The sequence below is a fragment of the Psittacula echo genome, assembly GCF_963264785.1.
Source record: "Psittacula echo genome assembly, chromosome: 3".
NCBI lineage: Eukaryota > Metazoa > Chordata > Aves > Psittaciformes > Psittacidae > Psittacula > Psittacula echo.
This window is the reverse complement of record NC_137736.1, coordinates 8,101,278-8,173,366: the sequence shown is the minus strand read 5'-3', so window position 1 is coordinate 8,173,366 and position 72,089 is coordinate 8,101,278. Positions and strand designations below refer to the sequence as shown.

The 72,089-nt window shown below is 41.9% G+C and overlaps 1 protein-coding gene across 1 annotated transcript; it reads left to right on the top strand.

Moving 5' to 3' along the window:
- Positions 1 to 24,066: 24,066 nt before the first annotated feature.
- Positions 24,067 to 70,755, top strand: WARS2 (tryptophanyl tRNA synthetase 2, mitochondrial; the record flags this gene model as incomplete). Its single annotated transcript, XM_080612911.1, has 6 exons — positions 24,067 to 24,120; positions 51,530 to 51,787; positions 63,571 to 63,651; positions 64,941 to 65,026; positions 67,985 to 68,103; positions 70,307 to 70,755. 6 exons carry the CDS (start codon positions 24,067 to 24,069, stop codon positions 70,753 to 70,755), a joined length of 1,047 nt encoding a protein of 348 aa, XP_080469037.1.
- Positions 70,756 to 72,089: the final 1,334 nt, after the last annotated feature.

Below are 72,089 nucleotides of genomic sequence, written 5' to 3'. Positions count from 1 at the left end.
TCCTGACAATGTTTTACAGGTTTCAAGCAGCAGTTTGATGGCTCATGATCAAGGTCTGCTCTTTCAGACTCTATATCTCTCACTCCAACAACACTTTGAAGTGCATCTGAGCTGAAACCTTCTGCTTGCTGCTAGTGCTTGTGGTCACAACAGCAGCATCCCCTGAGGACAGGAGCCCTTTGTCTTGCAGCACATTCTGCCATGGTAAGCACAGGGGTAAGACCGCACTTCACCTCTTATCCCAATTTCACACATTGCCTCCACAGCATTAATAAATTGGTTTCATTTGCCACACATTTGGCAGGAGAATTTTCTAATAACATTTTTATCCCCTCTGAGAACATGAATCACTCACACGCTGAGTATAAAATTACTTCCCTCCCTCTCCTTATTAAAGGCACCGCACGTTAGCAGGGGTCAGGCACTCAGCCTTGCCAGTGGCAAAGTCAAAACCAAGGGCATGGCTGGGAGGCACGGTTCTAAAGCTCACTGCTTTTCTTTCTTACGGATGGCAGATAACCTATTTAGTGCTTGGAATAGATGGTTTTCTCCAGCTGTCAATCCTACTTGCTTGAGGTCCAGATTGAGAAAACGTGTCGGATTCACCGTGCCGCTCACACGGCCGTCCCGAACAAGATACAAATCAAACGTGAGCAGCACATGTTCGCCGCTGCCACCAGAAGCTCCCCATGAGGACACAGCTCCCTGCCCGCAATCACCGCCGCGACAGGGCCGGGCCGCACAGCACCGCGCCACCAGAGGGCGGCCGGGAGCAAATGGGAACCGACCCCGCTGCGGGAGCTTACACACACTGCACACACACCCCCCGCCCCCCGCCCCGGTGAATGGTCTTCACCGCAACGGGCACGTCGGGCTGCACTCGGGTTTCGCCTGAAACCGGAGCGGGGTGGAGTGACAGAACGAAAATCATCATAAACCTATCTGGGGCTGATTTCTGGTTTAAACAGGGAAAAACACACTTTTTATCATTTTCAAAATTGTTTGGTTTTAAAGGTAGATCTTTGTTTGAAAAGCCTTTAGACAGCAAGCAGGTCATGCTACCAGAGCTGATTAAGTATATGACTTGAGGACCAATTTTGTTCCAAATCCAGACCTGGGTCAAAAAGTACCCCTTGAAAATACGGAAGATTTATTTCAGGTTACCTTTTCTCCTGAATTCTCTGCAGACACTCCCTGCAATACAGAAAGATGAAGAAAATATCCATGGCCTATAAGAAATCTGGAGAGGGACTTTTTACAAGGGCATTTAGTGACAGGACAAGGGGGAATGGCTTTAAACTGACAGAAGGAAGATTGAGATTAGATATAAGGATTAGATATAGTTCTTCCCTGTGAGGGCAGTGACGCACTGGCACAGGTTGCTCAGAGAATCTGTGGCTGCCCCATCCCTGGCAGTGTTCAAGGCCAGGCTGGACGGGGCTTGGAGCAACCTGCTCTAGTGGAAGGTGTCCCTGCCCGCAGCAGGGGGTTGGAACTGGATGAGCTTTAAGGTCCCTTCCAACCCAAACCAGTCTGTGATTCTATGGAAGACAAGTAAGAGGTGGCAAGGGAGCTACGAACTAACCCACGCTGCCAGGTAGGATCACCAGCAGAGGAGGTGACAGGCCAAGCTGCCTGAATTCCAGGCATGGATTTTCCTTGTATCACAGAAACCTGAAGGGTACGTGGGGGAATTCCCACTCACACCACACTGGTTTTCTTCTGGAGGTTTTTCAAGTTATATGCTGTGCTATCTAATTCAGTCAAGCTTTAAGCAATCAGCAGCAGACCTTCAAGATCACACAGAGCTTTGCTGGCAAGGGTATAGCCCTGTGGGGAATTCAGACATCTTCAGGCTTGGCAGCAGCTTTGCTGCCATTTTGGCATATCATTGTGTGATCTAGGTGTTGCTCTTAGTGGTGGTTTTTGTCTTTTTAATGAGGCCTTTGTATTTCATTTCCAAATTTTCACAGGAATCTTCACACAGGAGCATTACCCAGGTATAGCTTGAAGCTGTTATTTCAGTGAGGACATCATGCGTCCCCATGTTGCATGAGAACCACACTGTGACACCAAGTGTCAGCAGATTTTGCACCATTTTGTCCTAATATGCTACTTGTTGCCTAGAACTTGTCAACAGTTCTTTTAATGATTTTGAATCAATTGGGGGGGGAATGGATTTCATATCCAGTACAGCATGCATGTTGTTCCCTATCAACATATTCATATCTAAACACAGAAACGAAAGGCCTATTTGGTGAATACCACCCACAGGCAGCTGCTCAGTGAGCTCCAGGTTTAGCGGCCTCCTGTACTTTTCACATCGGACCCTTCGAGGCAGGTTGTGCTTTTTCTAGCTTCTGAGTCATCAGTAAGAAGAGCCAACTGACCAGCTCACAACAGAAACAGTCATTCGAGGCGTCTGCTCTCTTCTTCTGCCACAAGGAAACAGCAGCCAGCATGAGAGCCTGCGCTGCAGCTGTCTGGGTTAGGTTTGATTGGTCAGATAAATCACATTGTATTGTTTCCATTCCTTTGGCTGGGGGAATGTGTAAGCACTTCATAACTGAATGCCTATGCACGAGAACTTAAAACTAGTTCACTTAAATGCACACATATGTACCTCTGACATTGACTTTTTACAGATTTTCTTGTCAATAAAAGTAAACCGCTTGACTGTTCACAGAAAGTTAACATAAACAGTCAAAGTGAATTCCTATTTTCAAACTGTATTTTAGCATGTGACTGCATTCAGTGATAACTTTGTCAAGAGAACTGATATAGTCTTTACTGCTGTGACTCCATGCCAACCACTGCAACCACTGAAGTAATTTCTCCGATCAAGAACTGCGAACTTTAAGGAATAGCAGCGCAAACACTGAATGCCTATTTCAGAGCAGAGGACTTGCTGATTTACAGCAAGTTGTGGGTAATGGAATCATCTCAGTTCATCAGAGGACCCAGACACTACCCAGTTAATTCCCAACTGTGCAATCGCTTTTGTTTTGGGGATGACAACTCTATACCTTTTCACCACTTCTCAGGTTCTTCTTCAGGTTGATGGAGAAAGCCTTTCAGCATACAGCAAAAAGTCATGCCTCGCAATCCCTCCCAACTCTCACACATCCTCAGGAAGCAACCACAGCTGCTCCGCAGAAGGGGTCCCAGCACCTACCCACCCCCTCAGCACCATGAAGACATTAAAGGAACAGGGAAAGAAAATCAAAAACCTGCAGATTTAGGAGAGTGGCTGGAACAAAAGGAGTGAAAGATAGGGGATCACAAATGGTGTTGGAGTTTTTAGGACAATTATCAATAAAGCATGTACGGGAGTACTGATTAACTCGTGGCAGAAGTATCAGTGGGTTTCTATTCTCTCTGTCTTTGCCAGGAGTCTCAGTTGCAAGAAGTCCACATGGCAATTCCTCTTTCAGCAGACTGAGCCCATGGGCACCATCAGCTCCCCACCAATCCTGCCATACCACTGCTGCTAAGTGAGCATCTCCAGTGCAGTGTTCCTCTTTGCACTGCTAGCATCACACCCTGAGTGATCCCCCATGGGTTAAACCGTGACCCAAGTAGGTTTTCTGGATGTGTCACTATTGCTACCACAGTGGCCACTGGAGCTGGTTCGTTTGTGACATTTAAGATCAGTTATTTTTGCCTGGAGACTCTCACAAAGGTGACTGACAGATGGGGTCTCATTCATGCCGCTATTGTAAAGTTACCTCAGTCATGATCTATGCTTGATCAACATGGCTGCTTCAGTCTCTGCTTCCCTTCATGTGTGAAGCAGCTGCCCTTGTTTTCTGAGGATGTGGGGTGGAACTGACACAATTAAAGGTCATCCTCCATCTGGGAAGAGAAAGTTCTGGGCTGCAGTGAAGCGCAGGGGCTGGTTTCCATTTTGTTAGAGTTATGTAATCTCTAAATAAAAAATCATTCCACTGTTCACTACAAGATCTCGTTGCTTAATGCTCCCTAGCAATGGCTGCCAGATTGCTGTGCAAACACCGTGCAGCACACACGGTGCTTGAAAACCTACCGAGATTGAATGTTCTTTCAATTGTAAATGCAAAGCGTTATTTTCTAGAAGGGGATCTGCTCCTCCAACTGAAAAACATGAGTGCCTGATTTTCAGAGGTGCTGAATTCCAGTGGAAGCCTAAGGCATCTGCTTTCGGTTTTGTGCTGCCCTGCTGAAAATTGAGTCTATAGTATTAACACTGCATGTTAATAGCAGGTATGTTAGGTTCAGATGACAGACATGGGAATAAAGTAGGGACACACAAGATACACACAAAAGGAAAGATAGAACAAAGGGTACACAGTCAAGCCTTTAAAGAAAAGCATCAATAACAATCATTTGCCACTTCAGATTTCATCATTCCCAATTTATAATGCAACTGAACTATGTTGCAAAACCTGAGCCCAAAAGCTTTGGTTTTCCCAATTTAAACATGTATGCTCAAGAGCCTGTGACAAAAACTACATTGCTGTCTGCATTAGGTGAGTGCAACCTTGTTTATTTTAGACAACAAGACTTAATTAACAATTTTTTTTCCCCTATCCTCATGTATGTCAAAATGCACTAATGCTCAACAAAATGACCAGGCTGCAACATTGCATCTTCATTCTTCATATCTGTATTTCAATCTTCAACCCAGATTCATCTCTTAAGGATTGAGGGGTTATTTTTCCTTTACTCAGAAAAGTATCTTTTAACTCCTACTAATTTTTTCTTTCTGATTGTGCTGAACCAGCATAGCTTAAATAGGGGGGATCCATGTACAAAAACAAAGTCTGTGTTGCACTGTGGCCTCTGTACCAGCACCAGAAGAGTGGCAGAACTAGCGATCCAGAAATCCCTACGACTCACAGGAGTTTCTATGGCACTGCATACCTGGGCCATCTTGCCTGCTTGAAGAATCTGGCACAAGGGCATGGGCAATGTGCTGAAGGAGGCACAAAGTATGGCTGGAGAGCATTATGCCCTGGGAAAGCACTGACTCACCCATTTCTGCTGAGATGGGCCCTAGAGCCTCCTATGGGGACATTTTTGGGTTGTTCTCTTCAGTTTGAGTCTTTCTGTTAAGTTCCCAGATATGCATCGTGTCCTGATATGTCCTATCACATGCCATCATGTCACTTACATGTCTCTTTGGTAATGGGGACTGCATAGATTACTTGGTGGCACTGTCCATGAGAACAACCCACAAAACCTATAATCTCCATACACATGCCTTGAGGACCTTCAGAAGAGTATGGCAAGAAATGGACTGGACTAACCAAGTGCCAGGAAATACTTATTTTGCAAGCGACAGTTTGGCCATTCTTGAAATGTCTTAAAGAAAGGAAGCTCATGATCCTCCAGAATCCACCAGGTGAAGTACAAAGCTAGCAAAAAGAAATATGTTACTGCACTGGGCCCTGTTTGTCCATAGCAGGACCTAAATACATAACAAGTATGTGCAAGCCCAAAGGAAACCAGCTCTTTTTTGGGTCCATTTCAATTTGTTAAAATATAGCTTATATGCTTAGCTAATGTGTGCTAATATACACTAGGGTGCTCTGGCATCATTGAAAGACAAACTTGATCCCACCAGGGAAAATTTACTTAGTTTCCAGTTATAACTAAACCTTAGTTTCTTTCTGTACATACATAGCGTTCAGTATCTGTGGATATCCAGCATCAGTTAAGGTATCTAAACATAAAACTACAAAACTGTGAGTATATATTTATGTGGGAGGATCAGTTAGGTGCATCACATTCTATACATTTCATACCTCACATTACTGTCTCATAGTGACTGCAGAAAATCACATGGGTAGGTTGTCTGTGTGATCAGCATCCTTCATTGGTGAGGATTCACTGGTAGAAGGCAAAACTACAAAGTGTGTTTCCCCTGCAGCAACAGAGATAGCTAAGCTGAGTGCAGTTTACTGAGGTTTGAAAGGAGAAATTAAGATCTAGCTACAGGTAAGGATGCAAAAAAGCTGCAAAAGCAGCTGTTTCCAGAATACACCTAACACAAACAGACACAATCACAGGCTCTGAAGAAGTGCTGAGCAAAATCAGGACCAAAGGTTGACACGGTGGCTGAATGAGCTATAGTAGCACTTTGACCAAGAGACAGGATAGAAGAAAGAAAACACAATGGAGTGTCCTTCAAAGAGATTAAATAGGATCTGAGTTAGAGATCAGACATAACTGGTTTAAAGACATTTGCACAGGATCAAAAATTTTCACCTCAAAATCCAGGACATGTTTGCATCTGTGCCTGCTCCTGTTAAACAGGTAACCTTCACTGTTTGATGTCAGCATCTTCCATGTGCATGGGTGTCATGTCCAAGATGTTCTCACACAGGAATCTGGCCCATGCATAGTATATTTCAGTAGCAAGGAACCTGTTCCAATCTAATAAGAACACCCCTTGTACTGTGCATCCACTGACATAAGGACAATGGACTGCATGGGAAAAGATGAGAAAAGTAGTGGATTAAAGATTGAGAAAAGAAAGGTACAGTGAGCCAGTCATGTAACAGACTGGTAAACATCAAGTTTGCTTTTAAATTAAGGTTTGCTCTTATTGTAACAGGAATTAGCTTGGGGAATCCCAGTTGTGTAAGTCAGCCCTCAGGAAAGACTCAATGCTTAAGTTACTCCCTCCCTTGTAATACCATCCCATCATTGGCATTTGTACACATACTGAACCCCTCACCCTCTTTACTCCTGTTTACTGGGAAGGCCACATTAGGGAAAATAGGTTATGCTTAAAGGACCTTCACTGGGAGAACAAAACCATTGTGGCTGTCCACAAAGAGATGACCAAGACAGTAAACATCCAGCAGTGTACAGGAAAATCTCCTCAGTCCTTAGGCAACTTTACAGCTGTCATTAATGAAAAGGAGAGGAAATCTTTTAGAAGTGAAAATATGCCTAGATCTGCCCCTGTACATTAGAGAGGCAGGAGATCTAAGCATCCGTTTTTAATGAGGGAGAGCCTGAAAAGAATTCCATATATGATAGGTGACGTAAGAAGCATTCTGTCGCAGAACAGAAAGTGTTGCAGCCACGCCTCGCTGTATGAATCACATTACTAAAAAAACAGCCCAAATCCAAATGTGGAAGATACCTCATCATTTAAGACTGTTAAAATAAAACATGCACTGCTGCACAGAATCTTGCACTGGCAATCAAGAAGTGCACTGAATTATCTGATGCTTGGGTTCTCATTCATATACATTTGTATTTGCAGAGATGGCATATTCATAAAGACTGAATCTAAAAGGTCACCCTCATATTGCACTTCTTATCATCCCTAATGTAACTTTCACTAAGCAAGTGATTCACTTACCCATGCTGCAAGCATGGTCTTTTTAAAGTGAGTAAAGAACATGCGATCTGATCCATCTGATACTGCTTTGCTGCAAACATTCCAGATATCCTGTACCCCAGCCTGCTGCAGCCTTTAGAAACTGCCACCTTTGGTTTATTGGACTTGAAGTGAGATAATTCATCTTAAAAAACAGTGGAGAGGTGTGGGGACAAGAGAAATAATTTATCCTATTTAAACATGGACATTTGGCTTCTCTGTTCTGACAAAGGATAAAAGATCCAGTATTTTGCATTGCCGGTGAGGGCTCATTAAAAAAGGCTACCCTGTGTGGCTAAAAGCATAGGTGACTGTACAGCCTGCAACAGACCTAAGCATCCAGACTTGAGCAACCTGGTCTAGTGGAAGGTGTCCCTACCTGTGGCAGCAGGTTGGAACTGGATAAGCTTTATGTTCCTTCCAACCCAAATCATTCCATGATTCTGTGATTCTAAATCCAAACACAACCATACTAGGAATCAAAAGTATTGAAGTAATGAGCCCTGGCTCGAACAGAGGCTGCTCAGGGTGCCATAGCATCACTCACAGAAAGGACTCAAATCTCTCCTTAAGCACAATATTTGAGTAGGGAAATCAAAGACTAATTAGCAGTGACTGCATCAGGGAATAGAAGGTAGAAACAGGGCTGAGCACAGTGCAGGGATACATTTCTTTTTCAGAGAGACCCTGTACATTAACCCCCAGTAGCCACCCAGAGTTCACCTTCAGCATCTGACCCAGACCTCCAGTCTTAACCCAGGTCTCAGAGGGAAGGCTTAACACGAAGCTCTCTGGTGTTGTTACATCTCTGATAGATGTGCTGCAGCATGTCACTGAAAGCCTGACAGTCATGTTCCCTAGGGACACCCAGGCTTCCAGCATCAGAGAGGTGAAAGGCAGCTGCCATTTGCCCCAGCACCAGCTGGAGAAGCCACAGCAATGTGTAAAGAGTGTCAGCAGCAAAAGCCTCAGGGGTGAAGAGGGAAAGAAACGACGTCACTGTAATGGAACCTTTCCCTGACTGTCTGTCTGTCTGTCTGTCTGTCAGCAAGGACTTCTGAGTCAATAAATATCAGTCAGAATGCACAATTCCTGCTGACCTGCAGTCCCCCCTTCATCTCTGGAGAAAATAAACATGGACTGTGGGTGCTGAGCTGCTCTGCCTTCTTCAGAGCCTCCATTGTATATGTGTTCACAGCGTTTTAGCCAGCAACACTGGCAACGTTCACCCCATACTCCCAGAAACTTGGAGGAACTCCCTGGTTATTATGAGATTACCCTTCACTGCAGAATAAATGGTTCTTTACAGATACCCTCTCAGGGGTGTTCCTTTACAGATGTCCAGGAGTCAGGAAGGGTCAGGACAGGAGGGATTTGTCACTGTGTATAAATTCTCTCAGTGCAACTGCAGCTCCCAGAACAATGCTATTCTCTGTCCAAAGCATCCAATGGGAACAGGAGCTGCCTCTGGAAAGCCTAAAGGAGGCTCTTGGTCTGACATCTCAGCCCTCAGCAGCACCTTACATGTCTGTAGGCAGCTCAAAATTGGATGCAGAAGGGAAGTCCTCACAGAATCACAGAATGGTTTAGTTGGAAGGGACCTTAAAGCTCATCCAGTTCCAACTCCTTGCCACAGGCAGGAACACCTTCCACTAGACCAGGTTGCTCCAAGCCTCATCCAGCCTGGCCTTGAACACTGCCAGGGATGGGGTAGCCACAGCCTCTCTGGGCAACCTGTGCCAGCGCCTCAGCACCCTCGTAGTAAAGAATCACTTGCGTCTGAACAGAAACACCAGTTGCCATATCCCTTTTTTCCCTGTTTCTAGATGAAAGTGTTTTGGTTTGGGATTCTTTTGCTACCTTATTCCACATCTTAATAGAGCTGTTTGTTCTTGCTATCAGTCAATGTTCACAGTGTAGTTGTTCAACTACTGATTTAATAACAAAAGGTCCAGTACCCCTCATGCTTGCTATTTGCTTAGAGGGATGAAGGAACAAAAATGTTTGTTTATCAATTTGCTAGTAAACTGCCATTTCATGTTTGTTCTGGGCAGTCAAGGAGGTGAGGCATCCTTTGCCATGGGCTTCACAGGTACTTGATGTCAATGAACAGGTTGAGGACTGGGATCTGACAAGCTGCTGAAGCCATCTACAAATTAACTCCTTCCCTGGCACATACCAAAAAAAGAGTTCTGAGCTGTGCTGCTTGAAACAATACTCCACTAAGCAAGGCCCTGACAATGGAGATAGATTGCCTGGAGACATTGTGAGGCCAAAAAAAGATAAAAGCTTTCTTAAAAGAATGGTTGAAAATATTCATTGCCATACTGTGTTGATGACTATTTTCAGCAGATATGGGGCACAGCTGCACATGTTTGTGTGAAGAAAGGAAGACAAAAATGAATGGATTTCTCTTATATCATTACCTTTTGCTCGCACTTCATTCCACAATACACAGGAGCTGGCTTTGCAAAGCCTTCTTTTGAATCCTTGTGCCTTGGAGCCAGAGCTAAGGTAAAGAGGGCTAATTTAATTAATTGATGAGATACAGAATGTAACTCACTTTACAGCAGTGTGGGTCCTGGCCTATATGCTATCCCAGGTATTACTGTATAAATAATGCTATGTTAAGAAACTATTAATGTTGCAAAGTTAAACATTTGGACGTTAAGGATCCTCAGCAATAAGCCTGACCTATTTCAGCCCTATCTATGAGCCATCTCACTGTCTTTAATTACATAATCAATTAAATTATTATGTAATTTAATATTACATAATAATATTATGTAATTATAATTTATATTTTCCCACTGAATCTCTGGAGAAGATCCTGTATATTTGAGGTCTTCTTTTATACTCACTGTTCAGTAAGTGATTCATGTCATATCCACTGCACATCCTCCAAACTCTGCCCTGAATCCTGAATCGTTCATTTTCGGAGGCGGGGTGCAGGGTGGGGGTGTTTCTATTTAATTTTTGTAGTTCAAATGGGTGAAAATGCCTGTTCAGTTTCCTGAGACAAACACCTGAGGTCCATGCCTCATCCCTGTCATGTTTCCAGTCCTACCTGTAAGCCCCCCACCCTTACCCAGAACTTAAGGATATTGGGCCAAGTAGCTCGTTGTGTCTTTGTTCCCAGTACTCTGGTCCCAGCTCCCTACCTTCTGCAGTCTTGTCTTGTCAGCAAGGTTCCTTCTTCCCTCCCATGCTCTGTCAGTCAAACACTGAAACCACAGGGGAGGCAGCATCACTGTTCATCTGCTGTGCTCTGAGACAATGCAGCCACACCATGCACCCCACTGTTGCAGTGGAAAGAAGGTTGCCATCCACTACTGGGTTTGTGAACAGGCGGAAATCCTTCAGAGAACAGACATTTCTAATGTCTTGGTGCAAAGTGGGGCTTTCTGAGGCTCAGAACTTGAGTAAATGTGCAAAAATTTGCACAGAAATAGGCAAGTTATAAATTTATGACATCAGAGGGATCCTCCGTCCCAACTGCTGATCAAAAGACAAGTTTTTTAGCTAAAGATTTTTAGCATATACATTAGAATAAAGTCTCCCTAACTTTCTTTTTCTGAAAACTCAACTATTTTTTCCTCCCTTTTTCAAAGAAAGCGGAAAAGAAGGACGCAAGGTAGAGAGATTAATCCCTGACATGGCAAATTTCACCCTAGCTATTTCAAATGCAGCAAAGTTCATACACAACTGAAAATAAGGCATTATAATAACATGGCCTAAATTTTGAATATACTTAATCATAAACATTTCCTTAGGTTGTTGGCTATATTGTTGGCTAAAACAATCAGTTATAGTATTGTTAGCTATATTGTTGGCTATACTGTTGGCTATAACAGTTTCCATGACTTCCTGTTAAATGGAAAACAAAACTCTGGTTTACTCTCATATTGATTAAAAAGTGTGTTTAGATGTTGCAAATATTTAGTCTAAAGCTTGTTAATAGTCCTTGTGTTGAAAATGTTTGGCTCAGTCTGAGCAACCTCTTCAGCTAAATTCCTACAGCCAACCCACAGCCATCACAACGTAGAGTTTTACTTTCCTGGCCCAATATACACGATGTGGATAAAGCTAGAGCAGTACAGCAGGGTGCCCTATACAAATTAACCAGGGGCTCATCAAAGACTTCAGGCTATCAGCTTGGGGACTTGCCTTCCTCTTCTCCTTGCAGCAGCCCATCCACCTTCCGAGTCCCCTCAGCCTCTCTTCTTCAGCCTCTTGCTCCCACCATCATGCACACCTTGGTCTCTACCTGGGGTGGGCAGCTGGCCAGGGCCCATGCTATCCAGGTCGCATGGAAAATATGCTGCAGAACAACAGGAAAACACCATTCCTTGTGCTAAAGAAAGGAGTGACCGGAAGTGAATGAGCAAAACTCTTACATCCCCAACTCCTGTGACAACTGATGGTCAGGGTGAGCTCTGCTTCAGTTTTTTATCAGTCTTAGCACTTGGCAAAATTGAACTGCCTTCTCCCCAGAAAGGCCAGAGTACAAGGTGACTTTCTGGCTGGGGTGAGGTGCTTTGAAAGGGGATCCCAAGGCACATTGATAGGGGAGTCAGCAGTTCTGCTGCTTCAGTGGTACCTGTTTTGTGGACAAACAAATGACTTCAGCTTCCAGTGCTGTAAATCTGGAAGCCCTCATCACCACCAAATTAATAAAAGCGTTTTTAAGAAGGGAATAAAACCATGTAGAAAGCACTAAGCAGTCAGCAGTTTGGCACTTGAAGCCCAAGATCGGATGGTAGAGAGAGAGCAGGGGGTCTCTTTCTCACCTAGGTAATGATTATACGAGCCCCATAAGGACATAGTTAAATCAAGTATTAAGAAGACTGCACTTAAGAGGGGGAAAATATGTCAATCACACTTTGCCTTTGACAAAAGGAAATTCCTTGAAACTGAGAATGGGGAGAGAGCGGGAGGGAGAGTGTCTCGTCATGTGGGTGGCCAGGAAACTGGAGGCCAGAAAAGTACGAGAGAGAGAAAGAGTAAGAGACGGGGTGGGGGAGAAAAACCCACCAGACTGAATTCTAATCCAAGCGCTGTGAGGCGTTCACACCAGGCCTTGTGAGAATATTAACAAGGTTACAGGAGAGGGGCCTTTAGCCTCGGGAATTATTAGTGAATATGGAATTATATTTGCGCAAACACAACCAGATGCAAGCAGCTAAATGCTCTGCAGATGTGAAAAGAGACAGAGTGTGTTCCAAATGGGCAGCAGCTTCGTGTGTTTTAACCCTCCACCGTGGTGCCTGCTTGCCGGTCAGAGAGGGCTGCTTTTCTGAAACAGCAATGGGGCAGAAGGGACAGGGTCTTCTTTATTAGCAATTCAAACATGAGTACACATTAGCAATTGTTCTTTGCCAGAGCCACCAGCATCTTCCAGCTGACTATCATGCGGAAGAATACAGCCTGACTACATTCTTTAACTCTCTGTGCCTTAGATTAATTCCCTGTAAGTTGGAATTTTTCTTCCATTTTACCATGTCTTTTTCTAAAACCTCCCTCTGTCCTCCTCCCTCACTGTTTTTCCTCATTGTTTGCTCTCTCTGCATTGTCTAACTCCATCGTGGACTGAGCAGTCAGCCCATATGCATAACATCACAGGCTGTTTCCATTAGAATGAGAAATTGATTACAAGAGCCAGGTATTCCTTTGAAGTAATCCTGTTTTACTACAAAACAAAGTCCCGCTTCTTGAAATACAGTAAGATTGAACAAGAACCCGTTGCTTTGCTCAGGATACCAGTTCTGCTTGCAGTCAAGGCTCTGCTCAAAAAGCTCATTCCCTTGGCTTGCTTTCAAGGCCATTGTGTATTCACTTCATTTCTTGCACCATGATTTTTGGGTTTGCTCCCTGCCTATTTCATCCTGCTTTCCACTGTTTTATTCACTCTAATCAATCCTCCAACCCTGTATGCAGTGTTTACTTTGGGCAGTAGCCTCCATTCTTTCTGTTATTACTAAACACAGGGCATTCCTTCTTTTGGCAGCATGGAAGGCAGCGAGCACACCTAGTACCCCGAGTGGCATTTATGGATTATAAGAAACCCAAAAAGCTGCCTCTCAGCTCCCAGACATTATTAGGAGCATAACGCCAGTAGCTCAGTGTCACAGTTGAGAATGCAGCTTCATCACTCTAGATGATCCACTACTTCCGAAGTAGTTAATTTGGAGAAGAAAGAGCACATAACTGAACTTTAAAGATCAACTTTATCAATTTAAATACAAAGCCACTGAAACGGCCATAGGCATAATAATATGGGTTTTGGGTTGCCCAGGGAAGTTGTGAATGCTCCATCCCTGGCGGTGTTCAAGGCCAGGTTGGACAGAGCCTTGGGTGACACGGTTTAGTGGGAGGTGTCCCTGCTCATGGGATCTTAAGGTCCTTTCCAACCCTAACTGTTCTATGATTTTATGATTCTATGGTGGCAGGGTTAAGGCTTCTGTTCTTAAGAGGATTTTCTGCTAGGAAGAATAATAGCAGCAAAACACTGCTCATTCTATAGAACTGTAAATGTGAAAGTATGCAGCTCTGAAGACTTATGTACATGGGATTTTAACAGATTACAGTTTGAATTGGGTGAACATGCTAATTGTGATTTTAATTGCTTGAACAGTTTGAATCTTATTAAGTAAGTTCTTTATTTCCTTTTCTTTTTTTTTTCTCTATTTGTTTATTTTCCACTTATTTCCTTGAATCACAATGCTCACTTTGGAAAGTAATCACAACCCTCTTACACCATGACTTGTGCAAAATTATGATGTATGCCCTCAAATTTCATCATCCTTGAAATATTTTCTATCACTGAATGCATGTTTTAGAGGCAACTGAAGACTCTTGAGTTAGAATTTGCAAAGTCGGGCATGCTGGATTGATTATTCTTAACTCTCTTTACAGTACACCCTCCTCAAAAATACAATATGTATGATTTGATTACCAGACATCTTCTGGTAGTTTCAAAGATGTATTTGAATATATTAATTTGCTTAGAGATTAAAAATCAGCCATTTTAAAACACAGACCACCCATTATTAGACCTCTCTGTCTCCTGTCTTGGTAAAAAGAATACAGTCTGCAGTGACCCAAGAGTACATGAGGCAGGAGGCTGCCCATTGAAAAGGGAGGGTGGAAAAATATTACATCTTCATAGATGAAATGCTTATTATTCTGTGACAAAAATCGTTTCCTATTAAAACTGTCAAATAAGATTTTTGTTCTCTTAGAACTTAAGGGGGAGTCAAGACATCAGTGGGAGAGAGCAGTGAAAAAGGACTTCAGTCTCCCCTACAAACATGGCTAAAAGCTCTGCTAGCTCCCACATAAGAGGAATTCATTGTAACCTTGCATGAAGACTTTATTTCACTTGCTCCTTGTAATTAAGCTGGTTTTGTCTGAGTATTTTTCCTATTGCATGGAATCGTGTTTTTCCCTCAGGCAGGGCCCAGAGGCTGCTCAGTAGATCACTACCTCCCCTCAACATGGCTGTGCTCTGTATGGGCCAAGAGCGGTGGCAAGCCTCAGCTGGTGGCCACGTTGAGAAGGCTTTTCCCATTGTTCCCAACGGGGTCTGCGTTTTATGATGCCTCACAGTATAGGCAGCCACCATCTCCCCCGAGGGCAATGGCAGTTTCTGTTTCATGGAGAACAATGGATGATGGTGGTCAGTCCAAAAGGGAACAATTCTGCATGGGGGAAAAACAACAACAAACAACTTTTAGTTCAAAAAAAAAAAAGCCCAGCAAGTATGGCCATTCATAGGAAGCATCTGGGAGGAAAGCACCTATTGTGCCAGATCCTCTTCACAGACAAGTTGAGAGGGAGGTGGAAGGCAGTGTGCTCATTTTTTGCACTGAAGGGGAAACCAGAAGCACTCCCCCTGGAGAAGTGATGGAGAGAGAAGTAGACACATGTAGATGGTTGATTCCAGGCTTGTAAGCAAACTATTTTTGCTGCTCAAAGGGACAGAGTCACGTCTGCCATGAGATGGAGAAAAGGCAAGGAGCTGAGGCAGAGGGCTCAGGGTAGAGCTGTGAAGAGCTGATCAGTTGCTGTCACCATCATCAAAAGGCCATAAGAGCTGGAGACATGGAGGGATGCTGCTTGGTGAGCCCAGCAAGAGCTCATGGCTATGCAATCCCTCAGTCAGCCTGGCTCTCTGAGATGGTAACATAAGAAAAGCAGGTGGCAGAGCTGTCACCCCCAACCAACCTGATGCTCTCAGCCTCAGAGATTTCATACGTTCACGTGATGAAGCCAGGCTAAGGGAATGCAAACAAGGAGGTTGTGTATAAAGAATAACTAGTGGTAGAAGGTGACAAATCAGCAGGCATTGGCATTTGGAGTGCAGAAGGCAAAGGGTGCTACAGTCTGAGCAGCTTTTCATTGCTCTGGTGAAACAAAGCAGCTGCAAACCCAGTTAAAGTATCCCATAAACCAGAGGTGTTCTGTGTTCCCCAGATGGAAACACAATATTCAGAGCATATTCATGCCATGAACGAGCGCATAAATGGTAAAAGAAAAAAAAACATTGAAACTCTTTCTCTGGGAGTGTCATTTGATATTACATTAACACATGGAAATGACTTTTTTAGAGATAATTATCTCTGAAGTGCAGATCTGTATTTTATGTACTTCAGTCTTCCTGGTATCTAGAAACACGCTCGGCTGTGCCAGATCTGCATTACTATAAAGTGTTGGTTTTGGTACTTCCTGCCAGTCTTATTTTTTTGAATGAACAGTGAAATAATCAGTGACGTGAATATTGAACTATGCATTCAATGGATGTTGAATCAAGAGGTGTTAAGCCCCTGATCCCATTTTAGCAATTAGCATTTAAAAGATAAATGGAAGAAAACATGAAAGCACCGCTAGTATCTCTGCAGATGATGGGAAGCTTGGTGGAATGATAAACAGGATTGAGAAAGAGCCAGTTCTACATGGTGGCGTTGTTTGGTAGGAGGGGAACTCATTCAAGCAATGTGTCTGAATATACATAGCTAGGGAAGGTCACACACCTGGAAGTAAAAACCCTGTGTCACTCTTACAAGTTGAAGGACTGTGGAAACCAACAGTTGGAAATCGGTAGACAGAGATCAAATAGAAGGAACGCGAACTCTCAGTGCAGTACTGCAACTCACGCTTCTCAGCTATATAAAGGTTATTTACTGTTCTGTCAATCTGTGCATCAGCTGCAAACTTTCTTAGCAACACTTCTTTCACTGAGTAGAAGCGGACAAATTGCACTGAGAATTGCAATAGTATGTGGCACATTTTGGTGCTTACCCTCACCAGAAGAGCTTGAAAAATTGAAAAGATGAAGGAGCCACAAGTGTAATTTCAAATGTGTAAAGCCTATTTCATGGTGGTTTTGAAAAGTATCAGTCCATGACATTTCTTAAAGAGAATGACAAAAACATCAACACCACAACAACAAAACACAACCCACTCTGATAACAGGAGGAGAAGCAAAACTTTGCTTAGCTTAAAAGGCAATAAGGATATACAATGTAAAGTTGGAAAGTGAAGTAAGACTTAATTTAGGTCGTAAATAAGGCATATTTTTTAGGAACTGGAACAACATATAAAAATAAACCATAGTTTTCACATAAAAAACTTTTCAAAAGTGTCTGCTGTGTAATGACCACTGATCTAAATGAGAAATAGGCAGGCAGATATCTCTGTACCTTACTCTCACATCTTTAAGATCCTTATTCCAACATACAAGTTGAGGGATACACTTCATTATTCTTTGCAGAATCTCTTCTGAGCACCTTGGACAGACATGTAAGTCACAAGCAAATGTTCACACTGTAATATATCCTCTAGAGAAAGAGAGATGTCATTGTAAAAAGGCAGCTGTGAGATTCTCTTACTAAACTGAACCACCAGAATTACAAAGCAGAGGTTCAGACTGTGTGAATTCCTATTCACAGGTATTGAGATGTCACCATCAGTCGGGTATACCTGAAGAAGGTTTGGCAGATGGGGAAAATGACTAGGAGAGAGAAGACCATCCTCATTAACAATTTTTCCCAAAGTAAAACTCTAATCCATGGACTATTACTTGAAAATGTGCTTCCACTTCAGACAGGAAAAATCAGTATTGCACACCAGCAAAAGTCTCCTTAATGCCCAAGAACCAGCTCAGATGATGATTTTATAAACAATTTCCCAGATTTGTTCCTAGTTTTGCATACAACTTAACAAATCTTTGGGTACAATGGGGTGAGCAACTATATGAATCTAGTTAAATGTATTTTGTATTTTGAGTGGTATTTGCTTCAATGCATATTAGTATGTTGAAATTTTAAAAGGAAGGCATTTATGTAGCAGATACGAAGGTCTCAGGGTAGCACATAAACCAACAAATTTCCTTCTTTCTAGAGATAAATTCCTGTAAGAATACCAGAAAATATAAGGAAGTACTGTATATCTGGCCCCCAGTGCTTCTTATACCATCTTTTCTCCAATTTTCCAGACAGATATGGATGACAGGCCAGCACTACTTTTTTCTTTGTGAAGTCCATTGACTTAGCCATTTTTTCTGCTGGTGGATTTCATTTAACTCACAGAGGGTAAGTATGACCATTCACCATTTCTGCTGGCAGTCTCTAAGAACACTTATCTAGGCAGCAGTATTTGCATATAAAACTGAGCTTCAGTTACAAAAGACAGGAGTCATTAAAAGCACTGCTTAGGTTACACCCAAAAATATGTGAAGCATTTTTGAGATCTAGAAAAAGATAGCTCTCTGCTGTGAACAATGATTGAAGGTCTCCTCAGACACCCCGGCTGGATTAAGCACTGGAAATAATAGCAGAATTGGGTTTTCTATTTACTGTAGTAAAGCCACCTTGTCTATAAACTCCTTATTGCTGCAAACCGAAGGTGTGCGTCTGGGGAGGGCACGTTTTTCCCCTTGATGTTCCAGGACATGGAAATACAATCCTTTTTCAGACACAGATGTTTGCAATAGAAAACTTTCACTCCGCTCTCTTCTGTTTTTAATCTGCTCATGACAGGAAACACAGATTCAAAATGAATGTAAAGAACACAGCCACCATAACTGATGATAATACAAAAGAACATCTAGGAAAGATTTCTTTTTTCCACAGTACATTACAGGGAGAAAAGGTTTACAGATTTCAGAAGATTCTAGGTGTTTTTCTTTCTCAGTGGTTACCAGTAGAATGTTTTTCCATGAACTTCACAGGATATAGCTCTCTGCAACGCTATGATACTATCAACAGTTTCAGCATACAAAAGACAACACAACACTTCTTCATGCTTTCTGCCAGATCTTCAGTGATTTCAATACTACCCCGCCAAAGCTTCATTGAACAGACAGATGTATAAAATGGGTCAAAGATTCTTCCATAGCATGTGTAAAATGTAAAATGAAACAGGTAAGAGTAATTGATTCACCCTCTTCAGCCAGTCTTGCTACTAACCTCCAGGCTCTTGAGAATTTCAAAGCTGTGCTTTTAAACTATGTCAGCCTACATGTCTCAAGTGAAGTACTTTTATGTATGACAATGTGAACAGGTTCTCTTACTCTCTTCTTTAGCCCCCACCCTACTTAATCTTCGTTCTTTATCAACTGCAGTTTGCCTAAATCACCTTTCCTTGCTCTTTCATTCAGGCAGTACCATGCTAATGACATCCTTCACTTAAAAAACAACAGGAGTTACAGTATTTACATGGTAAATTCATTTATCTCACTGTGTCACACACTGTTTGATCTGTGCCCATTTTGCCTGTTTAGACTATGAGCTCTTTGGAGACAGGAATGTCACCCGGTGTACACTTGAGCAATGCATAGCAAAAAGGGATCCTATTTTAAACAGTACCTGATCAATATTGTAGGAAATAAAGACATTATAATTACCCTTCCCCTGAGCTACATTAAAAAACATGATCAAGCATTCAGAAAATGAGAAATGGCAGCATCAACTCTGTGATATGATTTTAATTAATTTCTCACTCTTCCTCTCTATATGTATTAGCATTCTGTCTCTAGCTATATGATATCACACTATTTTTTTCTGCAAGGCTCTTGTTTCATTGATTATTCTTCAGGTTTTTAAATATTTTTTATTCAAAATGGTGTCCTAAAACTTTCATAACATAGGGTTTTCTGTCATAATCCTTCCATTAAGTAGAAATGTATTAATTTCTTCTACATTATTCTTCTTTACTTTTATTAGAGAACATGAATGATTCAAGAGTATTAGTGAAATCATTTTGACAATGCTGACTTGAATAGCTGTTACTCTGTTTTGAAGATAGAAGCTAAAGCACAAATATATGAAGCATAAAACATAAAAATTACATGTTAAATTAACAGAGGTTCTAATATTTTAGGCTGTTTTATGTTTTTAGCATGTGGCATATTAGAAGTACAGTAGCAAAAGATTAGTTTTTATCTAGGAGTGCACAGAATTTCTGCTCACTTTTCAGGAGAGGAACAAAAACTGATTTGGTGCCCATGATTTTTGACAGTGGCAAGGGATAAAGCCAGGTTTTCAAAATTCAGTCATCTTCTTTAACCGCTCTTCCTTTTTACAATCTGCTGCCAACAAACAAATGACTTCTAATTTCTACATTAAATAAGGCAAGGAAGTTATGCATAAAAACTCTCTACTGGTTCCTAACTAATTCCCAGAACCCCATTCACATTGTAGATCAACCAATGCTTGTGTAAAGCACTGCCTCTTCAAAGCTTAAAAAAGTTCTGGGGGCCATAGCCCAGCTATAGAGGTTTTTCTACCCCGAGGAAAAAAAAAAACAACACAGTATCACAGACTTTCTCTTCTGCTCCTTTTCACTAATCACTTATTTGAGCAGATGTGTAAGTTTTCTCTTCAATACATTCATGGCTATCGCCTGTAGTTTTTTCCTTGATTTTTCAGTATTTTTTCCTTTCAGTATTTTTTTCCTTGATTGTTCAATAAATCTTTTCTATATTTTGAAGCATGGAAACCCAAAGTGGGCTTCATATTTACTGACTGAAAATAGTACTAAAAATCACTTAAATGACCATTTCAGCTACAGCACTGCACTAGCAAGTAGAGTTGCTTGTCAACACAAACTAGATCTTTCTCAGAATCACTGTTTTCCAGGGGGGACACACTCACCTGAAAAATACGGTCTAGAACTCTTGTCTCTAAATCAAGTCAGTCTGGCTGTATTAAAAGCAAGAATTGCACTAATGATATTTTGACTGAGTTCTAATTCGTGCTCATATTTTACTGGTATTTTCCTAATTTGAGGGCTCAGTAGAGGTTCCACACATTTAAACAGTCTTGCACGGGTTCACAATGTGCATTGGGGTAATACGGGTGGGGGAAGTGTTTAGGAATCATACATGAGAAAAAGTCAGAAGAGTTTTGGCAGCAGCAGGAGATTTCAGAAGGCAGTAAGTATGAGCAGTGAATCTTCCTCCTCATCTCACTAGGCCACCTCTCAGGATACAAGCAGTATTTTCTTCTCTGGGACTTTTAAGCCAATTTCTTCCTCTTCTCACCCACCTTGTACATTGACACCATTCTCCCTCTCTGCCTGCACCAAGAATATCCCCTGCTTACTCTTCTGCTCCTGCTAGATTTCTGTCATAGTAGCTTTTCTTGTGTTAAAGAGCTACTGTGAATATTGCATTGAATTCTTTTTGTTGTTGTTCAGCTTGAGTTTGGGTTCAACAAAGACTTCAAAGTAATAACACAGGCTCAGTTCTAGTTAAAAAAAAAAAAACAACCAACCAACTTGAATTAAAGTTTTTATTTTCGTTTCAGTTTGATTTTAAAACATGCTCTGTTTTAAAACACTCTTATTATCAGAGCAGTCTGAGAGATCACCATGTGTTTAGTGTTATTTACAAGTCTGACAATATTTGTGTCACGGGCATATTTCAACATAAATTATTCAGGATCTATTTCCATATTACTGGTAAGAATACTGATTAGGGCAAAGCTCTAGTCACCATAGAACTCAACTAAATGTCTCCTCATTCAAATGTAGCACGTACTTTTGGAGAGTTGTCAGCTAATCAGCCCTTTGTCACCTAATGTGTGCTTCTCTGGTGTGGTTAATCAGAATGCTCTGAGGTACTAGGTCAAAGGTATTACAAAAGTCTAAAAAGCATCATCTTTTACTGTTCCATTTATTAACTCAAATTTTAATAACTTTGAAAATTAACACTTATACTGTTAAACTAGTATTAATTATACTTTCATTCCTTAGTCTTTTACCACTGAATCCCACACAGCTTTTTTTTCTTCATCATTTTTGCCTCAAACCAATGTCTGACTTACTAATTTATAACATTATATTTGTATTTGTCAGTATATATATATTTGTCAGTAGATGCCAAAAGCTTTCTCCTTGGTACTTACATTCTGGAAAAGAGTTTGGTTTTGAATTCTTTACAACTGAAATATTGTCTTAACATTTAATCATCACATTATCTCAATTTTCTTTACAACTTTTGGAAGCTTAAGTTTATATTCCATTTATCCCTCCAGCATTGTCCTCTTCACTGTGTTAAAGACAGCTCTACCTGCTGTAATTAGTCTCCAGCAGAGAACAGTTCTAGTTGTGAGGCAGAGGTTAAGCTTCTGTGCATCCTTCCCACCATCAGGGTTGTTGTCTGATGGACCACTCAAAGCATGTCTTCAGTCTCAGCTTAGTGAGGCAGCCACGGGCTCTTGCCTAATATCCTGCAGGCTCAGGCCCAGAAAATCACAAAAAATATCACCTGGATTTTTCCATTTTTCATCTTCTCCCCTGATGTTTCCTACAATTCCACCAGCTCCACATGATTTTTGCCTAGTTATGTTCTCAAAATTGGCTGACATTTTTGCTGAAACGTAACACTGAGTAAAAACATCAGGCAAAGATTACTGCTGCACACTGAAGTTTTTAGCTCAAATTATAAGCAATATCTATAGTGATGATAAAAATGATGAAAAAATTACATGTACAATTTCTGACTTCAAAATAAAGTTATTGTTGACTATGCAAAGTAGAATTTTTACACTTTGTATTATAGTAGTGTCTGGGGAACTAAATGAATATTAGTGTACTAAGTACTCCAGTGTACTAAGCACGGTACAGACAGACTTTTAACATTTTAAAAACGTTATAACTAATGCATCAAAGTGAAAATAAATAGTTATGTAAACTTACAGCACTTTCAGCTATTAAAATCACTTTAGGAATTTACAGTTAGGAACATTCTGTGGTAATATCCTCAGTGACAGGGTTTGGACTAATCTTGCTCAGTACTGAGTTGGCTAATGGAAATAATCACCCATATGATGCATAGTGCCACTGCTAACAAACCTGCAAGTGCACCTTCTTTCCAGATTGCTAGTTTGTTTCCCCATCACCTGAACATGGGTAACAAGCATTTTGTGTGGGAATTGAACTGGGTAGAAATTAACCAGGAAGAAACCCGGCACCCTTTCCAAAAGAGCCAGCACCAAGAGCTGATGTGCAAGAGTCTTCAGGAGCAAGTTACACCTCATTTATAGCTTCAGTGTTACTCATTTGTTTTGGTTCTGTTATCTGTGCCACCAACATAAGGACATGGAGCTGTTGGAGCAAGTCCAGAGGAGGCCACGAGGATGATCAGGGGACTGGAGCACCTCCTGTATGGAGACCGGCTGAGAAAGTTGGGGCTGTTCAACCTGGAGAAGAGAAGCTGCGTGGATACCTCAGAGCAGCGCCCAGTGTCTGAAGAGGGCTACAATGATGCTGGAGAGGGACTCTTCAGGGGCTGCAGCAATAGGACAAGGGATGATGCATTCAAGCTTAAACAGGGAAGATTTAGGTTAGATATACAGAAGGAGTTCTTTACTGTGAGGGTGGTGAAGCGCTGGAACAGGTTGCCCAAAAAAGTGGTAAATGCTCCATTCCTGGCAGTGTTCAAGGTCAGGTTGGACATAGCCTTGGGTTACATGGTCTAGTGTGAGGTGTCCCTGCCTATGGCGGGAGGGTTGGAACTGGATGATCTTAAGGTCCTTTCCAATCCAAACCATTCTGTGATTCTACAATGCACTGGAAGCAACGTGAGCACTAAGACTGGATTTTTGGGGACATACCATGTCAGGGGTGAAAGACGAAGAGAGCTGCTCTTGGTGTTTGGGGCAAAGCAGGGTAGATTCAAAGCGGAGATTTCAAGGTTTTCTGTGGGTACGGACTTTAGCTACTTTGCTGATTAAAGACAAGTGAGGCCCGCAGAGGTGGGCATCTTCATACAAGAGCCAGGCTGCAGATCTCTTGGTGAAAACGCTGCCGCGGGCACACTTCAGATACCCGAGAGGAGCACGGGTCGGTGAGATCTCGGGGGTTATACAGGGTTGGAAGGGACAAACTGCTGATAAGGACAGTTTCAAGGGCAATGAGGCAGGACACGTAAGCAGACATGCGAGGCGCTTCACGACCAACGGACAACCTGACCCCCCCGCTCCCTCGCGTCCCTGCAATGCCCACGCCTGCGCTAACCACCGCCGCGGTGCTCAGCTCCCCTGACAGCTCGCCTTCCGCTGCCGGCACTGCGCATGCACACTAGCATTCCAGCCCCCGGCCCGGCCGCTGAGTAGCGCATGCGCGGCGCCTTCCGGGCTCCCGGCATGTTTTTTCCCCACCCCCACAAAGCCCTTCCCGCCTTTGCCATGGCGACACCGAGTGGCTTGATCCGGGCCCTGCACCGCGGGACTCTCAGCCAGGTAACCGGCCTGGGGCACCAGGCACGTCCCGTGGGGTCCCTTCCCGGGTTCCCCAGCTTCAGCTGAGCCCTGCGCTCCTGCGCTCCAGGCGAGATCGGCCCCGCCATCAACCCGCCCCCTTTGCAGCGGGCCAGCTCGGCGCATGCGCGGTGAGGAGGCCGGGGCGGTGGCGGCGCGGGGCCGGGCAAGGCAGGGTGGGATGCTCCTCTCGCCGTTTTTCACCCCGCCCTTTGCTCGACCCCATCCTTTCTGCTGTCCAGTCGGTTGTCTCTGCCGCCTCTCAGCTGTATGAGCTCCTGCCCTGCGGGGCACACGGGGTTTGGAGCACGGGAATGAGGGAGGGAGACAGGCCTGAGCTAGCGAGTGAGGTGTGGGGGCTCGCCTGGTCCGTGTCCTCGGGTCGTTCAGGCGCTGAGGTACCACGGGACGTTATTTGAGGTTCGGCGTTGGTCTGTACTTTTTCCTTAGAGCATCATTTTCCGGCTTTAAACGTAACTACAGGCCACAAACACCCGTCTTCTCCAGCAGCATGGGTGTCTGAACATTAGTTAGAGCATGTATGTAAACCCTACATCTTGCTACTTGCACAGCTTTGGTGGGGTGTAGTAGTAGTTAAACTTGCTTAATGCATATGAGATTCGCATTGTAAGGAGCAGGAGCTTGCCCGTTTTCCCCCATTCCATGACAAATTTGAAATAGATGAGCAAATTATTGCGTTGGTCATATTTGGGATGATACGTGTGTATGGGGACATAACCTAAGGGTCAGCCAGTTTGGGTAGGAATATATTCAGTGAGTGTGTGTTAATAGGTAGCCTTCTTCATAGAAACTTTTCTGTCTGTGAATGATTTGCCTTCCTAGTCTAAGTTTTTATGTAGCTTGTAGTCTTGCTTTTAAAATTGGTCAAAGAATTATTTATTAAGCTGATGACAATAATACTACATGTTGAAGTCATTTTAGTGAATGTTTGTTTCTCTTAGCTGGACAATTCTTTGTCATTAACATTGTGCTTACATTCATGTATCATCCAGATCCTGAATGGTATACTATGTTTCTATACTGGAATGCTGTCCAGAATGGGGTCAGGATAGATGTGTCTCATGTTACTTGTGAGGAGAAACAGAAATAAGGAGATCAGAGATGGCTTTTGGTTTCTTGCTGTAATCCCTGCTAAGTGTAACCTTGCAGCAACTGAATTTTATCTGTTAACCACAGGGCTGTTACTCTTAGAATTTCAAGCTAAAGCACAGCACTCATACACAAAAGGTTGGTGTGTATAGTGATGAGTAAACTACAAGTTCTGGAAATGCTTGAGTTATTTCAGAACTAGGATTTTTAAGGTTAAACATAAGAAATTAAGGCATATTTCGATTACTTCTCAAGACAGCTAACAGCATGCAAATAACCTTGATTCTGCTCTTTCTGTTGAGGAGCTGGAGTGAGAGGAAAAGAGGAAGAACCTGTTATCCCATATGAAACTTTCCTAACCAGTATTTTACTTAGTAACTGAATGCTTCTTAGTAGATGTTACTATGAGGCAGAGGTAAGGTTTCCGCTTACATTTTTTTGCTTCAGAATTCGGTTGTGTGTAAGACCACTTTGAATTTTAACTACATAGAAGGCCTAAACAGTCTAACTATGACAAACTCAATCAGCTTTTGAGTGTTTCCTTTCCTTTAGGCGCTTTGGTTTCATTTCACCTCAATCTTGCTAGGTTTTTAACACTTAACATTTGAACAGTTACACTGTCCCTATATTTTGTTTGCCAAATCAAACAAAATGCAGCTGCTGCAAAGATGCCTCAAACCACTCTTTAGTTTTAGACCAAGAACTGCAAAATGCCTTGAAAAATATTGAAAGGGCTTGTGTATGCTTATCTTTCGAGTTACTCATGGTGACTCTTTGAGATCCATTCAGTATCCTAGCAGGTGGTCTCCCCTGCCTTCATTCCTTTAGCAAAAGATTCCAGTTTATTTTACATAATAGAAAAATCTGCTCTGAGTGAACTTGACTCTGTTACAACTTAATGTTTGTTCTGATATGAACTTCTTTGTCATCTGAGTCACCCGTCAGATCAAGGTTACTTCTCAGGTGCTTTGTCACCTGGTTACTGTTACCTGATGACCTCTAGATGTGATAGGTCTGAGAATGGACTTGCTTCCTGCTTTTCTTTAAATATTTTCTTTTAAAACCCAAGAAGCCCAAAGTTACTGTTGGTGATGTGACTTCCTACTGCCTGCCCTCAGATAACAGCAGTGATCTGAGTTGCTTCTCTGTAAATGTGCAAGTCCAATATGCTGTGGGCTTTTGTCACTTTTCTCTCTCACTTTAAGTGCCTTCTTACGTCTGGAAAGAATTGCACTGGAATTGAAGTGGTACTTCAGTGCTTCTTCAAAAGAATTGAAAGAAAAAAAAAAAAGCCCTGGCTTCCTAATTTATGCTGTTTCTGTTGCCAGGCTGGACTTCAGAGTGCTTTTACTATTATGGCAGACAGTTTGGAACAGATCATGTATTTGCTGTGTGCTAATGAGGAATATTTAGATTTCAAGCTGGAAATACATTTGTCTTCAAGCTTCAGCAGTATATAGCTACTGGCACCCTTATAGTTTTAATAATTTAGCTTTTGCTAATGCAGACATAGCTATTTTAAGGAGTAATTTCTGCGGTTTCAGCTTTGTTTCATTGTATTGCTCAGTTCATCCTTATGCTGGCTTTATTATGCTGTGGAAAAGTTCCTCTATACTTTTTGTTGTGTGTATTTCTAGTACACAACTAGAATACGTAGGCGTAATATATGTGGTTAAGAAAAAAGTAACATTTTGTTGGACAGATTCCTTATTTTATGGGCATCTTGATTTTTAAGAGCTTATTTTCAAACTCCTTGATTTACTCTTCTTAAGTGGTCTCTAAACTACAGTTATACAAAGTCATTTTGTCAAGTCTGTTTCTTTGTTAAGACACTCTTAAAAATGGCAACTAACAGGTACTCCAGGAAATTACTGATAACATGCTGAGAAATCCAACTATGGCATAACCTGTCAGTGGGAAAATTTAATCCAAGGTGATTCAGTTGGTGTGTGACCTGATAAAATAGGAATTAGGTTTAGTCCTGTCAGCAAAGCTCTGGAATTTGCTGCTCGGTTATATCTTACTAAATCAGGCCTCACACTGTGTCAGCCAGTGAATTACATCAGTATCTTCAACTGATAATCTCGCTGGAGTCTTACTGTTGCAAAGCCAAATAATTTAAGATCAGAAGTGGCTAGTAGTCAAATCCTAGCCTGTGTAGGCTTTCTTTTCTCCAGTTCAGACTTTAATTGCTAACTATCACATCTGCTGATGTTAACAGCAAAATCCTAAGTGAACGAAGTAAAGATAGGGACTGTTTGTGCTTAGGTGGTTACAGAAGAAAATCTTACCTATCGGCAGCACTACCAATGCCAGTGACTAAACTGTGGAGCATTTCTCTACTGTTGTGAACTCAACCTGTTGGACAGGGTATCTCTTTTTCTTCTCTCTATCCCATAATGGACTTCTGATTTGTTCAGAGAGAAGCCTAGTCAGCATTGCACATACCCCTTCAGCTCCTGCTACACAGCATGCTTTAGACATAGCAGGAGGTAGTTTACTGCCTTCACTGTTACCCTTGTGAAGTAGAAGAATGATGAATTCTTGCTTTAGATTGCAGAGTCTCATGCATCACTAGATGGCTTTCCAGGCTTCCTTCAAGGAAAATTAAGGAGTTTTTGGCACCATTTTTTTTTCCTAGTAGCAAAGTAGTTATCAGTATTACAGTTATTGTAAGAATACTCTAATATCTATACTGCTTTTCTTCCTGCAAACATCTTTTAAAACAAAACCATTTTGCTGCCTTTTTCCCTACCCTGATCTCTGCTGTTTGATATATAAGGCTTTCCCTGACCTTCACACATGGCTCTATTGTTATTGCTAACCTATATGTTTTGCTGCCCTACCTGCCTTATCACCTTCACAGGAGTGATGCATCTGGAAGTGGATTCTCTTGCAGCTTCATGTAATACAGAACTGCATCTTCCAGCCATGAGACTTGGCATTTTTTAAACACAAAATACTTTCCTCTTTGGTGCTAGAGTTTGGTGGGTTTTTTTCTGGCACTCAAAGTTGGATTTGGTATAATAAAACTCAGGACAGTAACTCTAGAAGACACCATTCAGATTATACAAAGAGAAGATTGGTTTGAGTCCCACAGTCCCAAGGATGCTGCTTCTACCTGTTGGTCAGTGTGGCACAGAAAACAGCTCTGGTGAATGTTTAGTCACAACCACTTTGAGCACAAGACTTTCAAATCCAAGGAATCTTAGCCAACATTGTAATCTGATGGTAATTTTATCAGCTTGTTTAGGAATGTTCATGTTCCTTTACCTGAGTTAATTCCTGGAAAACTGCCACAGAACAGATCCCTGTGTGTAGTTTCTCTAGCTTGCTTTATGGTTTGTGACCAAAGATAGTGCTAGCATCAAGATGCATTTACTAAATGGATCTCAAGGCCTATTTTAGACTAATCTGGCATCTTTTGCTCTTAACAACTCCATGTTTGCTGTTTTTTTTCTCTAGTTATCTTCTAGGGAATTGCAGAAGATTATTTTTTTCTCTGAGAATTGATGCTAAGCAGACTACCACCCTTCTGCTTCTCTTTTCCTGTGTTTTTGGAGACAGGAATGGCATTTGTCCTTTTTTGGTCTTCTGATCCTTTGCTGGGCCTCTGTGAACCTCCCTGATCCTGGTCAGTATTGTCACTACTTTAAGAAGAGATCTTCAGATGAAATTTGATTCATTTTTTGTGGAAGTCTTGTTCTTTCTGTATTCAAGCACCTAGTCACTCCCTTGTTGTTATTGTGCTGTTGTTATTGTGCTGCTCATATTAATGACTGGCCATGTTTCATACATTTTAATGAAGCTGACTGTGAGAAAGGCAGAAGGGTTGTTTTGGAAAAGACCATTAAAGTGGGGTTTTTTTGCCCAGAATGCAAATTTAATCTTGATAATTTTGAGCTATAGTTACCGTATGAGTTCTGGAGAAAGGAAAAAACCTGAAATTACCAGGCCCTAATTCTTACCTACAATTTCGAAGATCGTAGGTAAAACTCCAGTGGGAGGGAGAGCTGTTTTTGTCATCATTCAGATTTGTTATGAATGAAATGCAAACAGTTTAAAAGTGTTCCCATCTTGTACTTGTTGGTGTCACTTTTGTTACCCAGTAATGAAATGAGTCCCCAGATGTCTGTAACAAACTGCACACATAAACAGGTTACTGCAGCAGGTCCAGGCAGTTGTGTACTGAGGTTGACGGATGAGCAGACAGGTTTTGCAGTGCCTGCCTTGGATTTGAGTTTGTGACTGTCCCCATCGTGGCATCTCTTTTTTTTTTTTTTTTTTTCCTCTAGTCAGCATAAACTTTGAAAGTAGTAAAGTGCTTTTGACTGAGGGAAAAAAAGCTGGAAATGCAAATAACCTGTTAGATGGCTGTTTCCTGTTGCACAGTATGGGGTGGTTCACCATGTTGTAAACTACGGGACCTTTAGGAAAGATCTAAGTGACTTGAGAAGTGCTTTCCAAATACAAGCGGCCTCTGTTGTGGATTCATGTGTAAAAATTGGTAGCTTTTTTAGATTTTTATTTCCTGTTTTCCTGAATTTGAACTTTTTTTGCTATTGTTGTTGTTGGACACAAATACTTAAAGTTATTTAGTTACCCAACTTCTCTCAAAACCAGCTGCAGTTAGAAAAAGTTCCAGCCTTTGGATTAAAGCTCTTGTGTCTCCTATCCAGGTTGGAATGCAAGACTATGATTCTCTGATTCTTTCCTAATCAATCATTTGTTATTATTTTAATCACTAATTGTTTTATGTTTAATCCTCTAGAGAAACTAGATCTGATCTTTCAGTAAAGCATTCAAAAGTTCTCTAGGCCAGAATGAACCCGTTAGTTGTGTATCATTTTCAGAGCTAAAGGGAAGTTAGTATGCACTTTTAATATGTTTCTTGGGTCTTCACTGAGTTTAAGAGAAATCAGATTTCCACACAGATTTATTAGACCTTCAACTGGTAGAGAAACTACTCATCTGCCTTGCTTAATGCCTTGTCTCTGATGGATTCTGGACACTGCTGTAGCTGCACAGGAGAGAGCACCCATTGTAGACAGAAATGAAGGATCTTTGAGGCGTGAATGGGTCCTATTCATTTCCTTAATGGACTTCTAACAATAAACTCTGCCAAATGTAGATTGTTTTAGCAGGAAACACCCCTTTCTTCTGGCATCTTGGCAGGGCTTGGGTAGAGTCCCACCATTCTTTCTGCCTCTGGCCCTTGCTTTCAGTCTCTTGGCTGAGCCTGTTTTTTCTCTTGAGAGACTTCTGGTTTTATTAACTTGCTTTTGTACAGTGAGTTTAGTGAAAGATGCAACTCTGGGAGTTCTGGACGTTGAAGGTCTGTGTAAATCTCTCCAGTATGTATGTTGGGCAAACGTATCGTGAATTACACAGTCTGTAGTGGATCACCTCTGTCTCTGCACCGCAGACTGGGGGTCTTGTTTTACACTGTTTCATTGGCAGCTAGAATTTCCATTTACCAATACAGCAAGTGCTATTCTAGACATTAACAGTTCCTTTTTCCATGACACAAGTTGTGGTTTTGCTGGGACTCTAGGTTAGATGAACAAACACTTTGTGGAGTTGACTCAAATTACAGGAGGATCAGAAGCTGAAGTGAAGAAACCCCCTTACCATGAAGTCAGTTAAGTCACAGATCAGAGCATAGATCTTTTTGAGCTCTGCTGAGTTTATAAGTAGTGAATTGAAATTGTTTTCCTTTTGGTTATTTGAGCCGTGTCTATAACAACTGCGTTCTTGGAGTCCCCAGCTCAGACAACTCACAGAGAAGATTTGATGCTTTCTGTTGTATCAGACAAATCTGTATATCCACTGGGCAGATTAAACACATTTTTGCTCATAGAGATAGCCACCTTGAAAGCAGGCTGAAGTTCTCACCACCAGGGAAAGGAAATAGATACATATTTGTACCTACGTAGACATACAAATGAACAATGAAGTATATATACTTTTCATTTCCTTCATTCTTCTGCTGAAATGTGATGATTGCTACCAGAAATGAAATGTCTGCTTTTACTGTTAACTTGGAGTTCTTTGAATTATGCTTCCTGGGGCTGGCAGAAATCATGGAAAGGTGAAGATTACCCCATTGCTTTGGTAATATCTGCATGATATCTGACTGAAGAATGAGTGTTGTGTGGAGGGAGCACTACTAGGGGTTTTCTCAGTTTTCATGGTATTGCACATAGGACAAGCACTGTGTACAGTTCTGGTGTCCTCAATGTAAGAAGGATGTGGAACTGTTGGAGCAAGTCCAGAGGAGGCCACAAGGATGATCATGGGCTGGAGCACTTCCAGACGAAGACAGGCTGAGAAAGCTGGGGCCGTTCAGCCTGGAGAAGAAAACTGTGTGGAGATCTCAGAGAAGCCTTCCAGTATCTGAAGGGAGTTACAAGGATGCTGGAGAGGGACTCTTCATCAGGGACTGTAGTGATAGGACAAGGGATGATGGGTTTAACCTTAAACAGGGGAGGTTCAGGTTAGATATAAGGAAGAAGTTCTTTACTGTGAGGTTGGTGAGGTGCTGACACAGGTTGCCCAAAGAAGTGGTGAATGCTCCATCCCTGGCGGTGTTCAAGGCCAGGCTGGACAGAGCCTTGGGCAACATGGTCTGGTGTGAGGCATTTCTACCCATGTCAGTGGGGTTGGAACTGGATGATCTTAAGGTCCTTTCCAACCCAAAGCACTCTATGAATCTATATTATGAACTATAAGCAGGATGCTGATGTTTTCTTCATAAACAGGCAGATAACCTGCTACTATGCTTCATTTGTATTTAGATGGCACTTTCAGAACTGCATAGACAAGGAACTTTTCTTTTGTTTAAATTAACTTGTTTATAAATAAGGGGTTTGCAGCCTTAACGTGCACATTACAACATGGATTAAGTGCTGCTTATTGATATTCCAAGTGGGGTAAGCCTGTCTAGTTCACCTACTTAGGTGGGTGTCACTATTTATGTTCCTGTGCAGAAAGATCTCAGGGTTTGGTAATGCTGAGTTTCCATTTTTGAGGCTCAGAGCTCCTGTATAACTTCTAATTTCCAGAAGTATTCAGAAGTGGAAGTGATAGGAAATTCTATATGTACTTCCACTCTGACAGGTAGAGTATCATAGAATCATAGAATAGTTAAGGTTGGAAAGGACCTTAAGATCATCTAGTTCCAAACCCCCTGCCATGGCCAGGGACACCTCCCACTAAACTACGTCACCCAAGGCCTCATCCAGCCTGGCCTTGAACACCGCCAGGGATGGAGCATTCACAAATCCTTGGGCAACGCATTCCAGTGCCTCACCACCCTCCCAGTAAAGAAACTCCTCCTTATAGCCAATCTAAACTTCCCCTGTTTAAGTTTTAACCCATTACCCCTTGTCCTATCACTACAGTCCCTAATGAAGAGTCCCTCTCCAGCATCCTTATAGGCCCCCTTCAGATACTGGAAGGCTGCTATGAGGTCTCCACGCAGCCTTCTCTTCTCCAGGCTGAACAGACTCAACTTTCTCAGCCTGTCTTCATATGGGAGGTGCTCCAGTCCCCTGATCATCCTTGTGGCCCTCCTCTGGACTTGTTCCAACAGTTCCATGTCCTTTTTATGTTAAGGATAGCAGAACTGTGTACAATACTCCAAGTGAGGTCTTACGAGAGCAGACTAGAGGGGCAGGATCAGCTTCTTTGACCTGCTAGTCATGCTCCTTTTGATGCAGCCCAAGATACAGTTGGCTTTCTAGGCTGCAAGTGCACACTACTGGCTCATGTTAAGTTTTTCATCGACCAACACCCCCAAGTCCTTCGCAGGGCTGGTCTGAGTTTCTTCTCTGCCCAACCTGTAGCTGTGCCTGGGATTGCTCCAACCCAGGTGTAGGACCTTGCACTTGGCATGGTTATACTTCATAAGGTTGGCATCAGCCCACCTCACATGCATGTCAAGGTCCCTCTGGGTGGCATCCCTTCCCTCCAGTGTTATCAACCGAACCACACAGCTTGGTGTCATCGACAAACTTGCTGAGGGCACCCTCAATCCCACTGTCCATGTCACCGACAAAGATGTTGAACAAGACAGGTCCCAACACCGATCCCTGAGGGACACCACTCGTTACTGGTCTCCAGCTGGACATTGAGCCATTGACCACAACTCTGCGTGTGGCCATCCAGCCAGTTCTTTATCCACTGAGGGGTCCATCTATCAAATTGATGTCTCTCCAATTTAGAGACAAGGATGTCATGTGGGACAGTGTCGAACACTTTGCACAAGTCCAGGTAGATGACATCAACTGCTCTGCCCTTGTCCATCAATTCTGTAGCTCCATTGTAGTAGGCCACCAGATTGGTCAGGCAGGATTTCCCCTTAGTGAAGCCATGCTGGCTGTCACCAAGCACCTTGTTGTTTTTCATGTGCCTTAGCATGCCTTCCAGGAGAATCTGCTCCAATATTTTGCCAGGCAGAGAAGCGAGACTGACTGGTCTGTAATTCCCTGGGTGATCCATTTTCCCCTTCTTGAAAATGGGGGTTATATTACCCTTTTTCCAGTCATCAGGAACTTTACCTGACTGCCATGATTTTTCAAATATGATGGACAGTGGCTTAGCAACTTCATTCACCAGCTCCTTCAGGATGCATAGATGGATTTCATCAGGCTTGTGCATGTTCAGGTTCTTAAGGTGGTCTCAAACCAGATCCTCTCCTACAGTGGGCCTAGGGTTTTCATTCTCACAGTCCCTACGTCTGCCTTCCAAGACTTGGGTGGTGTGTTCAGAGCATTTGCCAGTGAAGACCAAGGCAAAGAAGTCATTAAGAACCTCAGCCTTCTCCAGATCCAGGGTAGCCAGTTCTCCTGATAGCTTCCGGAGAGGGCTCACGTTGTCCTTAGTGTGTCTTTCATTTGCAACGTACCTACAGAATCCCTTCCTGTTATCTTTCACATCCCTAGCCAAGTTTAATTCTAACTGGGCCTTAGCTTTCCTAACCTGGTCCCTAGCTTCCTGGACAACATCCCTGTATTCTTCCCAGGCCGCGTGTCCCTGCTTCCACCTTTTGTAAGCCTCTTTTTTTTTTTTCCCCTCTAAGTTTCCTCAGCAACTTCTTATCCATCCAAGGAGGTCTCCTGGCCCTCCTGCTGCACTTTCTTCTAGTTGGGATGCAACACTCCTGAGCTTGTAGCAGGTGATCCTTGGATATCAACCAACAGTCTTGGGCTTCCCTGCCCTCTAGGGCTATATCCCATGGAACCTTACTAAGGAGGTTCCTGAAGAGGGCAAAGTCTGCTCTCTTGAAGTCCAGGGCAGTGAGCTTGCTGCACGCTCTTCTCTCTGTCCTGAGGATCTCGAGCTTGACCATCTCATGATCACTACAACCAAGGTTGCCCTGGAGCATCCCATTTCCAACAAGCCCTTCCCTGTTGGTGAGCACGAGGTCAAGCATGGCACTTCTCCTTGTCGGCTCCTCCATTACTTGCAGAAGGAAGTTGTCTTCCACACAACTGAGGAACCTCCTGGATTGCTTGTGCCGGGCCATACCATCCCTTCAACAGATATCGGGGTGATTGAAGTCCCCCATGAGGACAAGGACCTGCGAGCGTGAGGCTGTTCCTATCTGTCTATAGAGCATTTCATCCACAGAGTCCTCTTGATCAGGCGGCCTGTAACAGATCTCCACAGTAATGTCCCCCATCGCTGTTCTCCCTTTAACCCTGACCCTCAAACTCTGTTAACTGACCACCTGTCCCCAGACAGAGTTCCATACTCTCCAGCCTATCCCTAACATAAATAGCGGCTCCCCCTCCCCGACTGCCGGGCCTGTCTTTTCTAAAGAACCTGTAACCTTCCATTCCAACACTCCAGTCATAGGTATCACAGAAACATGATGGGATGGCTCCTATTATATCATATTCTCATAGACGTGCACACATGTCTAATTCCTCTTGTTTGTTCCCCATACTACAGGTGTTTGTATAGAGGCATCTGAGCCAATCTCCAAATGAAGCCAGCTCACTGGGTGGAGAGACTGAAATATCTCTACATTGCTCCGAGCATTTATTATAGGTGCTGGCAACTGACTGGGAGTGTTGGGATGGAACGATGCCCCCCTCCCCCAACACATCTAGTTTAAAGCAACCTTGACCAGCCTGGCAAGCCTTCTACCAAAACTGTTCTTCCCCTTCGTTGTTAGACCACCTCCACCAGCCTCCAGTAGACCTTGCTTTCCAAATCAAGTCCCATGTTCTAAATACCCAAACCCCTGACTATGGCACCCCTGTTCTAACCATTTATTAACCTGGCAAATCCGCCTAGCCTTTTTAAGGTCTTCCCCTTTATCCTGGAGAATTGATGAAAAGACTGTCTGAGCTCCAGAGCCCCTAACCACGTCTCCCAGGGCTCTGTAGTCCTTCTTAATGTTTTCCAGGCTACTGCTATCTGTATCACTAGCACCCACATGGATGAGTAGAAGGGGGTAATAGTCAGTGGGACTTACTAGACCAGGCAGCCTCTCTGCAACATCCCTGATCCAAGCCCCTGCTAGGCAACACACCTCCCTTGAGACTGGATCAGGCCAACAGATGGATGCCTCTGTGCCTTTCAAAGTAGAGTCTCCTACTGCTATGACCTGCTGCTTTTTCCTGGCAGCACCAGTAGTGATCTTTACCAGTGCGTCAGCCAGTTGTTCATGTATATGTGGCTTTGAATCCCACCACTGTTGTTTCTGGTCACATAGACTCAGTGACAATCAAATAGTGTACCTTGGTCTTCATAGTGTCCTCCTCACAATCTAGATGCTGAACTATTAATCTCAGTTGGAAGGTCATTGGCCAGCATTGAAAAGCATTAAGTTGCCAACTTCTTCACAGCTCCCTAGGCTCACCATCTTCTTTTCTTTGCCAGATGCATGGCTCTGACTGGAATCCACCATGTTAGCTGTACTTTGGAAAAGACAGAGCAACATTTCCATGTCAATAAAAGACTCCAGGCTTCCTGATGCCAAAGATTCACATGGCAACTTTCTTCTGTCACTTTCTTTCACAGTTGGAGATGCTCTAATAACCCTGTACTTTAGCAGTGAGATTGCTAAATGGCATGTTTTGAGCTTATACAACAGCAAGAACAGGTCTTTTCAGGAATTGTGCCTTAATCCTAGGTCTTACAGGCATTCACTTCTCACCAGCATTGCTTTTTTACATTAACAGCCACAACGAAATATGGAGAGGTACAAACTTTTGATGACAGAACCACTTTCTGCTATCATTCCTAAAGAGATATAGTCACATTCTTATAGCCACATCAAAGTTTCTTTCAAAGGTGGTCTTTGACTTCTACTTGAATTGAGTTATCCATTTGCAAATATTTTTCTTGAAATCGCATACTTGCCAAGATGTGGGAAGACTTTACCTAATAGGAATCCATAGGGTGCTTTCCGTTTGCGTGGAAGAACAAAACCATTTCAAACATTTCAAAGCCTCTTTGTTGCTTATATAAGGGGAAAGAAGGGTCCAGCACCCTGAATTCCTGATTGAATCTCATTTTGCATCTCTGCTGGCAACAGATTAGCCCGTGCAATTTCTGTCAGCAGGAATGAGTGCATATTCTGCTCTTCATACATTTCCACTAAGCTTTTTGGGGTTGTATTTTGCAGGGTTGTTTTTTTTTGTTTGTTTGTTTCATTTTGTTCTGGTTTGTTGTTTTGGGATTTTTCTTTTCTGGAAGATGTCCACATTTAAGATCGTTGCAGAATGAAAGTAATGTTAGAACTTTGCATGTTCATCAAGCATTAAGCCAGGTCAGAACAGCCAAAGGTTCAGTCACTCCCTTCAGAGAGACGTTGTTACAGTTGACCATGCAACACTGATTGTAAGTCTCGAGTAGAATACTCACCAGTACTCAGAGTATTACACATCTCTGGGATACCTGCAGTATGAACAGCTTCTTTTACACTGGCATACTCCAAAGGGTGCATCCAAACTGGGAGTTAGTAATTTGCCTGGTTTGCTGTGGGCCAGTCTGGGTGATACAGGTAAGTTAGCAAGAGAGATATCATCTTTCTAAGAGAGCAATGAGCCTCACACACTGACTAGGGAGGTTTCATTTGCCATTTCTGGATTCAAGGTGTGTAAGAAGCAGTTGCTGTGACTTGGCTGGCATGTGCTGTGCCCATTCTAGTATTGCAGGTAATATGCTATAAACTTCTACATGATTTAGGTCTCAAACATGGTAAGCATTAACTGTACTGCTATAAATCCTCCCCTGTATTGGTTTTTGGTTTACATTCCTTAGACGTTAATGACCAAGGGACAGACTTGTTTAAGCAGGGGTTTATTGTACTAGTGCTTGAAGATGCACATTAGATATCAGTCCTGCAAGAACTTCCTCTTATATAAGCAAAGAATTTGCTCTGTATATAGAAAACTTCATCAGTTATAAATTCAGTCTGCTTGTTCCGTGGCAGTACAGACACTGTACTGATCCTGGTTTTAATTCAACCTCAGATTAAATTCCTTAGGGAGAGAAGATAGTTTATATGGGCTTTTGGGGCTCAGTGCTTTTATCTAAACTAGGGCATCCAGATGAGCTTCTGTGCTCCTGGACACAAGAACATGCCTTGGCTACATTCTCTTTGAGGGCAGGATGTGAGCACAAATGAACACCTCTGTGCCACTCATCTATTCTTCAGCTGTTGTTTGTCCTTTGTGTGGAAATAGCACAATCTGGTGATTTCAGAACCAACCTGCACTGATAAAACCAGTTTAAATGTAGTCTGTGAGTACTGTCTGCCTTGGGAAAACATTTGTAAAATTCTCTAGAAGTCCCTGATACAAGTATGATTCTTAGGTCTAAAATATTTAAATTGCCTGAGTGTGCTGTCAGCAAGTTTGCAGATGACACCAAGCTGAGTGGTGCAGTTGACACTGCTGAGGGACAGGATGCTATTTAGAGGGACTTGTCCAGGCTTGAGAGGGGGCCCATGCAAGCCCCATGAGGTTCAACTGGCCAAGTGCAGGGTCCTGCACGTGGGTCAGGGCAACCCCTGGTATCAATACAGGCTGGGGGATGAAGGGGTTGAGAGCAGCCCTGAGGAGAAGAGCTTGGGGGTACTGGTGGATGAAGAGCTGGACATGAGCTTGCAGTGTACACTTACAGCCCAGCGTATCCTGGGCTGCATCCAGAGGAACATGGCCAGCAGCTCAATGGAGGTGATTCTGCCCCTCTACTCTGGTGACAACCCACCTGGAGCACTGTGTCCAGCTCAGGGGTCTTCTGTACAGGAAAGACATGGACCTGTTGGAGGGGGTCCAGAGAAAGCCGCAAAAGTGACTAGACGCTGGAGTACCTCTCCTGTGAGAACTTGTCAGTTCTTAAAAGGGTGAGAAATAAGAAAGATGGCTAGAGACTTTTTAGTAGGGCCTGTTGTGACAGGATATGAGGTGATGGTTTTAAACTCAGTGAGGGGAGATTCAGGCTGGATGTGAGGAAAAAAATTCTTTACAATGAGGGCGGTAAAACACTGGCACAGGTTGCCCAAAGAGGTGGTGGATGCCCCATCGCTGGAGATTTTCAAAGCCAGGCTGAATGTGGTTCTGAGCAACCTGATCTAGTTGAAGATGTCCCTGCTCATTGTAGGGGGGTTGCACTAGATTACCTTCAAAGGTCCCTTTTATCCCAAACTATTGTATGATTCTATGATAGAATTCTCTTCAGCATAGACAAAGAGGACCAGCTGTAGCATTGTCCTTGTGCATGTGTGCACTTATTGCCACATCCTCCGGCCTGTCAGCAGCCATTAGGTGGTTTATGACTTTTCACCTGAGATGAATTCCAGGCAGTGACCACAGGGTGAAGGTTTTTGAACAGCTATGTTCATTTTGGCCCCATGTGAAATGAAGCCAACTTTTTCCTTGCTATAGGAAATTGCCAAGTAAAATAATGGAGAGGAAGTCAACTATTCTTTGGGTTTCTAGGACAATATTCTGAAGAAATGTAGTAATTCCAAACAAAAAAAAAAATGTTGTAAAACACATCCCTCTCACTGTAAGTTGATAGTCTTTGTATCCCATAAGGCCATCCTGGTAGCAGGCAGACTCCTCATTTGAACAAAGCCGTGAAGAAATACAGTAAACTCCCTTTCAGCTAGAAGTCAGAGAAGGAGGAAGAGCAAGGAGATGTTCTTAAGAGATCTGGATACTACTGGGATCAAAACCGTAGAACTTCTCTGATTTCTCTGGAAGTGTTTAGTTATGGGGGTATTCTTTAGCTGTTGTTTTGCTTTAGGATCGTGATGGTTTTGCTTCTTAAAATGGTTTCTTCTATTAATCTAAAATCATATCAACATTTTGTGTCTGAAATTACCTATCACTTAGAAACACAAGATTCTTTTCTTTACATTTTGACAGTGACACCTGTATCTTGTGGCAAAATGAGTGCTAATTCTTCACGTGTTTTTATCCTACTGAAGTAGTGTAAATTTCTAAATGTGGATATGATGTCCCAGTTTACCAGTATTAAATGTTAACCTGTATTTTACATCTCTCAACAACGTGGAATGTCAGTGTTCAGCTGTGAAAAGGCCTCAACTATGAAATTCAGTTAAATGTAGGTAGAAAAGCTTGAATCTTGACATGGCATTAGATGTAGCCTATCTAAATAAAATTCTGACTTCTCTTCCATCCTCTTTGGTCATCTCACTTTGAGCATATGATCATAAGCTCGGGGAACTAGAAGAGACCCCGGTGGAGGTGACCTGGTGCTTCCCCTGGCCTCAAGTAAAAATTAAATGCCCCTACATCTTTATCAATACATCTCGTGTGTGTATATATATACACATATATATATGTATTTAACAAAGAGCCTCTCTAAGCACTCTTCTGAAATGTTTTTTCTTACTGTTGGAAACTTTTATTTACCTCTGATCTGAATCTTTCTTACTGCAGCTTAAACTCACTGTTTCTTACCCTGCTAACCGTGATCCCCAAAGTCTTATGTAGAAGACTGTGGTTTTTAAGGCGTGTTAAAAACCTTGTTTCTCCCCAGTGTGCTGTCCACTGGACTAAACCTCAGTTCTTTCAGGCTCTCCCCTGGAGTTGTATCTCTGAGGCCTCTCATTGGACTTGACTGTACTTCTATGGCCTCTTTCTAGCACTGTTTTGAAATCCAGCACCTAAAACATGTCCCAGTTGAGGCCATCCCCATCATTGAAGCTATCCTCATCCTGAGTAAGATGAGCAAACTGGTTTGTGTCTTCTGGATTTTAATCCTATTCTTATATTCCTGTTCCTTTTTGGTGTAATTTATAAATTTGGTGGGTTTGCAGCAACATCGTCTTGATTCATGCTCACCTTCTAAAATGTTACAAACCCCAGATCCTGTTGTGCAGTTGTTGCCTGGACAGCTCTATTCCTTATTGTGTTTGTGCACTTGATTGTCCTTTCTGTATAGATCCGTGTAATTTTTGGCTGGCAAATAGTATCCTGTTTTCTCAGACCATTTCTTTGCTTTGTCAAGATCATTTTGAGGCCTTATCATACTTCCACCTTTGTGGAATCAGCTGCAGATTTAATGAATGCTCTTTATTTCATTATCCAGTTTACTAATGAAGATATTAAAATATCAAATAATACTGGACCCAGGACAGAACCCTGCAAAACTGTAGTTGTATATCTTGCCACAATCACTGTAAGCCATCAATAAGTTCTGGTTTGGTTTGAGGTCTTTTTCTGTCCAGTTTCACCTCCAGCATATAATACCATGTTCTAGGTGCTATTTCTCTATCTTGGTGGAAACATATAATATTGGAACTTAATGAAAATCAGGATGGAACCTTTAGTACTACTTCTCCTTGTGCTATAGAAGGGCATCACGGTGATCTGGTATCACTAGTTCTTGAGAAATACATCTGGCTACTGTTAAGAGCTCTAATTCCTTCAAAGCTCGCTGTATTTTCCCAGGAGTTAGAGTTGAGCTAACTGGTACAGAATAACTCCACATAGGTGAGTTCCCTCAGGAGTGTCTCTGCTCTGTCCCCAGCCCTGCTGCTGCCGTGCCAGGACTGTGGCTGGATCAGCGGTCATTAGACCTGGAGAGAACTGTTTCCAGAAGGCATTTGTGCCCTCAGCTTTGAAATGTTTGCTTGCTGCTTCCTCTTCGCTTGTGCCGCCTTCTCCAAGCAATGCCTACAGTACTGTAACTACCAAATACTCAGTTTCAAGCACTGTGTGCATCATCTAATGGACTTTGAGGCAGCATGTACTGAACTGGCCTGACCTTCATGCCTTGCCTGGCAGGGCAGGATGTTTCTGCTGAATAGTTCAGGACACGGAAGTCATTGCTAGACCACTCTCCATCATCTTTACCAAGTCTTGGGAAACGGGAGAGGTGCCTGAGGACTGGAGGAAAGCAAATGTCACTCCAGTCTTCAAAAAGGGCAAGAAGGAGGACCCGGGTAACTATAGACCGGTCAGCCTCACCTCCATCCCTGGGAAAGTGATGGAACACCTTATCCTTGATGCCATCTTAAGGCATGTCAAGGATAAGAGGGTTATGAGGGGCAGTCAACATGGCTTTACCAAGGGGAAGTCATGCTTGACCAACCTCATAGCCTTTTATGAGGAAATAACATTGTGGATGGATGATGGCAGAGCGGTGGATGTGGTCTACCTTGACTTCAGCAAAGCATTTGACACAGTCTCCCACAGCATCCTCATAGCTAAATTGAGGAAGTGTGGCCTGGATGATCAGGTAGTGAGATGGACTGCGAACTGGCTGAAGGACAGAAGCCAGAGAGTTGTAGTCTATGGGGCGGAGTCTAGTTGGAGGCCTGTATCTAGTGGAGTGCCTCAAGGGTCAGTATTGGGACCAGTATTATTTAATATATTCATCAATGATTTAGATGAGGGAATTGAGTGTACTGTCAGCAAGTTTGCTGATGACACTAAGCTGGGAGGAGTGGCTGACACGCCAGAAGGCTGTGCTGCCATCCAGCGAGACCTGGACAGGCTGGAGAGTTGGGCAGGGAGAAACTTGATGAAATATAACAAGGGAAAGTGTAGAGTCCTGCATCTGGGCAGGAACAACCCCAGGTTCCAGTATAGGTTGGGGAACGACCTGTTAGAGAGTAGTGTAGGGGAGAGGGACCTGGGGGTCCTAGTGGACGGCAGGATGACCATGAGCCAACACTGTGCCCTTGTGGCCAAGAAGGCCAATGGCATCCTGGGGTGTATTAGAAGGGGGGTGGTCAGTAGGTCGAGAGAGGTCCTCCTTCCCCTCTACTCTGCCCTGGTGAGACCGCATCTGGAATATTGTGTCCAGTTCTGGGCCCCTCAGTTCAAGAAGGACAGGGACCTGCTGGAGAGAGTCCAGCGCAGGGCGACTAAGATGATTAAGGGAGTGGAGCATCTCCCTTATGAGGAAAGGCTGAGGGAGCTGGGTCTCTATAGTTTGGAGAAGAGGAGACTGAGGGGGGACCTTATTAGTGTATATAAATATATAAAGGGGGAGTGTCATGAGGATGGAGCCAGGCTCTTCTCAATGGCAAACAATGATAAGACAAGGGGTAATGGGTATAAACTGGAACACAAGAAGTTCCACTTAAACTTGAGAAGAAACTTCTTCTCAGTGAGGGTGACAGAACACTGGAACAGGCTGCCCAGGGAGGTTGTGGAGTCTCCTTCTCTGGAGACATTCAAAGCCCGCCTGGACACATTCCTGTGTAACCTTATCTAGGTGTTCCTGCTCTGGCAGGGGGATTGGACTAGATGATCTTTTGAGGTCCCTTCCAATCTCTAACATACTGTGATACTGTGATACTTAGCTCCTGCTGCAGCCTCCTGTCAGCGAGGCACTGATTTAGTTTATCTCTTCACAACTTACTTGTGTGGTAGCTATGAGAACATAGTGTTATTAAATCCTTTGCCCTTTCACTGAGTCTGGGTGAAATGGGCTGCTAAGGCCTGCACTCAGTGGCAGTGCTAGGTAGTTTGATTGGAGAAGCTTTATTGCCTTAGCTTAAGAAATACCAGTGAATGGTTTGAGAATAATTAATGCAAGGTTAAGGCTAATAGGCTGCTGCCTGTCTTGGACCATCTGAGACCATTAATTGCAGCTCTATGTATGTCTTTGAAACTCAGGAGGTGCAGAAGTAATGCATGTGTCAGCATACATTGGACCTGCTCTGTAACTGAGCCTCTTTGCTTAATGACTGAGCTCTGAACAATAGCTGTCACATGCTGTCCTTCCAGTTGGTATGGAGAAGTGTAGGGAGCCACAAAAAGAGAGAGCCTGTCAGGCTGTGTCCTTGCTAAGGAAGACATCGTGATGTAGAATAAGATTGGTGACAGCCGCTGGGCTGCATGCAGACCCGGTGCTTGATTCCTTCACCGCCCCTGCTCAAACCTGGCCCACTCTGTCAAATGTTATCATCACTTCTTGTCCTGGGACCTCTGCAGAGTGATTGAGCCAGCTCTTATGTTCTGTAGACTGCTGGCTGCTTTGGAGTCCTTTAGCCAGGGTTTATATAACCCATTTCACACGGCGGGGAGGGAAGGGTCTGCACTTGCCTTGGGTCCAGAGGTACCTTGTCTTGTGTGGCGGTATGAACTGCTGCAGATGATCCTTGTGTCTGTCAGTACAGCTGTCACTGCCACACTGAGTGGCGCGTGGAGCTCATGAAGGCAAATGGGAGAATCCATTTGTGGGACTCAGCATACCACATTAAAGGATCCATTTGCTTAGTCATCTTTAACAAGGCAGCATGAGAGGGCAGCCTAACCCAAATACAGTTATACAGTGTTCTTTTGCTAGCCCTAGAGGGCAGAGTTAAATTTATAAGGTGGGGTTAGCATGCACTGTAAATGTTCCTCCTTTAAATGTGTTTCTCATTTTAAATATAAATATTAAAATCTTACATTGGTTTAAATATAAATGCATTTGACATTCAAGAAAGGGGCACCAGGCACTGCTGTTTGAATCTTAATTTAGTTCAGTTTCTGGGCAATGAGTTAATCCTTTCTCAGAAGTTGTCTGAAAATCTGCTCTGGTCTAAATATGTTTCTTTCTAATTTAATTTAAGATCTTTAATCCCTAATTTTAAGAATTAAGCCTGGTGAAATAGCACTTGTACGAGCTGAATTTGATGTATTGAATTACCAGATGAAGGTAAACATGTTTTAAAGGTTTCTACAGCAAGTTTGTGGTCAAGAAATTACTATAAAAGCAATAACTGAAGCAAAGTCTGTAGTACATAGACTGCTTCTAAGTTTCCCTTTTCTTTCATTTATTTTTTCTATCTCGAATAACATTAACACTTCAATTGTCCAAATTAGGCTTTAAAATTTATGCTTTAGCTAGTAAAATCAGACTCCTCTGGTTTCCCTTCACTTTGCTGTTTAATAACTGTCTTAAGACAGGTTTTGCTAAGACTGTTAACAGATGAGCATATCATTTTAGCAGCAAGAGCTTTGAAGTTGCAAAGTATTAATGGGGGAAATAAAAAGCCTTGTAGACAGATGCCAAAGATGGAGTAGTCGGGGACTTTTGTCAGCCAAAGACGTTCTTTTGTCTCTGAGGTTGAGGCACAGGTTTGGGGTTTGGTTGGGTTTTCCCTTTTTGATTCCTGTTGGGAGGATCTTCACGTTTCAGATGTCAACTTTTCCCATTTGTGTGCTTTACTCATCTCTGTGTTTGCTTAATGCAGCTCTTTCTTCCCTTTCACTTTGCCATTCGCTTTTCCTCTGGCAAATCTGATCTCACTTCAGTTTGGAACAACTGGGGCAAAATGAACCACCACGGATAAAAGTCTGACAAGAGCAGCAAAGTCTGTGAATGATCCTTTGCTGTTTCCTGAGTCGTTCCAGTGTCATTAATCAGCACTGGTGCTGTGGAGGCTGGTGGTGTGGTATGTCGCCAGCACAGCAGCTTCTCCGTCGCTTTCCCCCACCCCCTGCGTGCCTACACAGTGGGGAAAACTAGAGAGGGAAGCCATCAATCTTCCTTGTCCTGGATGTCAGCAGTGATTCTCCGGTCGACTTCCTGCTCTTTCCATCGTGCCCACCACCTGTGTTTAGAATTAGCTCTGGTGCTGCTGGATCTCACTTGGCTTTTCACCTGTTCTGCCCCAACTAAATAGCTGTTAATGTAAAGCAGAGCGGCTAAATGCTATAACATGTGAAGAGTAGCCACCACTGTGGGGGGGGGGAGGGGGCAGGGGTGTCCTAGTGCAGCTGCTCTTGTAACACTGTCATAATGTTCACTAACAGTGTGCAGTTTGATATCTCCTGCTTATGTTTCAGCACAAAGGTGAGCTTCTGAGCAAGTCTCTGTTTTAATTCAAAGGTGAAAATGTTTATTGGATACATTATGGCTAGAGGCATAACCCTGTCTCCCGACAGTTTGCTTGCTGGGATAGATTTATGAACAAAGTCCAAAGAAATTAATTCGTCTGAAGTTCTGTCCTTCCCTTCAGTTACTCACAGGGCACAACTGGTAAAAGACTCTTTGGGATTTGATTTTTCTATCTCTCTATCTCGCTAGTTGTAGTCTTGAAAACGTAAGACTCCATCTCCTCCATCACTTGAATAGATTGGGAAGCCGAGATGTAGTGCCTCTGTACTTCTAGGGCAGGATTAATGTCATCACCTTATGGTGTGTTATGTCAAATAATAGGTCTAAACTGGACTCTGATCAGCCAAATTTTGATGTATACTTTTATGTAATTGTGTAAATGTTTTCCTATACCAAACTAAAAGGATAAAGTAATCCTGAGAATTGTCACATTGCAGCTTTCTCCTACCTCCTTGAATGGGTGCTAGCTTTTTCTGGGTTTAAAACCCACAAAGTGATAAAAATGTAGGCAGAAGGTTTCTTTATAGTTGTGGCTTGCCTGCTGTCATTAGGTGTAGGATGGCAATTTATTTCTGCAGAGTTATGAAGAAGAGAGGCTTTTAAAACAGATCCTGTGAATGCTTTCACTTGATTTTGTTTAGCTCCTTCGTGAAGTGGAAAAACTATATTATGACTGATCTTACTATGAATTTGAGAAGCAGTTTTCTGTTGAAATTCAAGGCAAATATGTGTATTCAACAGGTAAATCCTTGTGTTCAGTCCTCATAGAATTCATAAAGCTAAACATGAAAGGTATAGCCAGGATACTAAGAATTGACAAGTGACATGGAATGGTATGCATGGATCTTTTCCTTAACTCTAGCAAGTTTGATGTGTTCTCCAGTTCTGGCACATTTGTCTCATGAGCAGGGAATGAGTGTGGCTTTGGCTGCTGAATTGAGGACTTAACAGTTGCAGGTCTCCTTACTACAAGCATGACATACTGAGAAGATTTTTGCTTTGGTCCAAGAGAGCTGCATTGGATTTTGGAAGCTCTGTTTTTTTTCTAGTATACTGTTTTGCACTGAAAATGAATGTGCCCATACTTCAGGGTATCTTTAGCCATCCTACTCTGGGACAAGAATGTAATGCTTATTCCTCATCATTTGAGAGCATTTGGGTATTGACAGTTTTTCATTATAAAGAGAAGAAGTTTATCTCATCATGAAAAAGGAGTTTAGGAAGAGAACACCTGAATCTTAGCAGGGTTTGGGCCAAGCTTCATTCAAAATGCTGATGTGAAATGCACTGTGGTGTCTGGAATTGCCACGCAGAAGTCTCATTGAGAGGAAAATAATAGATGTCAAAACATCTGTCAGATACTATGCTCTTACCAGGAGTGAAGATTAACATGCAGCACTACTGGTGTAGGTGCACACACCACACAGAGTTAAACACACGAACAGCAGGCTCACACTGTGCTTACTACAGATGTCTGAATGAGTGAGTGCCTGTGGGCTGGAGCTGCATGTCTTGTGGCTTTCACTCTGCTCCACTGGGAAGCCTTCACTCCTTTTGTTTTTATCGTTTTCCAACCCTAGTACTTGAGAGCACACAGCTCCCATCCCCTGACCTAAGAGCTCCATTGAAGTGCATTCCAGCCCCATGATTTCATGGTACCAGCAAAACTCCCCTGCCACGCTGCTATGCCACCCGCTGCTTCTCACAGAGTGAACAAACAGGGAACATAAACTCTCTCCAAAGGAGCAATGTTCTCTGTATATTTTTAGTGCTAGAAGTCCAAGATTCATTTAAGGGTTTTTTTTGTGGGGGCTTTTTTTAATATAGACTTCTGCTAACACAATGGAATATTTCATACCATGCCATTCGCTGTCACATGTCGTGCTTTATGTTGTTAAATGGAATCAAAGGAGTTAAAGATGAAAGACTTGTCGTCAACTGGTCCCTCAGCTGGGAGCCAGTGAGGGTTTGTTCTTTGTAATTTACTTGCTATGCTTTATCGAGGTCCAGCCTGGCTCAGTTTTTGTTATTGGATTTACTTGTTTCTGCAAATTCCAGACTTCAGGTTAAGTAATTGCTGAGTTTAGACCCAGTATAATACTGCTACTGTTTGTTGTTTGTGTTTAACTTGTTACTTATTGCCCATATACTGAACAAACCTTTTCTAAGTAGTTATTTACCAGGACCTTTAAATCATCTAGTTCCTACATGCCCTGTCCATGGGCAGGAACACCTCACGCTAAACCATGCCACCCAAGGCCTCATCCAACCTGGCCTTGAACTCCACCAAGGATGGAGCATTCACAACCTCCCTGGGCAACCCATTCCAGTGCCTCACCACCCTTACAGTAAAGAATTTCTTACTTATATCCAATCTAAAATTCCTCTGTTTAAGTTTTAACCCGTTGGATCTAGAGGATCTTAAGGTCCTTTCCAACCCTAACTATTCTATGATTCTATGAACATACAAGCACATAAAGATGCCATGCTTGCTTTCACAGATACTCTCCTTACTGAATAGACAGGGAACTTTGTTCTCTCTTTATATGAAACTGTCCATTTTACGTTGTACTTGGGTGTTTTCTTTCCAGCATGTAGTGTGGCACCAGATGCTAACTTATGTAGTATTACAATAAACCTATCTTTAATCTGTTTAATCTGCTTGTTGTTACCCTTCATATCTTTGGAGTTAGTACAGAATTTGAATGTACAGTTTATGTTGAAATTCTGATGTCTTGTATTTTCCTAGTGAAAAATATTCTCAAACTGCCTATTTAAATGTCACTATTGTATCTGTACCAATATTTAAGTACATTATACTCAAATTAGGGAATATAATTTTGCCAGTACATCCAGTATGTTCGTAGTGACATAATCTCCAAACTGGGCAGTGATCTGGGCAGAGGAAAAGGCAGAGAAGGAACATGGCATAGGAAGCATATGAAGCAGGGACTGTAGCTGCAAGGGAATGGAGTCTTTGTGACTTGGGGACTAGCAAAGTTTGTGGAGTGCACAGGCTCAGGGTGCCAGCTCTTTTTGGGTCAGAGTATTGGCTGATCTGTGCTGACTGCGCAGAGGGTTATAACATGCATTTACCCCAGGGGGTAGAGCTGCTTCTGCACTGAAGTAGCATTAGCTTCAGTGTCCCAGAGAAAAGAAGCAATGACATCAGAAGACATTTCGGGTGATGCTGTCCTTGTCTAGACTGCAGTTGAAAGATGTACAAGTTTCTGCACCATGCTTTTAACATGGTCATCCCAACACACTTTATTTAATGCACATCCATAGTGGATTTCTAGAAGATTAGGAGGTTTCTAAGCTATTCTAGCAGTGCAGGTAGGAAACTTGTTGCATAAAGTCACTGAAGTAACAGTAACAATAGCTACCTTACCATATGGCATTCTCTGTGCCTCCTTACTGTATTGATATTCCATGCAAGAGTTCTTCCAGGAAGCAGGGTGTGAAAAGCGCAAGTGGAGGAAGAAAAGAATACATGAATACAGGAGGGATGAAACTGATAAGAAAATGGATATTAATGCTGTAAGAACTTATAGCTTGTGTGACAGAGTGTGATTAGACATCTAAATGGGTGCTGCAAAGTAGGCAGCTCTGAGGAGAATTAGAATTGTGTGAAGGAGTATCACGATTTGAACTGAGTGATAGAAGACAGATGAGAGGAGGAAACGTGCTCTGACAACTAACCAGCTGTTCTGGGATCCCTGTAGGGCAGAACACCATTGTAGTCATCATCTGTTTATAGTCTTGCTTTCTTCTTGAGTTCTTATTCTCCTGGTGAAGAGCAGGAATGTGGGAAGCAAAAGACACATGTTATGCCTGTAAAGTACTTATTGCATTGCCTAGCAAGTGATCTATGCCCTTAGTAACAGACGTACAGCTCTGAAGCCCAGTGCACCCAAAGTTCCCTGAGTTTCTACAAGACTTCACCTGATTTATGGACATTGAGGCCCTTCTCAGCACCAACAAGAAGCTTGTTGCAGCCCTTGGGCCAGGTATTAGCCTAGTGGGAGGTGAGTGGGTTCTGTGAGTGGTTACAAATGCTCTGCTGTAGTTTCCTACGAAAATAGGAGATCAAATGGCAAAAAAAAAAAAAAAAAAAAAGAAAAATGAAGTAGCATAATTCCATGTTTGTGTAATGCAGGAAAAAGGCACGGGTGGTCAAGGGCTGGAGCACAACCACTTGAAGTTAGAATTGCTGTTGGAGGAAATCGTGTGCTTTTCATTGCAGTGACTAGTTCGCAGCTCCTGTGCTGGAGGTTCTAGAAGAGATCTTAGAAAATTACTCAAGAATATACTAGAAGTCAAGAAGATATTTAGGATGGGGTGAGGGGGGTTACCACCTGCACTGAAATGTGTAGGTATTTATGTGAGCAGGAAAAGCCAGCATCGCTGCTAACCCAAACTTGCTCTTACCTATCAGCACAAACACTTTAACATTGGATAAGAAAATTGGCTTAGCTGAAAACCAGGCTTACTTTGAAAGCAATGAGAATTATCCAGCACATTTTGAAGAAAATGGCTGAACTGTAGATCATGTTTAAAAGCACGAAGTCCTATCTACTTGGAAATTCTTATTCATTTTTTCTGGAGTCTGAGTCAAAATTAAGTCAATTTGAAGGTTTTGGGTTGTTTTTTTTTTTAACAGTTAAAGATAATGGTACTTGGCCTTGACTTTTGCTGCCATTTTTTGTGGTTTTGTAGTAGTATGTAAGAGATTCACAGCAATGAAAACAGACTACATTGATCGCTCTACTTTGATATCAGTGTGTCTTATAAAATATAGCAGGAAAATGATCATGTAGCCAGAGGGATAATGAAGTTGATGTTCCTGCTGTACAAGAGACTGAGGGTTTGTATTGAGCAGCTTTGTGACTAGGGCTCCGTGCTGAGGTTGGTGGGACCCTCATTTGTAAGTCTTACATGCTCTTACAGCTTGGCATGTAGCGAGCATTTTCACATGGAACATTGCTGAGTTACTTCTGGATATAGTGGAATTCTTTGGGAAGGTCGAGGAGGTAATCGATCATATGCTGACAGCTTGGGGCTCTGAGAAAATGGTCAAATGGAGGGCTGGGATGCAGGAAAACAAACTTTCCAAAATGGTAACTGTCACTTAGCCAAACTATACATTTTTCAAGTTTTTAAATCTTTACTCCCAACCTTAGCTTCTTCATGACTTTTTTTGCTGCTTCTCTGTGAAATCTCATCAGATGTTGACATTTTACTGGTACTTGTGCATCTACAGTATTCCAGGTGTGACCTTGAGCTATAGCAGTATTTCTTTGTAGAACCCTTTCAGAAACACTACTGCTGCCAAGATGGGTAGTTTCAGAATTTTGATAATCTCTTCATTTTTCTTTGACCTCTGGGACAAGGACTTGGCTTCTTTCAGGAACTGCTCAAAATGGTCTTTGCAGCTAGAAAAATAAGACTTGAGTGTTGGTGGGATTAAGCTGGCAGTCTACTGGGATATTGCATATGTTTACCACAAAAATGTTTCCATTTCTCTAGGCTATGATCCTGAGTTTCTGTATCAAACTGGATAATGCACTAAAGAGAAACATACAGCTTCAGTTCCAAATCATAGAATCATAGAAGGATGAAAGATGAGTATCAAAAGGATCAAAAAAGGATGAAGGAATCTATGACTTGTTTTCTGAGATCTAGTTTTCACTGACATTTACAGCTATGTCAGTTTGTATATGCAGTCTGACAGCTTAAAATCAACAGTGGTTGTCAGTCTCTCTGCAGTACGATGGAGTATTAGGACTGACTTACTGCAATTACTTTTAGTTAATTCTGAGATAATTTATAAATGAATACAGTGATAGGAGTAGAGACAGGCGTGAGGCTTTATTAATGACTATAAAATGTAAAAGAGTCTGTCCCAAAAATTCACTTGTTTATTTTACCAATTGTTTGCTAACAGAATATGGTCGTGGATCGGATTTTCTCTGGTATCCAGCCAACTGGGACGCCTCATCTGGGTAACTACCTTGGAGCCATTCAGAACTGGGTGAATCTGCAGGAAGAGTGCAGCTCAGTACTATATAGCATTATGGACATGCACTCTCTCACCATGCCCAAGGAACCAGCTGTCCTGCGCCAGAACATACTGGACACCACTGCTTCCATCCTTGCCTGTGGTATTGACCCAAAGAAGTGTTTCCTGTTCCGACAGTCGCTGGTTAGTGCTCCTGTTACATTAGGTTTGTTCCTCAGTAAGTGGCTTTCCACACATGTTAATGACTGAGTATAGCATTGATCAGCTTTGTGTCAGTGTAGAAAATGTTAGCAATGTTCCATTGCAAACTTAGGCCTTGCTGCTGTTTCGAAGTGGCTGAAACCATGTTTGAGAAGTCCATTTAGGGATAAGTATACTTGAAATTTCCCAGGCAGAGCTAGGAGTTAATGTAGGTTATGAGTAAAACACTGGAAAAGCCTGTTAGGAAACTGTTAATTTAGCTCTTTAAGTCCCACTTTAGTCACAAAAGGTTAAATCATAAATGCATAAATGCATATATGTAGTCTGTGCAACCATAAAGCCAGTAAAGGCAAGTAAAACACATTTCTGTGATTTCATATCAGCACCTAGCAATTAGTCTGCCAGCTGCACAATTATCTCCAGCAGGTAGTTGGCATGGTAAGTTTTGTGTAGGTTCCATCACCAGGGACTTAATGTCTTCTCTGGGATTTTTTTTTTTCCCTTCACTATAACCTGCTTTACATATGCACCTTTTTCCACCTGATCTGGTAATTCATATGTGAGACTATTTGCTTCTACTCTTGACCACCCCAAGGGGTACTGGGCTTACCTTCCTACTTGGCATATGTCAGCTTAGTCTATCACATGCTGCATTTTCTTGGAACACAATTTAGTTTCTTGCCTCATTAACTTTCTGTTATTGACTCTAAACTGGCAAACTTACATGGTTTCCAACGGAGGTAGATGTGTCATAGCTTCTGCTCTTCTGAAGACATCTTTAACAGATGTCTGACTTGCAACAACTGCAAAGTTGATATGCATAGAGCCTGAATTGTATCAGTACAAGATGAAATTGTGATATTAAATTCCTCCTTTGAACATGGTTCTTTACGGGCAGAATTTCCTGTGGTTGTCAAACTGCAAATGACAATCATAGCTCCATATCCATGGTGGATATTGAAATGATGAAGACAGATATACTTCCTGCTTCATTTTTCCTCTGTATTAAAAAAAAAAAAAAATAGATTAGCTCAGAATTCTAGTGGAGAAATGTTTAAATTTATTTATCCTTTGTTCAAATCTGTTTATCCTTTTTAAGAAGTTACCAGCTTAGGTTTTATTTTGTCTCTACTCTGACTTAAATTCATTCATATGGAGGCTACATAAACTGGAAAGCCAATGATGCAGTAAAAAACAACCTGGAGTTCTGTTTTTAATTTCTTTCAAGCGGTTGAATGATTCAGCTAGTTACAACACAGACTAGATACACAGACAGGACTTTTCAGCCTAGGAGCTGAAGAAGGTTATGGTTAGAGAAGAATAAAGTGAAGGTTTATAAAACGGCAAGTAAAGTGGAGAAAATAGAGAATTGTGTGGTTTATCCATTGAAGAACATGAATCAAAATCATGTGTCAAAATAAGTTAGCACCTGGTAGATTCAGCATGAGCTGAATTTCATGAAATCCAAAATTAGGCTACAAAACTCCTTGGCAGAAGATACGGTGCATGCTGAAACGTGTATGAATTCAGGTACCACTTCTGCAGGTAATGCTGCAACCACAGTTGGGATGCTGTTTTGTACTTAGGCTCTTTTCTGATGGTTTCTCTTGGAGATTAATATTTGAGCTGTTCCAGTGTTGCTTTTCATACATTCTTACATGTCCAAAAGCTAAACTACTGCTGTTCAGGTCTTCCTAAAGCCAGCACACAGACTTCCCTTGAAGCCAGCAGATTATCAGTGAGGCTCTTACATTACAGTCATTAGAATCCCAAACTAGTTTAGGTTAGAAGGGACCGTAAAGCTCATTCAGCTCCAACCGCCTGCCACGGACCAGGTCTCTCCAAGCAACCCATCCGCTAGACCAGGTTGCTCCAAGCCCCATCCAACCTGACCTTGAACACTGCCAAGGATGGAGCAGACACAGCTTCTTTGGGCAACCTGTGCCAGCGCCTCGCCACCCTCACGGGGAAGAACTTCTTCCTTATATCCAGTCTCAATCTTCCCTCTGGCAGGTTAAAGCCATTCCCCCTTGTCCTGTCGCTACAGGACCTTGTAAAACCTCCCTCAGCAGCTCTTTTGTAGACACCTTTAAGGTATTGAAAGGCCTCAATAAGGTCTCCCCAGAGCCTTCTCTTTTGCAGGCTGAGCAACCACAGAAAGCATGCTGTATCTTTCAGAATATAATAATGCAGAGATTGAGTCTTTGAGTCTCTAAAGAGAAAGTATCAGACTCGAAAATGATGGGAGGACAGAACTGTAACTGATGCTTCTACAGAACCAGGGCAGTCAACAGCCAGTGAAACTTTAGCTAGCTAGGCTTGAAAAATGTTCAGCTTTAGCAAACAAAAGTTTCCAACACCAAAAATTAATCTGATGTCTGTTATGGTGGATAGGCTGGCCTTTGTTAAAGAGACTAACAGAGAAAAAAAGTTGGCTATTATTGTTCCTAATAACCAACCTAAACATCCCCTGGCACTGCTTGAGGCTGTTTCTTCTTGTTCTGTTTCTTTTTACGTGGAAGAAGAGACTGATCCCATCTCACTACAACCTCCTGTCAGGTAGTTGTAGAGCGTGATAAGGTCCCCCCTGAGCCTTCTCCAGACTAAACCGCACCAGGTCCTTCAGTCGTTCCTCATCAGACTTGTACTCCAGACACTTCACCAGCTCCATTGCCCTTCTCTGGACCTGAAGGTCCTTTTTCTAGTACCAAAGAAGGTCTTTTACAATTGTTTGTGAATCCAGACTGTTTCTGAAGTGGTTCAGGCTGAAGTGGTGTGTTGCCTTCCCCCAGAACAAGTCTATTCAAGCTGTATGTAGTGGTCAAGTATACCCAGAGATGCACTATGATCTGTTATAACCGCATTGGCAGGACCAGATGTTTCTCTGGAAGCAATTAAAAGGAATATCTGTGTGTAGTGCTTGATGCAAGGAAAGGAGACAGGAACCTTGCTAATGTGATTATTGTTTTAGTATGATAATGAAATAGTATAGTATGGAATGTCATAATATCGAGATGATTGTTCCTAAAAACAAGGGTGTGAAATGGATTGCAGCTATTGCTAATCAGAAAAGTTTATGGCTTGATTTTTGACTTGGTAACTGCTTCATTTTCCAAAGAAGGAGCTGGCCTCCCCTTTCCAGCCACTGCAGCACTCTCCAAGGGCGGTCTGAAACCCCACTATTTTGTTTACAAACATCTGGCTGAGGTGTAAAGTAAAGTGATAAAACCCATTTGTATCCTGAAATAGGTTGTGTTTCCAGAGGTCTTGGGAAAGCAGTGAAAATCCAGCTGCAAATAAAGAACTGCTTTAGGTACTTGCTTACGGGCAAAGTAAATGTCTCTCTTCAATACCAGATCAAACTCATAAATGAGAGATTTCTCAGTAGATTAACTCTACAATTATTAATGTATTTTGAGTTCTATCTTGAGAATTAGGAGAACTGTAGCTCACGGAAGTGCTACTGCGGTTTCTTCTGATTAACACAACTAACTGCTGGTAGTACCCTGATTCTGGAACAGTAAGAGCAGAATTCAATGCCTGCACTGCAAAAGGATGGTGGTAATGGTAAGCCCCGTGAAGGGAATTGATCAGGCAGTCATTGTAAATGCTACTGTGGCCTCTTAACTTTCTCTGGATTAACCTGGGTAAGAATGGTCTACAGTTACTAAAGAGAGGGATGTGTTGGTTTGTTTGACTTTACTGTTCCTGTACTTTCTTTCTGTTGCCACTTCTGTTGCTTCTCTGGAATGTTTGTAATATGTGAAAAAGAATATTGATCTCTTTTTTTCCCAAAAGGCTTGTGCATTTGGTAAGAGTTTCACTGCCAGTATACTGTTATTTACAGCAGTGTTTTTGCAGATTGAATCTGTAATCCAGAGCTCCAGACTTTTCCCACATTTTACCATCCTTTCCAATACAATCCAGAGATGAAAGGCTGTTTCTGATGTATCAGGTATACAGCTAGATTACCATTAAAGTGCTAGTTTTATGAAAATTAGTTTTGTATGCTTCAGAATATACCATTTATAAACTACAGGGTTTTATAATATATATAAACAGGAAGTTAATAGCTGGCCGTATATTTCTTGTCCATACATAGCAGTTCACCAAATGCCTCCCACACTTACATTAACATGTACAAACTTGAACTCCAGCTTAGGGGAGTAGTGGCTACAAAGAACAAGTGATGATACCTTCAAAATATTTAGAAGCAAGAAGGATGATGCTGAATATTTAGGGGAGTGTTTGGAACTGCATTGTCTGCGAAGGGTTACAAGCAAGCACATTTTATTAGAGTATCTAGGAAAACCCAGTTGTGGAACATGTTGGACACTGGAGTGGCCTCCCAGTGAGAGCAGCTCTTCTGTTACAGCTTGTTCAATCCTATTTTCTGAAGTAGGAAGACAAGTCAACTTGTGAGACAAGTCATAGAAGAGGGACAATTTCTAAAACAACACAAATAAATGCAGATTTCAAGATGATGCCTTTTTCTTTGGAGCACAGCTGCGAGATGTGCAAACCCCAATTTGCTCTTGGAGAAAATAATGTCAAGATATGCTTTAACTGCCTGCCTTTGCTTATCAGGCATAAAAGAGAAGCAACAGAATAATGACATATCCAATATATCCTGAAAATCTTAGAAGAAAGAGCAAATATATTCTTTAAGTTGTACCATAACTGATAAAAGCTGTACCAGTTGTCTTTCATAAAACTTAGACTGTTTTATGAAAACCAAAAAGGACTACAGGGCAGAAATAAGGAAGACAGTAAGCAATCTGCACACATGGGAAGCTTATATGGCATAACCCATTTTCTCTGATTCCTGGTGGGTACAATACACATTTCAATTCTTACCCATAACCATCTCGTATCCCATCTGCTTCACAGTCAAAACAATGGCAGAAACTGCAGTTGCTCTTATGTGGTCTCAGGCTGTTCTTTCTGTCCACTTACCTGTTGTAGTAGACACATGCAGAATGTTCCAAGAGAAACTAAAATTCCCTCAGAGCTGATTTAGCAGCAGTGCCTGTTTTGCTGCACTCACACTTCTATGAAGAGCATTGTGAGTTTCTGGACAACATAACATTCTGTTTCTGGGTAGAAAATTGCAGTTTTCAGCCTTCTGGAGGGGGTGATTTATTTCCCAAGTTTAATCAGCTGCAGTATCCTTGCAGTGTGCAAGCAAATTGAAGAAGTAACTCTGGGAGGTGGGAATTTGCCAATTTGTCTTAGCCTTGAAAAGCCAAACTACGATAATTTCAATGTGCACACTCTTTCCCTGCTATTATTTTCCAGAAGTATCCAGCTGCTTTGTTTTGTGGGCAAAGTTGGAATACATTCATGCTACTTCTTGTCCAATTTTCAGAGGGGCTGAAAAGCTTCCATTGCATCATAGCTTATAAATTCATTAAAGTCCATAATTTAGCATGGTCCATTGAAAACTTCCTGTCAGAAGAGGAAGTATGTAACTGTTTAATTTAGAAAATGATTCTGCTTCTCTCATCCCTCTGTTTTCTCCCCCATAGGACTGGGCTAGACGTAATTGGAGCTCAGTGGGAAGAAAAGTCATGGTTCAGCAGGATTTCTTTCTTTTTTTCCCTTCCTTCTTCATTAATTTACCTGGTTTATCTCATACTGTTATGTAGCTATTGGGTGTTCCTCTCCCCACCAGTCTTCTGGCCACACCAAACTACTTCCTCAAACAGTGTTGTCAGTTAGACTAGGAGCTTGTTTCTGCAAGTAATTTAATTTCATAATGAATAAAGGGAGGGAAAAGGGTTCCTTGGCCAAAATACTGTGCTCTTCTGGGTTTATAACCAAGTCACCTGATTCCACTGGAGGTATTCATGGTCAGGGTCTTATTCTATAAGTTTTAACTAAATATACATAAAGAGAAGTTGTGAACATGTTCAAAGGTAACAGTGAAAAGTGTAAATGCTGATAGATTTACCAGTGACAGCTAGATAACCACCCACCAATTCAGCGTATTGCTTAATGTGTTCTGTGTAAATCAGATATTGCCTTTGTAACCATGAACTTACTCCACCTACACCTGAATTATTTCTTTGAACAGGAATTCGGGATACCACGTCAAATTTTCTGTCATGAAAGTACCTTGCTGGGTGTTCAGTTGCTGTGTGCATTTGATTCAAGAGCAGTCTATTTTGTTTTGTTTATGGCCTTCTTATTCTCTGTAGCCGTATGATACAGAGATGCATTACCAAGTGTCCTGAACATACTGCTTGCAGCCTTAGGCATTAATAAAATCCTACCTCTTATTCAAGAAAAAAAAAAGTGAGCAGCACCTTCTTCTAAAAGGCCTTTTGGGAGCACTAACTGGTACTTCTGGAAGAGACAAAAATCCTAACGAATAAGGTTTCATTTTGTTTCCTTCTTTAGGACACTTTCTTTCCTCTGGTCAGATTTCTTTTCGTACACAAGTATCCAGATTACCTCTCCAGACCTGTTTGTCCTCTACACTGTCAAAATCAAATCTTTGACATTTATTGCCCATTTAAAATGTAGCCCTTCATGAGGTTACACTGCTCAGGGGAAGCTGGCTCCACATAACAGATACACAGCAAATTTGCAATCACTTACAGAGAAGGGCTTTAGGTTGCAACTTAAGGAAGTCCGTCTTGAAAATGGAGCACTGCATCTCTTCTTGCAGGTTGATTGCCACTTCAGCTGCTGACACACAACTATGTATATAAGCCTCAGAAAGCTAAATTCCAATGTTGCTGGTTTGCCAGCTTTCAGATCTGCTCAAAGTATCTGTGTTCTTGAACCTCATTGCTTGCTGTCCTCCTGAGCTGTATGTCTCAGCATGGAAAGTCAGCTAGAATTAGTTGCACTAAAAGTAGCTATTGGTTATCCATGTATATCATCTGTGGCCAGTGAGTAGCAGCAGTAACTTGGTAGGGAATAGCTAAGATCAAGGACAAAGTAATAGATCTGCAAGGAGAAGCCCTGAGGTTGCACTTCAGCATGTAACATCTCTGAGGTGATCCAAGTGTAACTTGTGATCTGAGTTTAATAATGTCAAATGTCCGCAGGAGTGAACAACTGAGAAGCTCTTTGTCTGTAAAAAGAAAGGGACAGGGCACTCAGCCAGCTGAAGAAGCAGAAATGGTTGTGCCTTCTAGACAGCTGCTCATTGTCACTTGGAAGTGGCCACCTCTGCTAAATAAGTGTGCTTTAAAAACAAAAGGAATCTGACTGGGCAGCCTTGGTCTTGTTGGGCCACAAGGAATGGATGTAAGACGTTTGTTCTGGAAGTAACTCTTTGATTAGTGATTAGTAAGCTAGGTTGTGGGGGATGCTTAATGCAATGGAAATTAAGGAGGAAATGTGGTACTGGGTATAGCAGATAGATGACCATCTTGACCCTTTGAGAAATACTGATGGGTTTTACAGACTTGGAACAAATTAGGAAAGAAAACTGTTAAAGTGGGCAAGAGCACAGGACAAAAAAAAGTTAATGATTTGATGTATTCACTCAGCAAAGGATATGATTTGGGATTACTATATGGATCTGGTTAAACTTGTTTGTGAAAACTGTGTAATGGGGAGTAGTTGGCTTTGTAAGGGAAACAATAAATACAGGACTTGCAAGACTGTTAGTCCTCCAGGGATTTTCAGCCAAACTGCAAGAAATATTTCTTGAGAAAAAAATATTTTTATTGAAAATAAGCTATTATATTCTTTCAGAACACAAAAGTAGCTGGAATTGACACGAAGTGTTTAATGGATTAGATAGCTGGTTTTCAGAATTAGAAGTGATTGTGGCAATCTTGGAGGTTGGTTGGACATACAGTTCAGGAACCATCACTGGCTGCGAGTTCTGTTTGTTGGACATAGAATTATGGTTTTCTAAGTTTTGTAGGATTTTTATCCTGGGGGATCTGGGGGAGATGACACTGCTAAGAAACTGCTGACTCCATTGGAAAAGAGCTAAGCTGCTTATTAGCTGTTCTCTTTCAGGAAGCGGGGGCATTCCTGAAGTACGTCATACTCTTGTCAGATGCAAACTAAATTCTTTACTAGTTCAAGTATACACCGAATAAACTGAATGGTTTGAAACCCTGTATATTTTATTTCCCAGATACGTGGTTAGATTCTGAGTGAACTCCTTTAAAAATGAAAGGGCAGAAGAGCTCCTACTTTTTAAATGAAAACTGTGTAAAGAGGGACCTTTGACAAAGGTCTTCCTTGTGGTAGCACAATAAATGCAACCTAACGCAATAGGAAGAAACTGCAAATCAGTTGACAGGTTGATACAAAGATGAGATGTCTTTTCTGTTTCGTTTCTATTTCCTAGAGGGATTGCCTCTCTCTGTAGTACTGTGGGAAAATAAAAGTCCTTGTGGGATTGAATCCAAGAGAAAATGTGTTACTGAGATTGTTACTGACCCACACATCAAGACGATCATAGTAATCAGGAGATGTTAAGTGAGATGATGCCTTATGCTAAATAAAACTACAGGAAGCATTTGATTCTTTTGGTTAAAAAAGGCATCTTTTGGGAAGGAGGCCTTTTCCAATTAAATACATTTCCTATTGGAATCCAAAAGATTCAAAGATTAATATTTAGTTCGATAAAATGCATGAGGAAGATCAGGCTAAGATCTAGATGAATTAAGCACAGTAGTTTGTGTCCTTTTTGAGGATATTCTTACACATGGAGGAAAAAAAGTCTAAATAAAAGTGGTCACACTGATTTTAAATAATTTCAGTCCTGAAAGAATCCTCTAGGATTCTTGAATGGAGTCTTCTTTTGAAAGTCTTCAAAATCATGTTTTGAATAGGAAAGTCATAGAATCATAGACTAGTTTGGGTTGGAAAGGACCTAAAGATCATCTAGTTCCAAACCCATCATGATTCCAAAATCATCAGCAGGGACACCTCACACTAGACCATGTCACCCAATGCTCTTCCAACCTGGCCTTGAATACTGCCAGAGGTGGAGCATTTACTACTCCTCTAGGCAGCCTGTTCCATTGCCTCACCATCCTCACAGTAAAGAGGGTTCCTTATATCTAACCTAAATCTTCCCTGTTTCACTTTGAATCCATTACCCCTTGTCATACCACTATGGTCCCTGATGAAGAGTCCCTGTCTGGCATCCTTGTAGGCCCCCTTCAGATGCTGGAAGTCTGCTCTGAGGACAGAACACAATGATTCCTTACACCAGTGTATAGTAACATGTAGCACACATACATGCCAGAAAGGAAGCATAGAATAGGCCTTTATTTTGCTGGTATCGTATACATCTTCACTTCTTCCAGTTTCTTTGTATCTGAAGTTATGCAATCAAAGTGATGGAGTACTGTAGCTTAATGAGTAACCACATTTGAGCTGATGCATGGTGACCAACCAGATGCAGCAATTACGTGCCCCTCTTGCCAAGTAAAACACAGTAGCTTAAACCGTGTTTAAGTCTGATAAATGATTTGTAGTTTAAGCCTAGTACCTCCTGATTCACAGGCTAACATACAGTCAGTTACTGCAATTTGGGTGATGAATGTTAACTCATTAGGCTCTAGTTCTGATTTTTTTTCCCCAACTGAAACATCTGCCCTTCTGTGTATTTTCTCCCCCTTTTTTCTTCATGATATTCAGCAGTCTAGCAAAGGACTGTGTGTGTTTGCGAATTAGAAGTGAATGTAACTTGCTAGAACCCAGAACTGCAGATTCAAGTCTACAAATGCTGTTCAGATAATTTGGTGGTTTGGTAACTGATGTAATGTCAAAGCCCCTGATGCAGTGAAGCACACATGCAGTCTTGGCTGTGGAAGCAATGTCTGACGTAGCTGGATCAGTGAGCGCGTAGCTTTTTAAGGGAGTCCTTGTCAACACAAGTGCAACAGAGCACCATCTCCTCTCTGTCCGTGACTGGAAGAAAGGAATGAGAAACCACTTTGAACCAGATGGTGATGTCTTCTAAATGAAATAGGGGTCTTGAGCTTAGTATTTTCTATAAAGTTCAGTTTGCTCTTTGTGCCTTGCAGAAGGTACATTTGGTGCATCTTGTTGCACTTTGTCTTGTGACAGAGAAAATCAGCATGAGGAAATTAAAAGAAAAAAAGACTGCAGGAAAGGCAGAAAGAAGGGAAAGAGAATCAGCCTGGAATATTTATCTTTAACCACTGAGCTGCTACCTTGAAGTCAGATACCCCTATACAACTATACAACATTGACAACAGAAATAGTCTAATGTCTGTTAGCTAGGATATTACTGCACTTCAATCTGACAACAAAGCAATTGCCATTAACAATGCTAGTAATTCTTACTTGTTTGTAAACACTTTCTACTGTCTTCCATCTGGGTTGCTATATATTGTTGCAAGCTTTGAACATCTTAGAGAAGTTTTGAACATCTTGGAGGTGGTTTTTTAAGATGCTCTTAAATACCCAAACCTGCCAATACTGAGAAGAGTGAATCAAACATGTAAGCAAAGAGCAGAACATGGATCATCATAGCTAACTAGCAAGAGACAAAATGACATGAAAGAAATGAAAGAACGGCACATGCATCAGCAATGCTTGCCTCTTTTACTAGTCCTAAAATAAGTATTTGAAATGCCAAAGCTGAAGAATGTCTGTCAAGAAGCTAACAGGTATATGGACACCCAATCCTTCTCTTTCACCTGTAGATCAGTATTAGTTTTGATAGGACTGCAGAACTGAGGGACAAATGGACAAATTAAGCCTCAGTTCAGGCTGTAGTGTAGTTTGACTTCAGCTATTTCTCTTTTGCAGACAGGTCAGGGTCATTCAGACCTATTGGTGCCCCCAAAGCCCTGACAAGCTTCGTCCAGGCCCTCCACCCAGGCACCTTCTGCCCAGTGGCCCCGGTGCTCCATTTAGGGTTAGGCTCATGTCCCCTGTCTTCAGCTGAGCTTCCTCAGTGTGTGCCTGTGCTCAACCCTGTTCTTGCTGCCCCAATTTGCTCACTGGGCTTCCTGGGTTGACCTTGCTATGTCAGATGATCACCAGACTCTCACTGTCACCACCCCTGTCCTGGTTAAATACTGCACGACATTGTCCTGCTCAGGGAGGTCACTGTTCTTGCCTAGCTTGGATCTGTCTGCAGTCACAGCCTTGTGGAGCAGCCCAGCTCTTCTTGTCCCCTGACCCATTAGCTCAGGCTTCTGTGAAGGACCTGCAGTTATTATACCACCAGACATCTTGTGTTGCAATGGAGCTCAGGCAAGGTTAGGAGCAGTCTGATCTGACCTTAAATGGGTCTTGGGGCTCCTGGGATCTTAGGCAGAGAATATGGATGGAGGGCTCAGGTGAGGTTGGTAGGGACAATTAAGGGAAATGAGTGCATTCAGGGCCCTGATGCAGAAGAAATTAAGCTTGGGTAACTTACTGGCACTGGAAATGAGAAAGGCAAAGAGGTTTTGTAACTATTAATGTGTTACCTCAAAGTGTGGGGATGTCTCAAAGTTGTGGCATAGTGGACAGCAGTTGGCTAGTTTACATGTGTGTTCAACTCTGTTGTTACTAAAGCATTTTCTTTCTTTTTTAGAAAAAGAGTGGATAGGATCAAGAGCCCTTGTATGCTGCTTGACTGTAGTGCATTCAATTTATGCAGTGCCCAGAACTTTCCATTAGCCTGTCACTTCACCTTACTGAAAAAATAAGACAAAAATAAATGGTTTTCTGATCTCTAATACTATTTATCTCTATTGATTTTGAGAAAATAGACATATAAATGCAGAAGACTAAAATCGATCCTGACTTCGTACTTCCAGGTTCCTGAGCATGCAGAACTTGCGTGGATTCTTGGGTGCTTAACTAACGTGCCACGTTTGCTACGCTTGCCCCAGTGGAAGGTATGGACAGTTTCATAAGTTCAGTGGAATTATATGGGAATTCAGTAGAACTACTGTCCTTAAAATACTTGTTATTTGTGATGTACCCACTGTATCTTGGTTACCCTTGCTTTAGGTTTAAGTCCTATGGCAGAAAAAGGAATATGTGTCTTTCCAGGTCTGTTGCTATCAGTAAACGTTTTCCTGCTGGAAGCTACAGCATAGTATTTTTTGCAGAGACTTGCACAAACTATAATAAATAGGAGGTTTGTTCTGTCTAGTTAAAGTGATTTTGCTAGATACTTGGAGTTATTTCAATGCTTCTTTAATAATGCAAAACAGCGACGAGATATTGCAGTGGAAACTGTGAGCCTTGCTGATGAAGGAGTTCCATAAACAGCTTTTGTTTTCCTACCATGAAGAGTGGTGGCTCTGTACTTCTTATGGGAGAGGGTGCAAAAGAAGCATATGTTGGAAGAGGAGTATAGAAATTATAAACATTAAAAACGTGCTGAGTGATAAAGTTAATGCACCTTAAATGTTTGCCTTTACAAATTTCAAATGTTCATCTTTTTAATCTTAGGACATGAGCAGCAGGACTACATCAATGAAGTTCTTGCATTTAATTTCCTTGTATTTTATTTAGGCATTTTGTAAGTAGAAAAACCAAAAAGCAGGAGAGAGAAGTATCAAAAAAGGAAGAAAAAAAACCTATATTAAGAGCAGTTTGGCTGGCAGAGTTCAGAGCAGTCTTAAATACCTCCAGATGTTTGCTTTCTTACTGTTTTTCTTCTTAATTAAATAAAAACAGTAAAACTTAAATACAGCAACCAGCGTTAATGCAGGGCATAGATTAAAGCCAACCTTTTCAAACCTGAGGTTCTAAAGTTAAGCTTTTAAATCCAACTTTGACTGGATTGACTTTCCAAGCCCACAGATAAGTGTTACAGGTGCTAGGCTTTGCAAATTAGGTTCCCTGAACCTTAGGCACTTAGCTTCGTGGACAGAGACAGAGGGTGAGAAAAACCTAAAGATATTTGAATAGTAATGATGAAATAATGAAGATTTTAAGGGGCTTAGTGTATTTAACTGTTATTTGTTAAAAGCAAGAAGTAGATACGCCATTGCTAGAACAGAATTAGAAACAGTAGCCTGACTACTTTGAATTTAATGATACATATCCTAAAGCAATGTGGATTTGAATTCATTTCTATATCCTAAAATGATATGGATATGAATTAATTAAAATCACAGCCTCTGATACTATTAACCAAAAACATGATTCTGCTCTGTTTTTGTTTTGCAAACAGATGAAGTGTGCCAGCCAGAATAATGAAGGAACTGTTGGGTTGTTGACCTACCCTGTGCTTCAAGCAGCAGATATTTTGCTGTACAAGTAAGAGGCAGAATGTGAGCCCATGGGCAATGTCTGTTCAGCTGCATTGGAATGAATGTCTGTCAGGTCAACATGCTAACTTCTGAAGTGGGGGAGCTGGGTGTGATTAGATCAGAAAATTGGAAATGGATGACAGCTTTTTACCTCTCAAGTGGCTGGTTCAAATCTAGCCTGGTTTGAAAGCAAATGACAGGGCTGTAAAGAGAAAAAGTTGATCACTTCAAAATAATTATTAGGGAATTCTAACCCATTCATGCTTAATTATATATATTACATGTTCACACACATACATATACTTTTTTTTAAGTAGTTATGCCTTATGCAGTATACTGCAGAGATACTTAAACTGGCTGTATATAGCATACCCATCTTAGTGTGTCATTCTATGTAGGCCTGTTGATACTGGTGAATAATTTACTGCATCTTGTGGTACCTGAGCTAGTTCAATTTCTTTTGTGCTGTTCCATGTGGGTGGAAGTACACCCTGGTTAGGGACGGTTGACTCAGCATGCCCAAGTTTGTAGCCTAGCTGATAGAACTTGTAGTGCATTATTTTAAATTGCCTCAGTAAATAACTGTTAGAGACAATGCACTATGTATTAATGATTTTTATGTTCCAAGCATATGTGCTTTCTGGAATTGTTCTGAAGTTGTGAATATTTGTTGGGACAGAGAAGTCATACGGAACTACAAAGACTTTAGGGACTTTAGGAGGACAAAGTAACCAAGATTAGCCAGTTGTTAACCCAGAAAAATGTAGCTAGAGAAATTTAATCTGAAGTGATCATTAGTAGAGAAAAACAGTAATGTCAGAAGACCAGTAGATGGTATTTCTAATTCACTTGATTTTTAATTAAAACTAGTGGGAAGCAAGCAAAAGTCAGAATGAATTTGAACATTAAAATTCTCTTCAAAGCAGTGAATCCCATTTGATTGTCAAGCAGTATTTAAGAATGAAATTTAGACAACTTTATCAGAAATCACCTTGTTTTGGTTGAGGTCAACCACCTATGTTATCTCTAATAAGATCGTGTGATTCCTTAGTGAAGCCTGTGATTTGTTTGCTACTATGTGTATTAACAGCAGGCTGTCCAGGCAGAGCAAAAAACAAGGAAGTGAAAGAGAAACAATATCTCTTTGAAGAAATTTGCATAATATCTCTAATTAAAAATGTTTTAATGTGAAAACATAATATAGGGAACAAGAATCAGGAAGAAATGGAAACACAGGAAGAGCATGGCAGTCATGAAGAAGAGTTAAGAACTGGAGGGTGGGCAAAACAGTACTGATTCAGATGAACCAAGAATTAAAGAGACAGGAAAATGGACAGAAGGTAAATATATGACAGAAAGGAATAAAAATAGACCTAGAACAGAAATCTATATGTATATGTATATATATATATAAAAGCAGCAAGGAAAAAGACAAAGAATCATAGAACCATAGAATAGTTACAGTTGGAAAGGACCCCAAGATCACCTAGTTCCAACCCCCCTGCCATGGGCAGGGACACACCACACTAAACCATGTCACCCAAGGCCTCATCCATCCTGGCCTTGAACACCGCCAAGGATGGAGCATTCACAACCTCCCTGGGCAACCCATTCCAGTGCCTCACCACCCTCTTAGTAAAGAATGTCTTCCTTATATCCAATCTAAACTTCCCCTGTTTAAGTTTGAACCCGTTACCTCTTGTCCTGTCACTACAGTCCCTGATGAATAGTCACTCCCCAGCATCCTTGTAGGCCCCCTTCAGATACTGGAAGACTGCTATGAGGTCTCCACGCAGCCAAAGAATCATGCAGGAGCATTTATAAAGATAATATGTTTTCTGTTTAGTGGCCAACTTTGTGAATATGGAACCATTTTGGCATATGGAAACATTTCTCTTGACCTGCTTAAGGTATATTGATAATGGTAACTGATTTTCTTTCTGTTAGTTGTAGGCCACTGGGATTTCCTATTGGCTACTGTAACTGTTTTTAGGTTGCCTTGCTGATTGTTTGGTGGGCGATAAAGGTGGACAAATTGATTCCTGGATGTCAGCCCAGTAATTCAGGATCAGAAGGAAGGAGTACCGTGTTGAACCGAAATTTTCTGGGAATTTGAAAGATGCATAGTGAACTTTCTTACACTGGAACAGATCCAGGATTCAGAGCTTAATACCCCACAAGCCTTAGGAAAAAATCAGCTGGGGAAGGGAGAGTAATCAGAAGCTGGCAAGACTTCAAGTCTGCCTCATCTCAAAGAAACAGACATTTTTAGTGAGCATGATTAACTGTGGGAAAGAATCACCAGGGGAAGTAGTGGATTCTTCACCTCCTGATGTCCTCTGATGCAGATTGTGTTTCCCTCCAGACCTGCATTCAAGCTATTGAGTTCAATGCAGAAGATCAGTTGATCCTTTGATCCTAACAGTTCTCATCTATGAATGATAACACTTGTGGCAATAGAGGCACTGACCCACATGATACTTATACAGTGGTGACCCGTGAGGAAGAACTGCTCTCTTCTTTTCTTCCCTTGATAAATCCACAGTACTAACTTCTCAACCTGAGAAAACAAGGCAAGGTGCTTGTGCTTTATGCTTTGCAGATCTTTCTTTGTTTGCAGGCTGTAACACATGCTCTTTGATCTCTAAAGAGACAGCAGGAGATAATACAAAAACCTTTCTTTGAGCTGAATTTAATTATTTGTTCTTATTGCTATCTTCACTGTGTATGTTTTCACAAAAGGCTATTTTTGCCCTTGGAGATGTGCTTCTGTTCAGCACAAAAAGCAGGCTCATCCTGGGATACAGTCAGTTTGGGATCTTGTTGCCATATCACCTATATCTGACTTGGACTGTGTGGCTCAGTATGGCCCTCAGTCATGACAGAAGCTGTGACAGTCTTGAGTGACATTTCAGCAGAACCAGAAAGCTTTACTGAGTTTCCTGTATCTGTCTTTTATTAAAAGGTCGACACATGTTCCTGTTGGAGAAGATCAAGTCCTGCACCTGGAACTAGCCCAAGATATAGCACAACATTTCAACAAGAAATATGGAGAATTCTTTCCTGTGCCCAAAGCCATTTTAAGTGAGCTGGTCTTGGTTATTTATTTTTTTTTAATTCCTCTTTAACTGCACTTCAGGGTTGAATATGGATTTAAATACTCTAGAAATAGTTTCAGGGACCAAGAAGAGGGAGCAAGCTGATGCTAAGTGAGTGGAAAATTAAAAACTGACAACAAGACACTAGAGGCTGTGAAACTGAACTCCCAAGATAGACATAAGGCATTACAAATCCTCAGTAGAGGAATGTATGTGACGTCTGATATTCTAGTCCGGGGGGGCTGTGTGCAGATTCACTCTTCAAGTGTTGAACCTTTTAAGAGTGGGGTCTCTGCTCCATCTTGCTAGTTCAGCAGACATGTAAGCAACAGGACGAAACCTCTAGCAAGCAGAATTCTTCAAGGTCTGAGTGGTAGATGTTTACATTAAGCATGCTAAACAGCTTGAAGGTACTAAAAATCTTTGAAGTATTTAATATATACTTGCATATTTCAGTAAGGGTCTCTTACAGAGCTTAGACTTTCGGGTTTTGATATTAGACTCAGGGAGACTTACAAGGAAAATCTTATCAGCCATTAGGTCATAGGCCGGGGGGTGAGGAGGAGTCAGATGGCGCAAATGGCATGTTTGTTAAGAAACGTGAAGAACTGGGCAACGAAGAAGCATTACATCTTTGTTGTAAGTAATGTAGAGGAATGCACAGCAGAGACCTTCGCCCCAAAAGGGCAAGGAGCTCTCACCTTAGAAAAGACAGGCAGTAATAAACCTTTCTCACTTTTCAAGCCTCAGTGACAAAAATGGTGTTAGACTCAGAATGGAGCTCAGAGAATACTCGATATTGCAAGCTCTGCAGTTTCTAATAAGCAATTCAATACTAAGCACTGTTGTGAGGAGCTGAGTGTAGCTTATGGTGCAGGTGAGGCTGTTTCCCGGGAAATAAAAAGCTCAATCTGAAGAAAAGATTTAAAAAAAAGAACTTTTCACTTTCCCTGTGAAAAGCATACCTGCATAGGTTCACAAGTATATGCAAAGCAATGAAATCTCCTCAATGAGTGAAGTTAGGGACCTATTCAGACTCATGAGCTGCAGGCAGTTAGATTACATGGACTCCTTCAAATTTACAGAAAAGAGACAGCCTCTTCCAAAAGGTGATTCAGAACAGAGCACTTTGTAGGGCAGTTTGAATTGGACCCTGGAAGAGCACTTACTCTTTCGCTGAATACATAAGGCTGTCTATGAGGAGTGAGTAATTTAGTTGGCTATAGTAGGTGTCTAAAAAACAACTGGTGTGAGCACTTTCTAGATGAGTGATACTTCATGTACTCCATGAATTATGTTTCTTAGTAAATGACTGAAACAGTTTGGTTTGATGCTTATAAAGTACTTTTCAGTATACCCTTAATACTGCTATTTCATGTACACACATCCATCTCAATAGATAGTATGATACCCACACCTTTCTAAGCTGAACAGAGTCTTCCTTGTAACAGAGCTGATTAGTGGTTAGTTAGGAAACTTTTAATAACTGTCTTTATTGATATTTAGGAGAATTGCCAAGAGATTTTGGGTGAAAAAACTTCCTCAAGTAAGGAGATTAACTGTTCTGGGATTCTTTTTTGCCACTGGATTTAACCTGTTTCTCCACTGTTAGAGAACCCTTCAATAATGTGCAGTCCATGCTGTCTAGGTAGCTTGTCCCCAGTGCCAGAAATGCAAGGGAGGAGAGAGTTTTTGAGGAAAATCACTATGTAGCCACAGAAAATATTAGGAACTGTCCCAGCAGAAGTTTCTACTTACCAGGAGGGGAGAAATGCATTTAGATTTACATTTAGTTTACAGGGGGATAAAGGTAGCTTAGGAGGACAGAGAGGGCATATGGACTAAATAGGAGTATATGTGATTGTGCTCACAACTCATTTTTAAGCAAGGAGGGCTTGCCCATGGGGTGCTGGTCAGGCATTGGAACAAGCTGCCCAGGGCAGTGCTGGAGTCACCATCCCTGGAAGTGTTCACAAAGTGTGTAGACGAGGCCCTCAGTGCCATGGGTTAGTGGTGGCCTTGGCAGTGCTGGGGAATGGGTGGACTTGATGGTCTTAAAAGTCTTTTCCAACGCAATTGATTCTGTGATCATGCTGCTGCAAAGTATTCTTCTAGCAACTGTCATAGGAAAACATTGCCTCGGTGTGTTCAGAATTGTTCATAATTATTCCCTTTTCTTTTTTCTTAAGGTACTACAAAGAAAATAAAATCCCTCAGAAACCCAGCAGTGAAGATGTCCAAGTCAGACCCGCAGAAGTTGGCCACTGTGAGCATAGCAGACAGCCCTGACGACATAGTGCTGAAATTCCGCAAAGCCGTGACTGACTTTACCTCGGAGGTGACCTACGATCCAGCCACTCGCCCTGGTGTCTCCAACCTGGTGTCCATCCATGCTGCAGTGACGGGGCTTAGCATTGAAGAGGTACTGCACCAATCTGTTGGTCTGGACACTGCTCAGTACAAAATGGTGGTAGCAGAGTCCGTGATTAAAAAATTTGCACCTATCAGGAATGAAATCAAGAAACTCCAGGAAGACAAATCCCATCTGATGAAGGTTTTAGAGGATGGAGCAGTGAAAGCCAAAGAACTGGCTGCCCCCATCTATCAAGAAATAAGAAGACTGGTGGGATTTCAGTAGACTCTGATGAGTAATCACAAGGACTTTTGTTTCCTGGGACACGCATTTTGATATTTGTATCTTCTTAATCATTTTGGTTTGAAACAAAAGCTTTTTTCCTCTGGAAAATCCAAGTAGAACATTGAAGGTGTTTGCATTAAAAAATGTTCACAAAACCATATTTCCAATGGTACCAGCATTAAGCTTGTCTGAATAGTCAAAGAGGGAGAGCAGAAGGAATCACAATTCATGGAGAAATCGTGCAAAACCAGAATATAGGGTTGCCCAAATAGGGTTTTGGTTTTTCCATTGGCAACTGCAAGAAGCTGAAGTACAGGTGAGGTGATCAGAATCTAGCAGAAAGATCTGTCATCTTCTGAAAAACATCCTTACCTGTGCATGTGAGCTCATTACAAACACACAACTCATCCCATTGGTAGTTATTCAGCTTTGATATGGTGGTTGAATGTGTTCTTGGATAACCAGAATAAAAGCCCAGGTGATGAAGAGAGAACTTACTTCTCCCTATTTTGTCTTCAAACTCAGTGTGATTTTGTATCTGCATCTAGATGGTGTGAAGTGTGTTATACAGATTTCCATACTCTAAACCTCACTGTAACTACTGTGCTAGATGGTCCCTTTGATACTTTTTCCAAAGAACACAGATAGTGGACTTGAATTTCACTTCTGTCACCTGTGCCATCCTTCTGATCAGGTCTAAGGTCCTTCAGTGGGAAAGGACATGTGCTTCGGCTGCTGCTGTTTCACCTGGTGTTCGGTTTAGCAGGGAGCTCCAGGATTTGCAGTTCAGCATCCTTTAGAAAAGGTACAGGGGGAAAGAATGTAATTCTGTGTGAAAGAAATCTTAGGTTGAGAAGTCAGAGGACTTTCTGTAAAATGTATAAAGTTACTTGTTTAGAAAATTGTGCTGTCAGAGCCAGAATGGGACTAAATATGTCTTTATGAACTCTCACTACTGAGCCTCAAGAAAACTCAGTGATAGGAGAATAGTGTTAGACTGCACTGATCGTAAGCCTCACAAGAGGTGAGACCAGGACCCACGGACCATGGTATTTGTTGGGGAATGTGTGGCAAAGGGAAATTGTCAAAAAGAACAGCCTCTTCCAAAGATGGGGTAGTAATACGTGTTAAAAGATAACTAGAGTCCTATGTGCCAGCATATGTAAGTGTATCACTGGTCTTAATGGTGCTATGTTTGAAATTGCTGTACTGTAATGTAAATTGAGTTAATCCTGTACTCTGGCATCTCATAGCCATGATATAACTATGACATTTGTCATGAAGGATTTCAGTCTTATACAACTCAGTAAAACTGGAGGTGGGAGGATGTGTCT